At 31.7% G+C, this 65,286-nt stretch overlaps 4 protein-coding genes across 4 annotated transcripts; 1 reads left to right on the top strand and 3 right to left on the bottom strand.

Annotated features, from left to right (window-relative positions):
* Window positions 1-7,103: 7,103 nt before the first annotated feature.
* Window positions 7,104-10,960, bottom strand: LOC132729840 (uncharacterized). Its single transcript, XM_060715672.1, has 2 exons — window positions 9,744-10,960; window positions 7,104-9,393 (listed from the first exon to the last, which is right to left on the bottom strand). The coding sequence occupies exons 1-2, from the start codon at window positions 10,645-10,647 to the stop codon at window positions 8,138-8,140; spliced, it is 2,160 nt and encodes a 719-aa protein (XP_060571655.1). The 5' UTR covers window positions 10,648-10,960; the 3' UTR covers window positions 7,104-8,137.
* A 4,470-nt stretch (window positions 10,961-15,430) lies between these two features.
* On the bottom strand, window positions 15,431-16,363 carry LOC132729837 (uncharacterized). The gene has a single exon (XM_060715669.1). The coding sequence runs from the start codon at window positions 16,361-16,363 to the stop codon at window positions 15,431-15,433; it is 933 nt and encodes a 310-aa protein (XP_060571652.1).
* A 12,056-nt stretch (window positions 16,364-28,419) lies between these two features.
* On the bottom strand, window positions 28,420-57,204 carry LOC132729838 (mucin-3B-like). The gene is made up of 11 exons (XM_060715670.1): window positions 57,069-57,204; window positions 56,838-56,903; window positions 56,207-56,311; window positions 50,628-52,007; window positions 50,028-50,110; window positions 45,507-45,856; window positions 44,553-44,688; window positions 43,583-43,719; window positions 42,013-42,991; window positions 40,891-40,954; window positions 28,420-40,310 (listed from the first exon to the last, which is right to left on the bottom strand). The coding sequence occupies exons 1-11, from the start codon at window positions 57,154-57,156 to the stop codon at window positions 39,838-39,840; spliced, it is 3,861 nt and encodes a 1,286-aa protein (XP_060571653.1). The 5' UTR covers window positions 57,157-57,204; the 3' UTR covers window positions 28,420-39,837.
* A 39-nt stretch (window positions 57,205-57,243) lies between these two features.
* LOC132729839 (THO complex subunit 7 homolog) lies at window positions 57,244-64,204 on the top strand (the record flags this gene model as incomplete). Its single annotated transcript, XM_060715671.1, is given in 3 exon segments — window positions 57,244-57,427; window positions 62,859-62,985; window positions 64,077-64,204. Coding segments are annotated over 3 exon segments (274 nt in total), but the record flags the coding sequence as incomplete, so codon positions are not given.
* Between the last annotated feature and the right edge of the window lie 1,082 nt (window positions 64,205-65,286).

Raw genomic sequence — 65,286 nt, 5'->3', positions numbered from 1 at the left:
AACACAATTTCGATTTTGAGTTTCCTCAAAAGCAATGTTTCTCCAACAGTAATTGCCGAGTCCACCTTTGTTTTCCGAGGGAGTTAGATCGAATAGAATTGCATATTTATACCCGCCCAACAGGGACTTGAAAATATTCATGTGAATTCTCTGAGCTTCGTCAATTACATCTGACCGTTTTGTAAGCAATATAGAAAGTTTATTAGTTTCTTCTGGATTGTGTGCTAGATCTAATGTTAGGAAGTCTTTGATGTTGAATGTCGCTTGCTTTGACAGAGATAAATTATTCCACAACAATTTATAGCTATCATTATTTCCATCAACATATTTCGTTCTACATTTCAATAATTCTAACAATCATCGTATGTCCCCTGAAGAAAAACTGATTCAGTGCCAGAAAAAAAATACAATAATTGTAACCAAGGTAAAGAATAAATGTCTTTTATAGCTCATCACAGCTGAAACATAAAATAAAGTTTGGTTTTTATTCTAGATGAGTTCTAAATATATTCACATACAAAAGAATCATCTTTTTTCTGAGACTATATCGAATGTCTTTTCTAAAGGACATAGCATATATTAGGGATAAATTAACCTATGGCAACCAACTACCAATATATGTATTATATCAGTTAAATCTGACCTGGCTCTTTGCTGTTTGTAATTTAATATTGTATTTTGATACTGAAATATCTTAAACTTTGAATGGTTAATTCTAATATTAAAGCTATGCAAATAACACAAAATCAGCAGGTTTAGAATTAAAAATGTGAACAGCTTTATAATGATATATTATAACTTCCTTTCACTCACTTTGAAACTCTTTGTTAATTTGGTGCTGATTCAACTCGTGTACTTTAGAAAAACGCATAAATTGTCAGCCCTGTTGCACATGTGAAAAGTCCAATGAAATTTACGAAATTGACGATGTTTTTGAGCCTGTTACGTATAATAAACCCAAGAACAGCAAGCCTTTTCAAAATGTTTCCAAATGCATGACCAATAACGGAAAAAAATGGTGTGTGTAGTACAACTACCGTAGATATGTAGCTATAAATAGCATGAAATAAAGAAGATCCTATGAGAAGAAAGTATAATTTTGCGGTTCCTGTGGGTGCTATCCCGATATCAAAAAGAACCAATGCTCCTACGGCAAAAACAACAAATAGTCCTAATCCAATATGGGTTTTGTTAATTATGAACTTAGAATGTGATATGTGATTCTTTTTCATGTACACGTTTCTGATGGATAAACATATATTAGATATAAACGCCAGAACAGTTCCTTTTGAAACATTTAACTTCCATGTGTTATTTTCTTGTGCAAATAATATTGAACCACAAACAACAGCTGGAATACTGATGTACTGTAGATATGACAATTCGATTTTTTAGAATAAGTTTTTGTAATAAAGCACTGGTTACAGGTTCCATTAGTTTAACAGCAAATGTAGAAGCTACATATGTTACAGCCATACTCCAGTTTGTCGCCAAAGTCGCGCATGCGTGAGCAATGAAAATGACAAGTTTGTTAACCATAACCCTTTATCATTGTCATCCGTAAACGATGCTACTTGCATGTAGAAGAACACTTGTAGAACAGTTAAAACAATTATGTTATTTCCATTTCCAGGAATGAATGATGTCGATTCCTTTATAAATAGTTTGGCACAGAAGTGACATGCAAACGATGTTATTGTCCAGCCAATGAAAACAAACAACATCATTTGGAAAAAGGTTATTTTTAAGTTTAGAATATAGTTACTGTTGGTTGAACATGCTTAAAACAAAATCGTACTTTTCTTATATGTGCTTTTTATCTAAGTGAAATAATGTGACGCCTATATTGATTTATAAACGTGTTACAATGTGAAATGATGTTGTTCAAAACTTCACTTAAAGCATACAAAGTTTCCGTTTCCGCTACAAATTATTGGTTGGATTTGAAAATGAATAATTGTTAAATATCGGTTTGAAAGATATATGCATGTTTATGTCCTGAAGAGCAAATGACGCATGCTCAGAATGATCGCTAAATGGTAAAATTCATTTTCTTCCGTTACCCGTTACCCTGCAATATCCATGTGTATTAAATAACAGAGACATTCTATGTTAGGTAATGTTATTATTGTTTCAAGAATTAATAATAGAAATATTGTTGCTGACATCTCTTTATTTCTGAGTTTAGAAAATAAACATAAAACTTTTAGCCACATTGAAAAAAAAATATTAATATATATTTTTACAGTTTGTATTCAAAATATCAAATTATATCCAAGTAATAACTAACCACATTTTGTAACTATAATTTTAGAATTTTGACATACAAATTGGCCGAAAGAAAGGAAACGAATAAATACATGAGAATATATGTTAGCTTTTATACTCTTCGTTAGTCCATTTGAATATCATGGAATCCATGAGGCATGAGTATATTCCGTTGCATGAGAAAAATGTCACAAACATACTCCGCCATTGAATGCTCCTCTTATAAAATCATCATGGACAAAATGCCCACTAACTACTTATAAACTCCGCCTAAGTAGCATACATAAGATTAACTAAATATGGAGATAAACAAAACAAAAAACAAATTAACAAACGAAATAAGAGAATATCGTTCAGGACAATTATGAAACTTCGTGTACATTATTTTACTGTTGATGGATTTTATACAAAAATATTTCATAAGATATAGCTTTATACCCTTTAATTTTGAAATGAGTTTAAAGATAAAATAGAAACTTTGAAGAACATCCTTTTGAAAAAGTTGCAGTCTCGACTTGATTGAGTCTGTTCAACATATCAGTGTGAAAATCATGACTTTAAGAATTTGGTAATATCCGCAGATGTGCTCATGAAGATATTAAGAAATATTCAAATAGAAAAACAAGAAAAGCATTGATGCAAAGCATCAAAGGGCGACGCCAAAAGAATTTGATCCAGATTTGCACCTAAATACTTAACAAAAGATGTGTACTTTATAGCAGTACCATTACATGTGACCTGGAGGCTAGGGCCAGTTTAAGTTGAAACTTAAACCAAAAGAGAATAGACTCTGTCTTGCCAAGATGCAAAGACAATTTATAGTCAATTAAGCAATCTTATAAGACTCATGCTATAAGAAAGAATTTCTTCAGATTTATTTTAAGAGACACAAGGATTCCTGAGTCATCAGCATATAATCACAGGCACGAGTATCGGACCTGGGAAGAAAAAATATGACCAGATGACCAGATTGATAAAAAAACTGTGTTTATAAAAACCAAAAAAAAAATGTAAATAATGATCCCCTTTAAAAATATACTATCAACTTGAAGTATATTTTTAAAGGGGGTCATTATTTACATTTTATTTTGGTTGTTGACACTTTTAAGATGAACACAGGTTTTTTTATCAATCTGGCCATACTTTTCTTCCAAGGTCTGATACTCGTACCTGTGCATTATAATAAAAGCTTATTGCTTAGGGTTGAATACATGTAATTGACATATATTAGACACAAAAGAGGACCTAAAATGAACATCAGGGGGACAGCACAGGTACTCAGAGCAGTAGTAGAATGAGTACCAGCCATATCAACCAGCTACTATCAGAGATAAGACTTAAACCATGTAAGAATGTCATTATATATGGCAGATGCTTGAAGTTTCATGAAGAAGAAGAAAAACAACTTTTTCATGTGCAGTATAGTGTGTTCAACTGTATCAAATGCCCTTTGTAGATCTAAAAGTTATCATGCAATACTGCCTTTGTCCATTTCAAAATAATGCAATCTGTTAAATGAATCAAACATGTGTCAATTGAAAAACCACTTCTAAACCCTGACTGAAACTGCCTGACCATGACTCGAACCCATGACTTTCAGAAGACCAACTGAGCTATCCGGCCTGCTACACATTTTCTCTTTAATAATGAAACAGTTCTAAACCACAACATATTTCCCCACTATATCGATTTGTGTTCGTGAATTTCTCATGCTTATATGCAGTCACAGGATGAGAAAAACTTTGAGCATGACCAGAACTCAAACCTGTGACCAACATAAGAAATTTTATGAAGGCTGATTTGTATTTTGCATCAAGGGCACCGGACAAAAACATGAAAATACAACAAACAAACCACTTTGTGGTAGATTGTATTTTCATGTTTTCATCTAGCGCCCAGTTACTTTTTGTACTATGTTGGTTTTCATGTGGCACAAATCTCCCACTATAAATTCAGTGCACAAATTTATTCAAGGGCAAGTAACAATCTACTCTATATATGTACAGTCTGTTGTCGGGTTGACTCAGGAGACCTGGAGGTTGAGACCGGTGTCCCTTCATTACAAATAGATAAGACAGAAACTGTCCTTTTCAAACTATGCACATGTTAGAAAAAAAATAGAATAACTATTCAGAATATGATTTTTGAGACTTTATTAATTATATTGCTTGATCCAAGTTTAAGCGCATTTTCAATTAATACATGTTTTATCATTTATAACTTTAAATGAAAGTCTCATCGCTTTAATAATAATGACATAACTGTATCTCTTTAAATGCAGAAAATTTATAAGTCTCAACATATCAATATACTACTGTCTAAGATATACATGTATGCACATAACATTAATAATTCCCAGGTTATATTAAATAAATATGAAATCCTAACATTAACATTAACATGCTTTTGATGACCTTACAACTGGTGAATTATATACAACAAAAATAGTATTATAAGTAATACCTAAGATAAACAGAAAAGAACAAATAATTTAGTAAACATGAGTTACTTCCCCTTAAAATAAAGAAAACCTGAAACCCAAAAGAACACCCTAAACAGCAAAATTATGAAATGCTGCAGGTTCAGTTTTATCAAGCCATGCAAATTAATGGTAAAGTATTCATAAAAAAAATAGATGGCCATGTGTCAGCAGTAATTGCAGAAAATCGGATAGCTTTCAACATCCGTATACTGGTACACTTTGTAAAAACAACCATTCTGCGCAACAGATAAATGTAATAAGGATAAAATCAATAGGATAATCGTTTACAACAGTTCCATTACCTATCCTTATACTCAATTGCAGGAGAACTTTCGTCATGTAGGAAAATTTTGAAAATGTATAAATGAATGGATGAACTGATACGGCCTCAATCTAGACCACAACGATATTCGAAATCCGGGTTTTAGTATTGTCATTAAAACTAAGGGACAAGCTGTTAAACTTAACCTGCAATTTCGTGAAAATAATATCACAATGCACATGCTTTTTACATAAAGTTATTAAATACAAATATAACAACACATTTGTTTACTTGATTTTTACGAATCAAAATAAAACTAATTAACACAACATGAAATTAACTGCTAATAATAACAGCTCCTTCCATAGGCAAAAATAAAAAGCATTCCATAATAGACGACGCCGCTCACCGGCGTCGCCAATTACCATATAGAGAGACACTATAATGATGATATAAGAATTTAAAATCCAGGCATTCTGAGTGTATAACATTGACAACAAAAAAAAATAAAAACAATAAAATGTTGAGGAAAGAACATCAGTCATAATCTATAAAACAAATGGCAACATATGGATGTCAAATTATATGTGTTGTTTAAGTTACATGTACAATGTATCTTATAAGATAAACAAATATAATCTGTTTTTGAAATCGCAAAACGAAATAAACTCAGGTAGAATTGTCTGCGAATATTGTTGCATACTAGTTACATACAACATGGTCGACTTTCAAATTGAAAACATTTTTTACATGTTCACGTGTTACAATTAATAATGTGCAACCAATGAACTTTAGCGTTTGCAGTACATATTTGAGCTTTGTTGTTTATTTTCACAAACCCAAAATTATCAAATCCAAGTTACACTCACTTTAGCCTAGTTTTTTTTTTATTTTTAGAGTCTAAATAGTCCATATCAAATCCTAATTATCCTTAAAAAAACAAAATAATGTCAAAACATTGGTGGTGTGAAAAAAATTATTTACATACAATACAATATTGATGTTTTTGGTCTTGTACACAGCTCTAAATGATTTCATAGGCGCCTCGTCCAGTATAGGTAAAACAGCAGCGTATTCGTCCATTAAAATAAGGTTATTATTCACTGTTTAGTTCGAAAGTAAATTATATTGGACAAGGAATTTATATACATTTTTACCTTAAAATTGGAATTAAGGCTAGATGGAGTATGACATGCATTTGACATGCAGTAATCAGAATCATTCGCATTTTCAAATGTGTATTAATCCCCTGCCGCGTAGTGGGGAGGTGACTATAGGAATTGTCCCGCCTATCAATCTGTCCGTGTGTCCGGTCCATAACATTATAACTGTCCAATGATCACCATTACGAGACAACGTGAAGAGTCCAGCAATAAGGTTGCTACCCACAATGCCAGGTACACTATTAATGGCCAAATATATATAAAAATAAAGCATTGCATCTCCATTTCGAAGAAAAATTTTAAAAATTACCTATGCACTTTTAATCATCATTATTGAACGATGTACAGAGCGCAAACAATCAGGTCGCTATCCCAAGGTCAAGGCCATCCTTTAAAGAAAAATATAATAATCCACTTTTTGTGTACGATTTATTTGATTTCTTACAAAATAAGAAGCAGAACAGATAATGTTATAAATAAAAGAATTCGCAAAGGTATCATTTACTTGTCCGAAAAACGAAAAATGACAAGGTTGAAAAGCGAGTTAACTCTTGATAAATTAATTCTATAATTTCAATTGAGTTGCGTCCCATACATTAAAGATAATATTCATACAAATTACAAATATTTTAAAATTGGGTTGATATGAATAATTATGCTTACAATTGTTACATTATTTCCAAATTGTCCATTTGGTTTCAAATATAACAGTATTGATCAATTTATTATTAATTGCTTGTTAAAAAGACCCAAAAAGTTCAGTAGATTAAAATTTGAAAAGTCATTTTCCAAGATTTATCCGGACTTAAGTTTTTGAATTACAAATGTCCAAACATTCTTTGCAAAATCACATACCCAGAAGAGAGGTTACAAAGTTTCTCTGTGAAATTTACATATACAACATTTACCGTCAGATAAATTCATAAGAGACAACTTGTGTTCTGTATAAATAACATTGTGTAAAAATTTCACTGAAATTGTACAGCTTTGCATGAAGAAAAAGAATCATATTTTTACTCCATTGTTACTCCATATTAAATAAGCTTTCCCATTTACTTTCAGTTTTCAATTTACCAGTCTTATGATTCCATATATGAGATATTTCTTTTATTTTAATATTTTCAGGCAATATTTTTGTTTGCGTCTTGCTCGTTAAAACAATATTGTCTAAGTAAGTGTTTCATAATGATGGTCTTTTAAAGAAGTTTTATACATTTTAGAAATGCTCGATTTGAAAATATGCCATTCGGCAATCCAAATTTCGCATACATTTTAATTTCTTTAAAAGAGTGTCTATGCTAATAAAATTATTATTTTCAAAGTCCCAAATATTTTTTAAAAACAATATATTACTTTTAACAAATGAATTGAAGTATAACTGTTTCTTACGAAAACGAATTTCAGAGTTACAAAAAATAAATATATCTTTTACATCGGATAGAGACTTTGGCTTAAACTTCGCTTTAAACCGACACCAATTTTCGAAGGAGGATTTGTAAAACGTTCTTATGTTCAATTTGAAAGCTAAATTTTCTAATAAATAACCTTATGCTTGCTCAAGAAGTTTTAAAATCATTTGGAACAAATGATAGCTAGTATGAGATGATGCGCAGAACACAAAAACCAGGTTGTTTCTTCTAAGGTCAAGGTAATACTTAAAGGTCCGTCAAAGGTAAAAGAAAATTACTGTGAAAGGCGATATAGCTGATCGTAATAATGATATTTTGTTTGAATCATATGTTTTAGAAATATCACTAGACTAGAACATGTTTATTAATACAAAAATGAAAACATTTTGAAAATATAAAATTCTCATCTGTGCTTATTATATTTGTGCAAAAAGATTCTTAAACTGCCATAGTTCCTTTCGTGAGTGTCATTTTAGTATAACACATTTAAATTATAGTGTTAATTTCATATCGTTAGCTTGTTTTCCTCTCATGCAATGTCTTTTCTTACTAACTATATGAAATATCCTTTAACTGAAGGTAATTCTTTATCAAGTTTAAGCAGCAATTCCTTTGCTTTTTCAACTGCGTCAATACTAGAATTTGCTAAAACTACATTATCTAAACCAGCCGTCCATGTGGTGTGATAGTTAGATATTTTACGTTGTTTGTTATCAATATACACGTGGGGGATATTGAGAAGTGTTGATAGAATATGACCGTGAAGACGATCAGTGATAACTACTCGACCTCTCTGTAAAAACATCATTCCATTGGTTGTCATAAGAAACGAGTCTTCCATTGGCGAGTCCCCACGTGGGTTTTTCCACATTAACCAATCAGAAACATGCATACGATATCCTTCTGGTGCTAGAGGTGTATTGTAGTGTGGAGACTCTTTATCGGTGCGTCTTATCCAAAGTATATCGAACGTTGGATACATAAAGCGAGAAACGAAACCAATCTGGTAGGCAATATCTGGTGATAATAACGAACGTACCTTAGGGAAGAGCTTCTTGCCAAGATCGAAGGATACCTTATCTCGCCATAGAAACGTAAGCCTCTGATGAGAAGCATATATTTTTTGGCAGAACTTTATGTGAGAATCTGGTCCCATTATCAAAATACTTTGTGGAAACATGACAATGTTGAACTGCATGAATCGTTTTATTTGTTTACCACGAGAAACGTCTGACAAAGGCCAACCAATGACATTTCCGCCACCATGAAAAAGAATGACAAGATCTTTACTTGTATATTTTTTACTGATGTTATGGGCTCTGTCTAGTTGATAATCTATGCAATGAATTTTACATACAAACACAATTTCGATTTTGAGTTTCCTCAAAAGCAATGTTTCTCCAACAGTAATCGCCGAGTCACCTTTGTTTTCCGAGTGAGAATAATCGAATAGCATTGCATATTTATACCCGCCCAACAGGGACTTGAAAATATTCATGTGAATTCTCTGAGCTTCGTCAATTACATCTGATCGTTTTGTAAGCAATATAGAAAGTTTATTACTTTCTTCTGGATTGTGTGCTAGATCTAATGTTAGGAAGTCTTTGATGTTGAATGTCGCTTGCTTTGACAGAGATAAATTATTCCACAACAATTTATAGCTATCATTATTTCCATCAACATATTTCGTTCTACATTTCAATAACTCTAACATCATCGTATGTCCCCTGAAGAACTGATTCAGTGCCAGAAAAAATACAATAATTGTAACCAAGGTAAAGAATAAATGTCTTTTATAGCTCATCACAGCTGAAACATAAAATAAAGTTTGGTTTTATTCTAGATGAGTCTAAATATATTCACATACAAAAGAATCATCTTTTTCTGAGACTATATCGAATGTCTTTCTAAAGGACATAGCATATATTAGGGATAAATTAACCTATGGCAACCAACTACCAATATATGTATTATATCAGTTAAATCTGACCTGGCTCTTTGCTGTTTGTAATTTAATATTGTATTTTGATACTGAAATATCTTAAACTTTGAATGGTTAATTCTAATATTAAAGCTAAGCAAATAACACAAAATCAGCAGGTTTAGAATTAAAAATGTGAACAGCTTTATAATGATATATTATAACTCCTTTCACTCACTTTGAAACTCTTTGTTAATTTGGTGCTGATTCAACTCGTGTACTTTAGAAAACGCATAAATTGTCAGCCCTGTTGCACATGTGAAAAGTCCAATGAAATTTACGATTGACGATGTTTTTGAGCCTGTTACGTATAATAAACCAAGAACAGCAAGCCTTTTCAAAATGTTTCCAAATGCATGACCAATAACGGAAAAATGGTGAAGTACAACTACCGTAGATATGTAGCTATAAATAGCATGAAATAAAGAAGATCCTATGAGAAGAAAGTATAATTTTGCGGTTCCTGTGGGTGCTATCCCGATATCAAAAAGAACCAATGCTCCTACGGCAAAAACAACAAATAGTCCTAATCCAATATGGGTTTTGTTAACTATAAACTTAGAATGTGATATGTGATTCTTTTTCATGTACACGTTTCTGAGGGATAAACATATATTAGATATAAACGCCAGAACAGTTCCTTTGGAAACATTTAACTTCCATGTGTTATTTTCTTGTGCAAATAATATTGAACCACAAACAACAGCTGGAATACTGATGTACTGTAGATATGACAATTCGATTTTTAGAATAAGTTTTTGTAATAAAGCACTGGTTACAGGTTCCATTAGTTTAACAGCAAATGTAGAAGCTACATATGTTACAGCCATACTCCAGTTTGTCGCCAAAGTCGCGCATGCGTGAGCAATGAAAATGACAAGTTTGTTAACCATAACCCCTTTATCATTGTCATCCGTAAACGATGCTACTTGCATGTAGAAGAACACTTGTAGAACAGTTAAAACAATTATGTTATTTCCATTTCCAGGAGTGAATGATGTCGATTCCTTTATAAATAGTTTGGCACAGAAGTGACATGCAAACGATGTTATTGTCCAGCCAATGAAAACAAACAACATCATTTGGAAAAAGGTTATTTTTAAGTTTAGAATATAGTTATTGTTGGTTGAACATGCTTAAAACAAAATCGTACTTTTCTTATATGTGCTTTTTATCTAAGTGAAATAATGTGACGCCTATATTGATTTATAAACGTGTTACAATGTGAAATGATGTTGTTCAAAACTTCACTTAAAGCATACAAAGTTTCCGTTTCCGCTACAAATTATTGGTTGGATTTGAAAATGAATAATTGTTAAATATCGGTTTGAAAGATATATGCATGTTTATGTCCTGAAGAGCAAATGACGCATGCACAGAATGATCGCTAAATGGTAAAATTCATTTTCTTCCGTTACCCTGCAATATCCATGTGTGTTAAATAACAGAGACATTCTATGTTAGGTAATGTTATTATTGTTTCAAGAATTAATAATAGAAATATTGTTGCTGACATCTCTTTATTTCTGAGTTTAGAAAATAAACATAAAACTTTTAGCCACATTGAAAAAAAAATATTAATATATATTTTTACAGTTTGTATTCAAAATATCAAATTATATCCAAGTAATAACTAACCACATTTTGTAACTATAATTTTAGAATTTTGACATTAGCATACAAATTGGCCGAAAGAAAGGAAACGAATAAATACATGAGAATATATGTTAGCTTTTATACTCTTCGTTAGTCCATTTGAATATCATGGAATCCATGAGGCATGAGTATATTCCGTTGCATGAGAAAAATGTCACAAACATACTCCGCCATTGAATGCTCCTCTTATAAAATGCTCATATTCAAAATGCCCGCTAACAACTTTTAAACTCCGCCCTACTTGCATACATAAGATTAACTAAATATGGAGATAAACAAAACAAAAAACAAATTAACAAACGAAATAAGAGAATATCGTTCAGGACAATTATGAAACTACGTGTACATTATTTTACTGTTGATGGATTTTATACAAAAATATTTCATAAGATATAGCTTTATACCCTTTAATTTTGAAATGAGCTTAAAAATAAAATAGAAACTTTGAAGAACATCCTTTTGAAAAAGTTGCAGTCTCGACTTGATTGAGTCTGTTCAACATATCAGTGTGAAAATCATGACATTAAGAATTTGGTAATATCCGCAGATGTGCTCATGAAGATATTAAGAAATATTCAAATAGAAAAATTACCATATAGAGAGACACTATAATGATGATATAAGAATTTAAAATCCAGGCATTCTGAGTGTATAACATTGACAACAAAAATAAACAAAAACAATAAAATGTTGAGGAAAGAACATCTGTCATAATCTATAAAACAAATGGCAACATATGGATGTCAAATTATATGTGTTGTTTAAGTTACATGTATCTTATAAGATAAACAAATATAATCTGTTTTTGAAATCGCAAAACGAAATAAACTCAGGTAGAATTGTCTGCGAATATTGTTGCATACTAGTTACATACAACATGGTCGACTTTCAAATTGAAAACATTTTTACATGTTCACGTGTTACAATTAATAATGTGCAACCAATGAACTTTAGCGTTTGCAGTACATATTTGAGCTTTGTTGTTTATTTTCACAAACCCAAAATTATCAAATCCAAGTTACACTCACTTTAGCCTAGTTTTTTTTTTTATTTTTAGAGTCTAAATAGTCCATATCAAATCCTAATTATCCTTAAAAAAACAAAATAATGTCAAAACATTGGTGGTGTGAAAAAAATTATTTACATACAATACAATATTGATGTTTTTGGTCTTGTACACAGCTCTTAAATGATTTCATAGGCGCCTCGTCCAGTATAGGTAAAAACAGCAGCGTATTCGTCCATTAAAATAAGGTTATTATTATTTAAACTCTTTGTAAGTTCATGTGAATATCATGAATTCCCTGAGTATACTCCGTTGCAGGAGAAAAATGTTACAAACATATGCCGTCATTAAAAGCTCCTTTTATAAAATCCTCATGTACAATGCTCCGCTAACTACTTATAAACTCGATTTGTTTGAGTCTGTTTTATGGAAGTCAGTGGTTAGTGCGAGCCATCGTCTTTGTACCAGTTGAGTGACAGGCAGAATTCAACATATCAGTGTGAAAGTCATGGAATTAATACAGAGACACTAAGATGACGATTTAAGAAGAAGAAAAAATATAGATCAAAGCATTCTGAGTGTATAACATTGACAACAATAAAAAAACAATAAAAAGATGAGATAATAACAGATCAGACATAATCTATATAAACTGGCAACATATGGATGTCAAGGTACATGTGTTGTTTACGTTACATGTATCATATAAGATGAATAAATATAACCTGCTTTTGAAATCAACGAATATTGTTACATACAACATGGTCGGCTTAATCAAAATCAAAACATTTTACCCGTTCACATGTTACAATTAATAATTTGCAACCAATGAACTTTACCGTTTGCAGTATATATTTGAGCTTTTTATTTTCCAAGACTCCATGTAGTCTAGTTTTTATTTTCAGAGTTTAAATAGCCCATATCAAATCCTAATTATATTTAAAAATCTAAATAATGTCAAAACATGGTGATGTGAAAAAAAATATTTACATATTTTTGAAAACAATATTGATTCTTTTAGTCTTGTACACAGCTCTAAATGTTTTCATAGGCGCCTGGTCCTATATAGGTAAAACAGCAGCATATTTCTCCATCAAAATAAGGTTATTACTCATTGTTTAGTTCAATAGTGAATTCTATTGGACATGAAATTGATATATAAATTTTACCATGAAATTTGAATTGAGGCTATATGGAGTACGACATGAATTTTAAATAGATAGTTTTGGTCTTCAAGAAAATAAAAACGAGGCTAAGTGGGCGAGATAAATTGATAAGATTGGATCCAATAATGATTTCTTTTGGAACATCACATTGTTCAAACGCTGAAAATTCATTGTTTATATGTAATAAGTTGTGAATTGTGATCAGTAATTTTTAATTACATCCTATATGTTTAAGTCTTTTGAAAATAAAAACTTCAATAATTATCTCCTTAATAATAAGAATTAAATATTAATTGCCAAAGAGAGACCCTCTGAATTGTTGTCCAGTGTTTAACATGTTATTTCCAATACAGATGTGCACAAAGAGTTATGAGAAAAATCGATAATTGTTGTTTTTTTGTTGTTTTTTGTTTTTTGTTTTTTTTTTGTATGAATAAAGTTAAAACGTAAACATTAAAGTGGCATTATGCCAATTCAAGTGTAAATGGTAAATGCAGATATAAAAGTCGAAATAATTTACAGTTTGTCATAATTGTGCTCAATTTTTCAATAATTTAGAGACGAAACTTTGTGAAAAAGATATGGCAATTGGTTTTAACACTGTTTAAATCAACATCTTCTTGTCATAAAAACGTACAACCACGAAGTTTGAGAGTCGAGAGGACGCTACTATACACTAATTTCAGCATGGTTGTGACTATTTTTACTTGTTTCCAGATGATAATACTATAAGCATTCTAGTGTTTTCAATTAGTACATTGTCTAGCTAATCATGCAAACATTTTCTTCCAAAATAAGACGACTTCAAAGGGTTTAGGGGAAGCGTATATATATTTCTCAGAGCAATTTCTATTCTCGACTAAAAATGGTTCTGCCTATTAAGTAAATATATATCATCACGACTACAAATCACCTATTTGAACATAAGGTAGATGCATAAAATTAGTTTCCAATGAACAAAAGCATAACGACCGATAATGATATATGAAAAGCTTATTATAACCTTCTGTTTGCAATGTAATCAGAATCATTCGCATTTTCAAATGTTTATTAACCCCTGCCGCGTAGTGGGGAGGTGACTATAGGAGTTGTCCCGCCTATCAATCTGTCCGTCCATAACATTTTCGTGTCCGGTCCATAACATTATAACTGTCCAATGATCAAGTAATAAGGTTGCTACCCTCAAGGCCAAGTACACTATTAATGGCCAAATATATATAAAAATAAAACATTGCATCTCCATTTCGAAGAAAATCTTTTAAATTACCTATGCACTTTTAATCATCATTATTGAACGATGTACAGAGCGCAAACAATCAGGTCGCTATCCCAAGGCCAAGGCCATACCTTAAGGTAAAAAATAAAAATCCAATTTTGGTGTACGATGAATCACTTTTAGCTTGCTTAAGAAGTTATAAAACCACTTGGAACAAATGATAGCCAGTATGAGATGATGGGCAGAACTCGAAAACCAGGTTGTTTCTTCTAAGGTCAAGGTAATATTTAAAGATCGGTCAAAAGTTTTAAAAAATATTACCGTGAAAGGGGATATATCTGACCTTTAGAATGCTTTTTTAAATCATTTATTTTAGAAATATCACTAGACAAATTTTATACATGTTTGTTAATACAAAAATGAACACATTTTGAAAGTATTGAATTCTCATCTGTGCTTATTTTATTTGTGCATAGAACTTCTAAAACTGCCGAAGTTTATTTCGTTACTTATTATCATACATTTTAATTAAAGTATTAATTTCATATCGTTAGCTTGTTTTCCTCTCATGCAATATCTTTTCTTACTTACTTTATGAAATATCCTTTAACTGAAGGTAATTCTTTATTAAGTTTTACCAGCAATTCCTTTGCTTTTTCAACTGCGTCAATGCTAGAATTTGCTAAAACTACATTATCTAAGCCAGCCGTCCATGTGGTGTGATAGTTAGATATTTTAACGTTGTTTGTTATCCAATATATAACGTGGGGGATATTGAGAAGTGTTGATAGAATATGACCGTGAAGACGAATCAGTTATAACTACTCGACCTCTCTGTAAAAAACATCATTCCATTGGTTGTCATAAGAAACGAGTCCTCCATTGGCGAGTCCCGCGCGGGTTTTCCACATTAACCAATCAGAAACATGGATACGATATCCTTTCGGTGCTGCAGTGTATTTGTAGTGTGTAGACTCTTTATCGGTGCGCTTTATCCAAAGTATATCAAACGTTGGTTGCATGAAACGAGGAACGAAACCGATCTGGTAGGCAATATCTGGTGATAATATCGACCGTACGTTAGGGAAGAGCTTCTTGCCAAGATCGAAAGACACCTTATCTCGCCATAGAAAGGTAAGTCTCGGATGAGAAGCATATATTTTTTGGCAGAACTTTATGTGAGAATCTGGTCCCATTATCAAAATACTTTGTGGAAACATGAGAATGTTGAACTGCATGAATCGTTTTATTTGTTTACCACGAGAAACGTCTGACAAAGGCCAACCAATGACATTTCCGCCACCATGAAAAAGAACGACAAGATCTTTACTTGTATAATTTTTACTGATGTTATGGGCTCTGTCTAGTTGATAATCTATGCAATGAATTTTACATACAAACACAATTTCGATTTTGAGTTTCCTCAAAAGCAATGTTTCTCCAACAGTAATTGCCGAGTCACCTTTGTTTTCCGAGTGAGAATAATCGAATAGCATTGCATATTTATACCCGCCCAACAGGGACTTGAAAATATTCATGTGAATTCTCTGAGCTTCGTCAATTGCATCTGACCGTTTTGTAAGCAATATAGAAAGTTTATTACTTTCTTCTGGATTGTGTGCTAGATCTAATGTAGGAAGTCTTTTGATGTTGAATGTCGCTTGCTTTGACAGAGATAAATTATTCCACAACAATTTATAGCTATCATTATTTCCATCAACATATTTCGTTCTGCATTTCAATAACTCTAACATCATCGTATGTTCCCCGAAGAACTGATTTCCAGTTGCCAGAAAAAATACAATAATTGTAACCAAGGTAAAGAATAAATGTCTTTTATAGCTCATCACAGCTGAAACATAAAATAAAAGTTTAGTTTTATTCTAGATGAGTCTAAATATATTCACATACAAAAGAATCATCTTTTTCTGAGACTATATCGAATGTCTTTCTAAAGGACATAGCATATATTAGGGATAAATTAACCTATGGCAACCAACTACCAATATATGTATTATATCAGTTAAATCTGACCTGGCTCTTTGCTGTTTGTAATTTAATATTGTATTTTGATACTGAAATATCTTAAACTTTGAATGGTTAATTCTAATATTAAAGCTAAGCAAATAACACAAAATCAGCAGGTTTAGAATTAAAAATGTGAACAGCTTTATAATGATATATTATAACTCCTTTCACTCACTTTGAAACTCTTTGTTGATTTGATGCTGATTCAATTCTTGTAATTTAGAAAACGCATAAATTGTCAGCCCTGTTGCACATATGAAAAGTCCAAAGTAATTTACGATTGACGATGTTTTGGAGCCTGTTACGTATAATAAACCAAGAACAGCAAGTCTTTTCAAAATGTTTCCAAATGCATGACCAATAACAGAAAAGTGGTGAAGTACAACTACCGTAGATATGTAGCTATAAATAGCATGAAATAAAGAAGATCCTATGAGAAGAAAGTATAATTTTGCGGTTCCTGAGGGTGTTATCCCGATGTTCACAAGAACCAATGCTCGTACGGCAAAAACAACAAATAGTCCTAATCCAATATGGGTTTTGTTAATTATGAACTTAGAATGTGATATGTGATTCTTTTTCATGTACACGTTTCTCAGGGATAAACATATATTAGAAATAAACGCAAGAACTGTTCCTTTGGATACATTTAACTCCCATGTGTTATTTTCTTGAGCAAATAATATTGAACCACAAACAACAGCTGGAATACTGATGTACTGTAGATATGACAATTCGATTTTAAGAATAAGTTTTTGTAATAAAGCACTGGTGAGAGGTTCCATGAGTTTAATTGCAAATGTTGAAGCAACATATGTTACAGCCATGCTCCAGTTTGTAGCTAAAGTCGCGCATGCGTGAGCAATGAAAATGACAAGTTTGTTAACCATAACCCCTTTATCATTGTCATCCGTAAACGATGCCACTTGCATGTAGAAGAACACTTGTAATACAGTTAAAACAATGACGTTATTTCCACTTCCAGGAATGAATGATGTCGATTCCTTTATAAATAGTTTTGCACAGAAATGACATGCAAACGATGTTAGAGTCCAGCCAATGAAAACAAACAACATCATTTGAAAAAGCTTGCCTCTTCAAGTTATGAAATGAAAAAGGTAAACTTTGAATTCAAAATATCATCATTGTTGGTTGATCATACGTTAAACAAAATCGTACATTTCTAATATTTGCTTTGAACCAAAGTGAAATCATGTGACGCCTATATTGATTTATAAACGTGTTACAACGATAAACGATGCTGTACAGAGCTTCACATACAAAGTTTATATACCTGTTAAAAATGATTGGTTGTATCTGATAAAGAATAATTGTAAAATATCTGTATGAAAAAAAAAAATATTTTTTACAGTTTAAATTTCACAATATTAAGTTTTATTATATACTTATAAATGAAATATTGAGAAATATTGATGAAATAAAATACGTATTTTGATTTTCCGTATTTTCACTGTAAAAATTTATTTTTCACTGCAGTGAAACATATTTTCCGTATTTTCACTGGTGTCTTGCCGGACTACTTTCTTTTAAATTCTGCCAGTACTTAAAATTTAAGGGAAAGTCTTTCAAATTTTAATGTCCAGAAAGAGAAAAATGTATATAATAAACAGAAAATTCAAGTTTTTTCTATAAATACATGATTTATTTTCATCTTGTGGCATGAAAATTACCATATTTCACTCGTGGCTACCGCCACTCATGAAATATTTATTTTCATACCACTCGATGAAAATAAATCCTGTATTTATAGAAAAAATTTGAATATCCTCTATATATCCAATTAATAATTAAGATACCACATTTTGTAACTATTATTTTAGAATTTTGCCATTAGCGTCTAAATTGTCCGAAAGAAAGAAAACGAATTAATGCATGAGAATGTATGATAGCATTTACGCTCTTCGTAAGTCCATGTGAATATCAAGAAGTCCGTGAGTATACCCCGTTGCATGAGAAAATGTCACAAACATATTCCGTCATTGAATGCTCCTTTTATAAAATCCTCATGTACAAAATGTCCCGCTAACTACTTATAAATACCGCCTTTCTGGCATACACAAATTTGTTTAATAAAGAGATAAACAAACAAAAAACAATTTAACAAAAAAAAAAAAAAAAAAAAAAAAAAGAATATCGCTCACTACAATAATGAAACTACGTGTACATTATTTTACTGTTGATAGATTTAATAAAAAAAAATATTTCATAAGATATAGCTTTATACCCTTTAATTTTGAAATGAGTTTAAAGATAAAATAAAACTTTGAAGAACATCCTTTTGAAAAAGTTGCAGTCTTGATTTGATTGAGTCTGTTTTATGGAAGTCAGTTGTTAGTGCGAGCCAATCGTCCTCGCGCCAGTTTAGTGACAGGCAGAATTCAACATATCAGTGTGAAAATCATAAAATTTAGAATTTACTAATATCCACAGATGTGCTCATGAAGATATTAAGAAATATTCTAATTAAAAAATACCGTACAGAGAGACACTTTGTTGATGATGATTTAAGAAAAAATAATAATTTTAAATCCAAGCATTCTGAGTGTATAACATTGACAACATTAAAAATGTTATGAATTGAACATGAGCAAAGAACATCAGACATAATAATATAAATCAATTAAAAAAATATCTGGCAACATATGCATGTAAAGTTATATGTGTAGTTTACGTTACATGTATTATATAAGAGAAAAATAATTATAATCTGATTTTTAAATTGCAAAATGAAATAAACTCAGGTAAAATTGTCAGCGAATATTTAAACATACAATTTGGTAAGCTTTCAAATTCAAAATATTTTTCCGTTCACGTGTTACAATTAATAATTTGCAACCAATGAACTTTATTTACATATTTTTGAATACAATATTGATTTTTTGGTCTTGTACTCAGCTCTAAATGATTTCATAGTCGCCTCATTCAGTATAGGTAAACAGCAGCGTATTCGTCCGTTAAAAAAAAGATTATTATTCAGTGTTTACTTCGATAGTAAATTATATTGGACAAGGAATTCATGTATATTTTTACCATGAAATTGAAATTGAGGCTAGATGGAGTACAACATGAATTTGAAATAGATACTTTTGGACTTCAAAAAAAAAACGAGTCTAAGTAAGGGGGCGAAATATGCATTACAAACGAATGTTTTGCACTCTGGAAATGGAAACGAGGCTACAAATTGATAAGATTTGATCCGATAATGATTTCTTTTTGGAACATCACGTTGTTCAAACGCTGAATATCCATTGTTTATATTCGATAAGTTGTGAAATAAAATTCAGTATTATGATCAGTAATTTGTAATTTCGTCGTATATGTTTAAGTTTTTTTTATATATAATTGTGTACAATTTTTCAATAGGTTAGGCAAGAAACTTTGTGTAAAAGATATGGCAGTTGGTTTAAACACTGTTAAAATCAACATGTTATATGTCATGAATAAGCTCAACCAATTAAGATTGAGGGTCGAGTACATTGATTGTTGATTGTTGAAATCACTAATAATCATTAATCTAAATTACATTTATTTCACATGATTAAATACAGGCTTTTGGAAAAATATGTTCTTTTGTAGAGCTGAATAGTTTGGATGTCGGGAGAACAATAGTTTGAAAAAAAATATATTTTATTTCTTAAAGGGACTCCACTGAGGTTTTTTTGACATGATGGGACTGAAAATATTTTTTCCAGATAAATGTACCATTTGATGTAGGTTTAGACCACTAATCTTTGTGCAAAATTTCAGATCATTCGCGCACTTCGTTTTTCCAGAATAATTATTCAAATTGTAAAAAAATGACCCAAAATGAAAAGCGTTTAAACGCTTTTCACTCAAATCGGGCTAAGAAAAGCATAAAAATATGATTTTCAATTTATTTCAAAGTATATTTCTTAACTATCTTTGCATATATTTCTGTTTAAAGTGCCCCAGCTCATTTATGTAAGAAATTCAAATGTTATGTTTTTAGGCTTTTAAACCTCAGTGGAGTCCCTTTAAGCTTAGTAACGTAAGAAGAATTTCTTTGAATTGCCCTTGCTAATTTTGGAATGTTCTTGAAATGTTCTTATTATATATTAGTTTATACAATTTTTTTAGTTCGATCGTGTTGGAAGCTATAAGCTTATTGAAATACATGTATTCTCTAATCCGTTCCTTGACCAAAACAGCACTAAACAATGAATTTAAAGTTTCTTGCTCAATGAAACAACGGCTTGCCCATGACGGGTTATGAATCCATGCGTTCAGCAATCCGAAGATTACTAGTCCGACGCATTAACCACTCGGCCACGCCGCCACTTTCTAATTATTGATCCAGAAGCTTCGTATACCTAAGTATTTTGAAAGCTGTTGACAGCCGTTAAAGTTTCTATCATTTACATATTACTTTGTTACATAATAGTTTGTTATATCACACATGAGGCCATTTATCCTTTAAACGTCTGTGTTGCAAGTTGTGTAGAGATTTTATTTGTATCCATAAAGACAGGTATGGTATCAAAATTTATTCTTACATTGTTTTTTACTTACCAACAAAATCTGACGCATCACTTTGCAATGGAAAACGTCGATGAAAATGATATTGTTTGATCAATAGTTTTTTTTTAAACTTTATATCTTAACACTATATTAAATTCAATTAAAAAAGGAAAAAGGGTGCGTTGAGCAAACCGGTCTATCAATGGGGCAACATTATAGCTTCATATAATATTTATCTAGATACAATTTTAAACATTTGAGGAGGTATCATCCAGGTTTGGAGATAATGACATTTTAAGTTGTAAAACTACCATATTTCACTCATTTTATGCTATAAAATACATAAAAATTCATCTTCAACCTTGATTTTTCTAAAGAAAAAAAATAATATGACCAGACAGGAAAAGTAAAAGTGAACAAAAATTTAACTTCCAGTAGGGCTTTTTCCAACACCTCATGCAAACTTTGTATACTCACTCCAAATGAAAATTCTTCATGAAGGGAATTCCTGTATACCTTAAATTCTATCCCGTTAGATCTTAAAAACAGCGTAAAATATTTTTACTGAGTATACAATGTATTTCAAGAAATAAGTAGGCAAGTATTTTTATAATTTTGGACACTAAGTGATCCATCGGAAGCATTAATCACAACAAAATTAAATGAAAATTGCGGATTCGGTTTGATTAAGTCATACTTCATTGCATTAAATCAACAGAGCGCTCTAGATAGATTTTATTCCATAAATACCGTAATAAAAGCTATCCAATAGAAAAAAACAATGTCCTTAAAGTACTGATCGAAGGCGCATTTATATCATGCAATATTTAATTTATATGTTAACTTTTAAGTTCTCACCGGAAGAACCATTTCCTTCGGGGAGATTTGTTCGAATGAGCAGAACTTCTTAACTATTATTTCTGGCTCAATCACTGCTATTATATTAGTATTTTATGAAACTAAAAACAAAATCTAACATTTCTTTATTTGGTGACCATACGCCGCTTTTCATAAGACGAATTGCAAGTTCTATCAGGAACGCTGTTTCTAATTTCGACCAGAATAAACAATTAAAATGCATATAATTTACAATTATTTAAGATTTTTTTAAAATACCGGTATCACCTGATGTGATTCGAATTCAGATAAGTTTTTCTTTTACAACGATTAAAAGTTAACAGAATTTGTTCTTTTATGTATTAATATAATTAAGATATTTTTGACTTGGGATCACAATTATCTTAATTATGTTGATACAATATTGTTTCAACCGCATAAATAGTAAAGATCAAACGTTAAACCATGGATATCAAAGACAAAATGTGTATGATAATAGTGTATCTCCACAAATATCAGAAAACTTGATAACAAGAAATATAATATAGGCCTAAGTAAATTTTATAAAGCATATATAACCGAATATATGTTGAATTGCGATTAAAACAAAACAAGCGAACGAAAATTATAAATGTAGTTTAATTGAACCATGATATAAAATTGCAATATCGTTCGTCTATTTCGCCATACGAGATTATAGTAAGTGTTTAGTGTTACTTTCTTATTTCCTTTTATTCGAATCAGATGATCTTGAAATTGCATAATTATTCAAATATCTAAGTTAATTCTGCCAAATATTATACTAACTTATAAATCTAAAAATGCGACAAAAGTAACAATTTGAAAAGAGGTATGCACTATGCATTTTACACATATAAATTATATTTTTACTTACACTATATCTTGAAATAAATATGAAAATATTTACTTCAAGTTATACTTACATTAACTGTTACCATTTAATCTAACCTTGATTTTTTACTCTTCTTTTCATAGCTTGGGAGGTTTTAGCCAAATGATGATGTTCGTTTTCATTTTCTGGACGTTAACATCGTTTGCATGCCATTTCTGTGCGAAACTATTTCTCATAGAATCGACATCGTTTATTAATGAAAGAGAATACAGTGTGATTGTTTTAAGTGTACTACAGATAGTCTTCTACATGCAAGTAGCATCGTTTACGGGTGACACAAATAAAGGAGATATGGTTCACAAGCTTGTCATTTACACTGCTCATGCATGCGCAACTTTAGCGACAAACTGGAGCATGGCTGTTACATATGCGGCTTCTACATTTTCTATTAAACTCATGGAACCCGTCACCAGTGCTTTATTACAAAAAATAATTCTGAAAGTGAGACTGTCATATCTACAATGGATCAGTATTCCAACTGTTGCTTTTGGTGCAATATTATTTGCACAAGAAAATAACACATGGAGGTTAAATGTTTCAAAAGGCACTGTTCTAGCGTTAATTTCTAATATATGTTTATCCCTGAGAAACGTGTACATGAAAAAGAATCACATCTCACATTCTAAGTTCATAATCAACAAAACCCATATTGGATTAGGACTATTTGTTGTTTTCGCCGTAGGAGCATTGGTACTTGTAAATATCGGGACAGCACCCCCAGGAATCGCAAAATTATACTTTCTTCTCATAGGATCTTCTTTATTTCATGCTATTTATAGCTACATATCTACGGTAGTTGTACTTCACCATTTCTCCGTTGTTGGTCATGCATTTGGAAACATTTTGAAAAGACTTGCTGTTCTTGGTTTATTATACGTTACAGGCTCAAAATCATCGTCAATCGTAAATTTCATTGGACTTTTCATTTGTTTAAAAGGTCTTGCAATTTATGCGTTTTCTAAACTACGAGAGTTAAATAGTAACCAAATCAACGAAGGGTCAAGTAAGATATTGAAAAGTGAGTTGAAGAATCTGTAACACCATTATGATACTGCTTATAGTTCTTAATGGGTTTGTTATTCCTTCTATCTTTAGTCATTTATATACATGTATATATAAATATATATATTAATATATTAAGGCGTAAACTATTTTGTTGTGAACCATGACATATACTTCATTATTTGAGATGTTACACATTATATGTAATATTTTCATTATCAAATGTAGAAAATGGTTTTCATTATCAAATGTAGAAAATGGCTAGTTCATTTTATATAGTCTAAGTAAAATATTCTTACATCAATTTTGGTTGTTGTTGTTGTTCAATTGTTGTATCAATTTATTCGAGAAAGTCTCAGAAAAACGAAAGTACCTGTATATAAAAAGTATCATCTAGAATCAAACTGAACTTTGTTTTTATATTTCAGCTGTGATGGGATACAGGAGACATTTCTTTACTTCGGTTACTTTCACTTTGGCTATTCTGGCAGTATATCAAGTCTTCGAGATACCGAAGATGATGTTAGGGCTACCAAAACATAAAATGAAATATACTGATGAAAACAATGATAGCTATAAATCGTTGTGGAATAATTTATCTCTGCCAAAGCAAGCGACATTCAACATCAAAGACTCCCTAACATTAGATCTAGTACACAATCCAGAAGAAACTAATAAACTTTCTCCATTACTTACAAAACGGTCAGATGTAATTGACGAAGCTCAGAGACTTCACTTGAATATTTTCAAGTCCCTGTTGGGCGGGTATAAATATGCAATGCTATTCGATTATTCTACCTCGGAAAACAAAGGTGACTCGGCGATAACTGTTGGAGAAACATTGCTTTTGAGGAAACTCAAAATCGAAATTGTGTTTGCATGTAAAGTATTTTGCACAGACAATCAACTATACAGAGCTCATAACATCAGTAAAAATTATACAAGTAAAGATCTTGTCATTCTTTTTCATGGTGGCGGAAATGTCATTGGTTGGCCTTCGTCAGATTTTTCTCGTAGTAAACAAATAAAACGATTCATGCCGTTCAACATTGTCATGTTTCCACAAAGTATTTTGACAATGGGACCAGATTCACACATTAAGTTCTGCCAGAAAATATATGCATCTCATCCGAAGCTTACGTTTCTATGGCGAGATAAGGTATCTTCGAGCTTGGCAAGAAGCTCTTCCCTAACGTACGTTCCTTATTATCACCAGATATTGCCTACCAGATTGGTTTCGTTCCTCGCTTCATGCATCCAACGTTCGATATACTTTGGTTAAAGCGCACCGATAAAGAGTCTCCACACTACAATACACCGGCAGCTCCGGAAGGTTATCGTATGCACGTTTCTGATTGGTTAATATGGAAAACCCATCGTGGGGACTCGCCAATGGAAGACTCGTTTCTTAAGACAACCAATGGAATGATGTTTTTACAGAGAGGTCGAGTAGTTATCACTGATCGTCTTCACGGTCATATTCTATCAACACTTCTCAATATCCCCCATGTATATATTGATAACAAACAGCGTAAAATATCTAACTATCACACCACATGGACTGCTGGCTTAGATAATGTAGTTTTAGCAAATTCTAGTACTGACGCAGTTGAAAAAGCAAAGGAATTGCTGATAAAACTTGATAAAGAATTACCTTCAGTTAAAGGATATTTCACTGGGTAATCATTCAAAGATATTTATCGAGGAGAAATATTCTAATTTTAAAATGAGCAAACATTGAAATACAACAAATAAAAATAAATTAATCTAAATTACAAATGACCCCAGTAATTTAAGAACGTGGCGACTAAGATTTCGGAGTTTAAAAAAAGTATCAAAATTGAATAAAAAAGGAAGAAACAAGATAAAAAACACACAACGAACGAGTTATGTTCATTTATTTTGAAATTAAATACAAAGAATCTTTGGAAAAAAAGTGTCGTAAATAGGTAAAGATTTAAATTAAATACAACATTGACAGCCGAAACGTTCTATCGAATACAGTAGGAAAGCATACACTTCAACATAATTCATTTACTATAAATACCTTGTTTTGGGCAAATTATCTTTTGTTTTCTTGTCGTATGCAGGCTTGACATTCATTTTGTCTGACAGAAACATACGGTGTCTCAGTCAGAAGTACGTTAGTGTGACGTTGCGTTAAACGCCCTATCACCGTGATACCAGGAACACTTTCCGTTTTTTTTTTGTTACGGACGAAAATATATTCGATTGTTACTTTGAAATGTATATTTTGTGACATCTTGGAAATAAATGCACTGATATTGCTACATATATAAATGAAGTTTAAACAGAGACCAGGCATTTGATCGTTTTGGCTTTCCAAACATGACAGTCTTGACAACAGATATGCTCTAAAACATATACTGAACTTAATACGATAAATTTCATAATTTATGTTTCATTACGTTGTAATAAAAAAAAAATGCAACCAACGTTTGATATTCTTTGGATAAAGCACACCGATAAAGAGACTACTGCAGCACCGGAAGCGTTTGTTTTCATTGAACTGATTATATATTATGTTGTAATGTGATTCAATTACAAGGTACTAACAAGGGATATCATAATGATGCTTTAATCGAATGTAAACTTACGACAAATGAATGTACGTACTCGAAATGATTAATAAAAGACATAACAACGTATCAACGAGTGTTATTATTTATTATTTGTTCAAATGGTGCGACCACTGGTGCTTTTGTATTTGCCATTTCTTACTCCAAACACATCAATATTTCGAGCTGGCTTACAGTAAAGCTCAAATGCATACTCAACTTTTATGAATTCGATGTTCGACCCGGTAAAAAGTTTAGTTCAGAGATAGGTTAATTAATATGTCAGTGCTAACTTGCCGTTGCCGTAATATGTTGTTTCAATAACTCTTGAGGAATTTCCCTTTTCAAGAATTGGTATCCTTAAACCTCAAAAGGGGCAAAGGTGATCAAGTTTTCATTACCATTAAAATATTACGTTTTTAATGAAATGCATGATTTCTTTGATTTTATTGCACGTTAAATATTAGTTTTAATTTGTGTAGGAGTCAATCATATCACATTATGTACCGACTACCTATACATTTTTGTGTTATTTTCAGTCGAATATACACTCAGAGGCACATATAACCCGACACTGACATTTTTTCGGTATCGATTGGTCATTTGCTTACGGATTTTGTTCAAATTTGGACCATACCAAATTCAATATGTCTTACTTACTTCATAAAATTCTATTTACTATTAAATGCCAAAAAATAGAAAAAAAATATCAAAACAACAAGGCTACTGTTAAATGAAAAATCACAAAATGGCTGTAAAAATCGATACAAGATGAACAGTCTCTGAGTGGCACTAAATCTGTATGGTAACCTGTTCCAATACATTGTATGTCATCCCATGGCTATAACAATGTGTATACACCTCTGTCTCATGAAAATGATATAGTTTCTCATGAAGGTATATGAACACATCTGCGGATGTTTTCAAATTTTTAATTTTACCATTTCATAATAAATGTTGAATATTGCTTAAGCCGGTGCTAGGGGGCGTGGACGGTAACTTGCACTTTCCATTATCGTTCATTAACATGCTCAATCAAAGTGAGCCTGCAGCATTGTCGATTTCGTCGTTTTGTGCGTTCTTTAGGGATTTTTTTTATTTCTCTCTAATTTAGGGAATATTTCTCAATTCCTGAACAAAGGCTTGCTTTGAGAGGAACTACTGGTCGCTTTCTCACACGTCTGTTTAATTCATTTTTACAATTGAACTTAAGCAAGTCCTTAGTCAAGAAATGAGAAATATTCACCAAGCCTTCATGAGAAACTATGACACACAAAGTAGAGATTTAGTGCGATTCAGAGACTGTTAATTTTGTTACGATTTTTACTGCCAGTCTGTGATTTTTCATTTAAAAGTAGCATATTTGTTTTGTTATTTTTTTCTTTTGAGTGAATTGTTAATAAAATTCTAAGAAGGAAGAATGATATGTTGAATTTTGCATTGGTCCAAATTTGATCAAAATAATCCTTCAAGAAATGACCAATTCATACCAAATAAGGTCGGGTTATAAATGCCTCCGAGTGTATTTCACGCATATGGTCGAATATATTTATTCTTTGTTAAATATTCGATTTGAGATATACCTAAGAAAAACCACTTTCAAGTTTTTTTTTATTTTTAGCTCCTTTGAGAAACTAATGCATAAGATAAAACTTGTGGTCAATTTCAATATTATTCCTATGAAGTTGCCTCAAACTGATCATATGATAAGAAGGATGAGCTGTAGTTATAAGGATTTGCAGATAACGACTGGCGACGCCTGACATGCATCTTTCAAGCATAATAGAACAAACATCTGTCTACTTGAGGGGAGTTAAGCACAGGGGCAACAGACATTTGTTCAGAATAATTTGCCTCTCAGTCTGTTTCATAGACTCAGAGGCCTTCTTATTTGGTCAAGCACACTCACTGTTTCAGTAAATTTTAATCAACTGATAAAGACAACAAGAGATTGTTTCATTTAGGAAAATGTTTTCTTTATTTTTACATTTTTCATACTTTAGTATAAATTTAATTTAACAAGAGTATCTTTCTACAAAACAAAAGGTCAAAGACATTCAACAATTCAAACTATGATACATGTTTAATAAATGCATAACAACGTGCAGGGGAGGTGCATGAGCCATTTAATGACCAGTATATTAACATTACATGGAAATGGTGCGAAAAATAAAAATCTTACAAAAATTCACAAAATTTGTCATGACCAATACATGCTTAACAAAATATTCAATGAACCTTAATTAGGCCAAAAAATACATGGTTTGGGATTGATTTATAGGTACCATTGGAAGTTGACGGTTTGTTTAAGGTGGATTAATCAATGACACTTCTAAGTTACATACAACTATTCTTTAAACCCTTGCTATGTTTTAATGACAATGAAATCTTTTCGGCCAGATTAAAGGGCATTAATAATACCTTTTAAAAGATGCAATTTGGAGAGATTTTATATAAACATTTCAATAAAAGCCAATGCAGTCAACGTATACTATGAAAAAAAATATAAAAATCCATGTTCTCACGATTTAATACTCTACCTTTTGTGCCTCAAATTTACTACCTTAACAGAGTATACATGTATTATCTTCTACTCAACTGGAATGGATCCAACTACACAAATCATTCTTTTACCCATTGTAAAATTACATAAAGTTGGGGAAAAAAGATTTACTAGTTATCTGTTACTTTACTTCTAAATATCACAGACTCAACAAATTCTAACTGTATTTTCAAATTACATCCTTTTAAATAAATCCACATGCCTTAACATAAAAGGGGTTCCACTAATGATAATTTTACTCATTCTTATTTCCAATAATTAATAAATAAGGTGTAACAGTTTAAAAAAACATTCACACTTCATATGAAACAAGAATTTCAGAAACACCAATGGGTGAATGGATGCTTATGCTTATTTGGCAATGGTAAACGCATGGCCAGACTATTAGAAATAAGCTGGGATTTTTTTTTATTTTTAACCTCAGTGACCTTGACCCAATTTTATTTCTAACCTCAGTGACCTTGACCCAATTTTATTTTTAACCTCAGTGACCTTGACCAAATTTCATTTTTTAACCTCAGTGACCTTGACCTCTAATCTTGACCCAATTAACCTGACTATCTACTTAAAATGAGAGGTCCATGGAAGGAATTTACCAAGGTACTAACCAACACATAAAGCAACTTGGATATCTGCCAATAAATGAAAGTGGTATGAGGACAGGATGGAAAAGTTAAGCATGTTAGTTGTAATCAAATTTGATTCTTCAAAAAGACTTTTAGTTATAAATAATAAACCTGTTAAAATGTCAATATAGCCTAATATGATAGCTCTTTTGTGCCAATAATTTAATTTACAAAATACAACAGTGTTAAAAAAAGACTGCATTAATATCGTAATAAAACTATAATTTTTGTAAATAGCATTTTACTTAAGATTAAGAAATAACCACATTTGAAAATAACAGAGAATAAAAATACGTTTTTGGTTGCCAAATTCAGCGCCTAACTAAGAGGTTTCACTTGTCTTGTTTAAAAACAAAAAAACATTCCACTTACAAATTCAGTATTATTATTTCATTTCAACTTCATCTCATTCACCAGGACATGATCATTTCCATGGTTTATGGTTTGGTATATCATTTCAAGTTTGGTTTTCACAAAAAATATCCAAGATTTCTTAACAATATGCAAAAGTTGAGAAGTATTCAATCAATTTGTTGCCTTAAAATAGTAAATTTGCAAAAACGTAGTGCAAATATGAAGAACTTGTTACCACATTTCATAAACCAAATATGTACTAAGCAATCTGTAGAGTTCTACATCAAAGTATAGATATTAACATGTTAAGACAATAATATCTGTAACAGCAATGGATGTTCCAACATATATCTTTGGCAAAACTAAAATGTGCTCTCACTATGAGAAATAATCTATTTTTAGCATTTGTAACCTTGACCTTGGACAAACCACACTCACACAAACCTACCAAAATGTAGGTGACTATGTAAGGTAATCAACAAATGAAGTGTCTTAAAGGCATTCTAAGTGTGAGAGCAAGGCAGAAAAAGGTCAAACTGTTAACTACATGAATATGCTTCAATGAATAATTTTCAGATACAGTCAATTCTGTTTACAGAGAAGAGTCTTGAGAAAAGTGAGGAAGATCATAAGAAGGTGGTCTCCGAAATCAACATATTTCCCATTCTAGTTGTTTACAGTTGAAAATATTATAGTGAACTTTACTGACAAGTTATTTTTCACTATACTTAAGGTGGTCTTAAGAACAAGTTTAATTTTGTTAAGCATGTTAACAATTTCATGTATCAGCCAATTGTAACCCTGGCCCAAACACTGCCCTTATAGTGGGTGAAATTAGCCAAGACTGACCTTCTGTTACACACATTTCCAGGTAAATCCAGCGATTTTGATCAGGCACCAGTTAATTGTGCAGAGGCTTCTAATAGCAAGATCTTTACCAGGAGTTTGAGTCGCAGCCCCTGCTATTTCTCCCTCTCTGTTACCCTCTCTAATTTAAATAACTAACAGCTTACATTAATTTTCCAAATATACCATAATATTTACATAAACTTAAATAAGTCAATGTGAAATGTCTGATAAGAAAATCCATAAATATAGTTATAAACTAGAAATACTATAAAAAAATACAAACACACATAAAAATATCACATTTTGCTCAGGTCAATGATGTCACCAGATTTCAAGTGAAATGTCTTAGATATACAAGAAAAAAAATATAAACTTAACACACACTTACAATGTTGCAATGTATTTCCAATAATGGGCAACACACACCGAATTTGTATTTTTTTTCTTCAATTTATTTGCAACAATACATATGAAAAATTTAGTTGTAAATCATTCTGTACAGTGAATACAGCACCCTAAGAGGGATAAATCCTTTTTATATTAGGGAAGGGCCCCAATGGTGTTCCAATTAATTTTGGCCCTTCCTTTTGAATATTGTATTGAAATGTATACATACATTTGTATTTGTATATATATATATTTATATGTAATAAAATATTATACAAAATCCATTTTTATATAACTATTAATCTTGATATAGAGGCTATAAAAACTTTTGTGTTGGACTAGTGTTTAATGTGCCACAAATCATTAGAAATCCGAGTATGTGTCTCAACAAATATGGCATCTTAAATTTAAAATCTTGCCAGTACAGTGTTATAAATTATAACAGAAATAGTTTAGGAGTTTTAAACATACTTCTTCCCTAAAACCATAGAAGAAAAAAAGTTGAGCATATTTTTATATTCTAAATTTGATATACTTCTTTATAGTCAGCATCCACAGTCATTAATGACACAAAATTTTCTTCTTCCTTATTAAGGCATTTCAATAATTCTTTTCTTATTTGCCATTTATAAAACCAATATAGCAAGCAAAAAGTATCATCTTTTAAACAAGTAATTTTCCGTTATTTTTCTCGGCACAAAATATATATTTTAGACACAGACAGTATTGTGGGTGTGTGCTTTTTTCTGTGTATTTCTTCTCCTTTGTACAAATAACACAATGATAACATATTACTTTTATATAAATTTTATGCAAAAAAACTCCAAAATTTGGTTATCTTTTCCTTTGATTCTGAACACCCTTCAGTGTAAATTGTTTCACTACTGCACGCAGACTGTGTAAAAGATATACAAAATTGAACCTCCCTGAAACCCAAAACTATTATCATGCTTTATTTAAAATAATAATGACACACACAAATAAATTCCAAGAAGTTTGTTTTTCAAAAAGTAGAAAAAAGCAAGGTATGGTATAAGTGAGTATGAAAGTTACATTGGCCATTTCATGATAATTTTCGACAGATATTATATAAATAGGAAATATAGAAGAATACTGGGCAATAGAAAGCAATCAACCAAAAACAGATTTCTTTAAAGACAGCTCAAATCTGTGAAATAAGTTCATTTGAACACATTTTTGGTCAAATTTCTGCTTCCGGCCCACCCTACCAGCTTTTCTGGATAACTAACCAGTTATAACCAAATTCTCCACATGTGACTCAGTAAAATATGTATTCTAAGACTTTAAATGATAAATATATATTGCAATGATATGTATATCTATGGCTTGAAGCAGTAAAGTTTTATCTCCCAATTGTATTTCAATAATTTCACAGCAGTTAATTGATCCAACATTGTATAACCCCAACTTTTATCTTCAAACCCTAATTTTTATCATGACCCTAATTTTTATCAGATAAATCCTGAAAAGAAAAAACCTTATTTTTATTAGATTAATCCTAAATAATCTTATTTCTTATCACTTAAATTCTATTTAATTCTATTTTAATACCTAAAATTCAGTAAAAACCTTATTTTTTATCCATTGAAATCCTGAATAAAAAACTTTTTTTTTTCTTCATCATATATACCCAAAACTTTATCACGTAAATCATATATAACCCTTTTGTTTTATCTTAAAACCTATAGACCTAAATTTTTATCCTAAACTTAATTTTTTATCCCTAACATCACAAATAAACCTTATTTCACCCCTTAAATATAAGACCTAGCTTCTATCCCTTATACTCAATTTACATTTCACTGGATAAAGGAAGACTATGATTTTAAAATCTCAGTAAACTTGAAGTATTCTGGTCAGAAGTAACTTAATTTACATGTTATATATTCTTATTTCTTATCAACTTAATTGCAAAAAAAAAAGATATCATTCATTTTTTAATTATCATTTTGTGAATCAAATTGTTAATGTTATGTTGGATTTCCATTGTTAATTGAGTTTATAATATCAGTTGAAATAGTATCACAATGTTCTTATGTAATATCAACCCAAATCACCTGCATTAACACATTATATATATGTATACATATTTATAACAACATCTTTTAAAGTGAAATTATTCCAATCCAGGTGTAAAGGGACAGTGAAAAGGTAAATATAAAAATAACTTAAACATTTTGCCATGAATATGCTCAATTTTATATTTCACTATGAAAAATATAATCAATAATCCATGTGGCCAATGGAAATTATTTTTAAACTGTATTAGTAATGCTTAATTCTTATACAGAGTGGGGCAGTTGTTTTATAATTTACATAGCTTTTATATTGATCATTAAGATTTTTCATCATAAAGTATTGGTCAATGGCCATTACCAATCTTCTGAAAAATATAACTAATTAAACTTGACTTTTCAGCGAAAAAAATGAGCGTAATGTCACTTTGTATACAAGTAGTGTACCCATCTTTTAAACCTGTTCAATACCATTCTTTAATAATAACCAATAATAAACCAAGGTAAAAAATAATTTTCAAGATAGAAAAATACAACAAAATTTAGTGAGGGGCCTGATAATATGCATGTACAGGTAATTATACCAATAAAGGGTACATAACTCTTAGCACAAATCTGTAGAATGTTACAAAAATCACAATTGATAAGTGTTTTGATATTTTTTATTTGCATACATAATAATATGTATGCTATCTATAACGTCTTTCCAGTTAAGCAAAACAACAGAAACAAGCAAATTCGTTGAATTTATATCCCCCGCCGAGTACTGGTTATTACTAACACAACAACTGAAGACATAAGGCTTTATTTATATATTTATCATGGCATAAACAGTAATATTCTTTGAACTTGATAAATATTCAGGGCAATAACCGAGCCATAACTCTGTGTTAAATAGAAATATCTGGAAATGCCAATGAGATGTATGCATACTGCATAACTAATCAAGGGCCATAAATCTTAGTTATAAGTGTCTGACCGAAACAAGGCGACTATATGCACATCTCCTCTTCGTATCCCATAAAGTTTCATTGAATTCCAGCCAGTAGTTACAGAGAAGTAGCACGGAAACGATTATTGCTCTGGTTGTATACTGCATAAGTTATCAAGGGCCATAACTCAAAGTTAAAATGTCTGATCCAAACAAGGCTACGATATGCCCATCTCCTCTTTGTACTGAAGGTTCCAATAAAGCTTCATTAAATTCCAGCCAGTAGTTGCAGAGAAGTAGCGCAGAAACAAATATTTTTCTATATGCATACTGCATAACTAATCAAGGGCCATAACTCTGAGTTGAAATGTCTGACCCAAACAAAGCGACGATTTCGCGCATCTCCTCTTGTTATTGAAGGTTCCCATAAAGTTTCGTTGAATTCAAGCCAGTAGTTGCAGAGAAGTAGCGCGGAAACGATTTTTACTCTATATGCATACTGCATAACTAATCAAGTGCCATAACTCTGAGTTAAAGTATCGGACCGGAACAAGCCGACGATATGCGCATCCGCTCTTGATATTGAAGGTTCCAATAAAGTTTCATTGAATTCCAGCCAGTAGTTGCAGAGAAGTAGCGCGGGAAAAGATTTTTACTCTACATGCATACTGCATAACTAATCAAGGGCCATAACTTTGAGTTAAAGTGTCGGACCGGAACAAGCCGACGATATGCGCATCCCCTCTTGATATTGAAGGTTCCGATAAAGTTTTGTTGAATTCCAGCCAGTAGTTGCAGAGAAGTAGCGCGGAAACGATTTTTACTCTATATGAATACTGCATAACTAATCAAGGGCCATAACTCTGAGTTAAAGTGTCGGACCGGAACAAGTCGATGATATGCGCATTTCCTCTTGATATTGATGATTCCCATAAAGTTTCATTGAATTCCAGCCAGTAGTTGCAGAGAACTACTCCGGAAACGAAATTCGGACGGACGGATGGACGGACGGAAGGACTGACAACGCCAAAACTATATCCCCCTCCCGATTCCATCGGCGGGGGATAATAAACGTGTTGACAGAAAGGTGGAAACATTAAAAAACCTCCTTACTATTTTCTAGAATGATACTGTAAAATTCTTTAAAACTACATTTCTATTTCAAATGAAAATACATGGTTTGAAAAAAAAAGAATATTAATGTTTAATTAGAATATTAAGTCATCTGTTTCACAGTATTAATGGTATATTTATTTGCTGTGAGTACACAAGTTTATATCTCACTGTGTAGTGTATATATCGCTCACTGTGTAGGGAAAATTTCAAATATTACCACAGGCACATTGCACAAATGTAAATAAAGAAGAATGTCACACTTAAAAGCAGTAGATATATTCAGTATCTATGAAAAATATAACACAATACTTTTATTTGATTTTAATTTCATGCATTAACAAGTTAAGCCCAATGATAAATTAAAAGTGGTTAACTTATTACTGTACCTACCTAACGATGTGACAGAAAAAATTAACCTTGTAGTAATAAATTTCTGTTTCATAATATCAGGAAACTTTATTGCAATGAGAAATATAAATCATATCCCACTGATAAAAACACAGTATTTCAATAATGAGCAAGCGGAAATTAGGTATATATCCAACATATGAATATCTGGAGCCAAAAAAAGAAAAGAAAAGATAAACTGAAAGTCATTCATGTACACTTCACTTCTTTCTTTATCAATATAAATCAATATAAATCAAAATGTGAACATTATTGAAAGAAGAATTGATTGTCAATGTTTTGTTTCAGATTTTGTTTTTCAATAATGTATTCTGCCAGTCAGACAAGTATTTTTCGGTCAGTGTATTCAGAAAAACATGTGAGGTAGTTATTTTATTTTATTTAAAACAACTTTGTAGAAATTTTTTTCTTTTTCTTCATTAATGATGTATTATAATACTGGTATCTTTAAGGAAGCATGCCTCCAGAGTTACATTTCCTTTTATGAAAACTAAGAAAGACTACTAAATAATAACAACATTGTCAAATATACAATAAAATTAATTCAAAATAGCCTGGTGAATCCATGGTTTACAGGAATTATACATAACTTGTTAAAATTTGCCAAAATAAACTTTACAATATAACAAGTTAGTTACTGGGTAGAAACTGGTAATGAATAAAAAAAAAATGATTTCTAGAAAAGTAAGTTCAGCAATATGTTGTATTAAGCATGCAAAAAATCACATGAACTCTAAAAAATTTTACAATTCTGAAATATCTACATACTTTTATAAGGTATTTTTTCTTTTTTCTTTTAGAAACTTGGTTTTTCTCATCTGGAGGCATGCAGCTTTAAAAGTAAGCTTTAAAAGTAAAGTAAATTTGTGCATGAAAATGGGTATATTTAAAAAGTCTGAAGAATGTACATATATTGCTACATACATTAATCTTGAATTCTGGTCTCTCAAAAGAGCAAATAATATCCAATTGAGAATTAACTAAGAAGTACAGTGCTTTATTCCAATGTCAAATTGGGGTCAATACAGAATGTATTTTTTTCTTTCATAAACTATATAGTGATCCCTATATGTTGTCGCTAATCTGTAGCAGGTGACACAAAAACCTTTAAAGGGACTCTACTGAGGTTTAAAAGCCTAAAAACATAACATTTGAATTTCTTACATAAATGAGCTGGGGCACTTTAAACATAAATATATGCAAAGATAGTTAGGAAATATACTTTGAAATAAATTAAAAATCATATTTTTATGCTTTTCATAGCCCAATTTGAGTGAAAAGCGTTTAAACGCTTTTCATTTTGGGTCATTTTTTTACAATTTGAATAATTATTCTGGAAAAAACAAAGTGAGCGAATGATCTGAAATTTTGAACAAAGATTAGTGGTCTAAAGCTACATAAAATGGTACATTTATCTGGAAAAAATATTTTCAGTCCCATCATGTCATAAAACCTCAGTGGAGTCCCTTTAATGATTGTGACTCTTAAAATTCCATCTTATAAATAAACAGTATTATAACAAGAATTGTATACAAAAAATATCATAAACTTTTAATAAACTTATTACTAAACAGAGTCACTGGAGTAATGCACTTAAAATATTTTAACTTGGCCTATCAATATTAAAGATAAATATATTTAAAATACATTTGAGCCGCGTCATGACAAAACCAACATAATGGGTTTGCGACCAGCATGGATCCAGACCAGCCTGCACATCAGCGCAGCCTGATTAGGATCCATGCTGTTCGCTATCAGTTTCTCTACTTGTAATAGAGTTGGTAAGCGAACAGCATGGATCCTGATCAGACTGCGCGAATGCGCAGGCTGGTCTGGATCCATGCTGGTCGCAAACGCACTATGATGGTTTTGTCATGACACAGCTCATTTTTCCTTATGGAGACAGATACATGTATACATCGGAAAATTGTCAATTAAATGTAGTAATAATAAGTTACCAATTTACACTGCACAGATCTTTATATTAAATAGTTACTATTCATAACAGATAATTTAATAAATAGTAGGAGGGGGAGGGGAAGTGGGGGTGGGGGGACCTTTTAACATTACATTTACAGAATAGAATATACATGTATGGTAGGCATGACCAAGCTCTTAACGATATTATGTGCATATAAAACAATGACCACCAATCACAAGTCAAAACTACAACAAAGATGGCTGCCAGGTCAAAGGTCAAACATAAGTAAATAAAATCCATTTTATAATCTTAATACATAAACATTTTTTCAATAAACACCTTCACTATGAATCTGATATGTTCCTTTTATTGTTAATTAAATGTGGATTTGGAAATATTACTTGAACCATTCAACATGTTCTTAATTACAAATATTTAGAGAAAGTATGCCATTAAAGGATTTATTATGCTAATCATAATCAATATATTGTCACCTAAGTGCAGTTAAGATTTACCTTCTATTAAATTACATAAATAATTAACCCATTACTGCACTAATGTGACAATATACCAACTTACTTTTATTCATGAGTATGGGGCACATGTTTCCTAGCACATTAAAATAATCAACTTAAATAGAAAGGCTAGGAAGCTATCAAGCTAGCTTGCATAAAGTTGATGGTTTGACCCAGGTACCCCACTCGTGCCACAAATAAATGCTCAGAGGGGACTAGATGTCTTCCTTCACCAGTAAAGTAAGCGAGCTGCCTTATGACCTTTACAATTTTTGTTTGTTTGTTTGTTTGGGGTTTACGTCACACCGACACAGTATAGGTCATTTGGCAACGTTGCAGCTTTACTGGTGGAGGAAGACCTCAGGTGCCCTTCCGTGCATTATTTCAGGCACGAACGGGCACCTGAGTAGAACCACCGACGTTCCATAATTTACAATTTTTGAATGAACTTAAAAGTTGAATGACCCCCAGATGAGCAAACAAAATTTCAAAAAATCTATAATGGAAAGGTGGTGAAGTGCACAGATACAGTCATAAAACTGACAATCTATTTGATGCCTTACATGCTATATAAAATATATACGACAAAGTTTCATATTTTCATAACTAATGGGGTATGGGGGCTTTTAAAAATGTTTATTTTTACACAGTTTAGATTATTTGTAGTATAACAATAAATTCTTTATGCTTTTTTCCATCTACATGTACTTTGTCACTATTTTATACTGGTTTAAAATTACTTAACTCTGCTTTAGCATTTTAAAGGCAAACTATGCCTCAAAAATCCGTAATTTTAAATTCTTTAGAAATGCCAAACATGTGTTTAAAATGTTTTTATACTGGATTTAGAACATGTTAGATGTTTAACAAAATGAAGAAAGTAGTGTTGAATGTGCAGCAATATGTCATAAAGGCAGCAAGATGTAAATAAAGTAGTATTTTGACTTCCATACAAAAATACTAATTCACTATAATTATACCAATTGCTAATATAGCAATTGAAGCAGCAAATGTTAGTTCATCTTTATGGCAAATGAGTAATGTTTTGGAAACTGTAACAAGATACCAAAACTAAAAGTTTTTGAGAAATAAACATGATATTATATCTCAAGCAAAAAAGGCCTTAAAACACTTTCGAAATTTTGTTAAATTTTAGCACGAATCTGGAGCTGTGCAGCTTTAAAAACAAAATAGAAAAAAAATTCAAAGAAACAGAAAAGGAATTCACTCGTACATCCTTTAAACCAACATATATTTATTATGCAAATTGTGAACACCAAAATTAGGAGAGGTTAATTATGACTAAAGTATCCTTATATATAATTCCCATCAATTTTATATGTACATAACATTTTTTTTGACAAGAGTTTAGATGGAAAAAATATAAATTAACAAAAAAACTGTAAAAACAAAATTCTTAACATGGCCCTGACCATCTTAAACAAACTTCTAAATGGCTAGTCTGACAGAATATGATGTAAGTAAGTTTTTGAAATGTTTGACCTTTGATATGGCAGCCCGTCTCAGTCATAAAAATCACCGCAAGCTTTTTGAATATCAACAATACACTGTTATACACTGATACTAGCACAAGACAGGGTGATATCATCAGAATATGACATCATATTCTGATGACATCATCATAACTTGTGCACATCCTGTGCTATGAAATGAGCGAACTGGGTGAGTTTTGAGTAGGTTGGTCCGGCTGCTGTAAGTGAATTCCCTGCTTTTGTGCATCTTCACTAGTAATGAATAATGTATGTCCGTGTTGTTGTCCTCCAACCCCCATCTCCACTCCACCGAGGTTATTTTGGGTAACGAATGGAATTGTAATCGACACTGGCTGCATATTTAGTTTATTTATGGTGCCTGCCTTTTGAAGACTGCTATTTTTAACCTGTAACTGTGTCAGCTGATTTGGCAGCACCTGACTAGCGTTAGCACTTATCTGGCTGGTCAGAGTTGACGAACTTGGTGTCTGGAACGTGAAGTTTTGATTGTGGAGCTGGGCTCCAGTGAATATATGAGATGCCTGTTGGACGGTTCCCCGCGTCTGTTGAGGTAATGCAGACTGGGATATACCTTTAGGCTGGAACACAGTGTGGCGTTGTTGGGACATCAATATATCTTTGTCTGAAAATATTGAAGGTCAAAGTGTATGAAATGAACAAACAAGTTATTATTATAGCCATTTACAACTCTTAACCCTTTATAAACAATTTCTTAATCTTATTCCTATAAATGTAAACAGCAACAATGACTTGTATATGCCAAGTGATATATAAGAAATATATAGAACACTTGGCATGACTCTATGGTGGTAAAACAAATAATAGTTAAACTTCAATGTTTATGTCCTTTTCTGCTCCCGCTGCAAGGTCGGTATCTCGGACGCGGTCTTGTAAACATATGCTTGTTTATAAATAGATGAAATAAAAGTGCAAAATGACAATTTCCTATTTACACATCAAGGAAAGTTATTGTCACTAAACATGGAACTTCTGAATTATCTAAACTTGCTGCAAACAAGTAGCAGTCAAGCAAAAATTATAAATTTGCGTCAAACTTACTTACAATCTTAGTTTGACAGCATTTATTTGCCTGTTGTCTTTTATTATTGGTTTGTTTAATTGTTGTTTTTTTTTTGTAAATTGAGATGTATCTAAGATGACACTAGGTCAGACATGTACAATAAGATTTGTAAACAACTTACCAGTAGCATTAGTAACTACACCATTTGGTAAAGGAGATGTGGACACTTGGTGGCCATCTGAGCTCTGAAAAAGTAGAAACAGTATTTTATATGTGCATGTAGGACTTACTAGATAACCATTTTCTTCTTCTAATTTCTAAATGGAAACATGTTAATTTGGTACTTTTTCATGAATGATGGATGAATACAATTTTTTTTACTTTAAGTAGCATCGATTCCCATAATTTCAAAATACTGCCTAATGCACAGCTGATATGGGAACCAACAAAGAAAAATAGTCTGGCACTTCCATATATGGTTCCGTATTTGTCAGTTACATAATACCGATTTTTCTATCTGTTAAATCATATTAGCGCTTCATGATCTGTGGGTATTTAAGGGAGAAAAATTATAGGCATTAAATGATTATTTTATATTAGTAAGGCCTTTTTTTATGAATGCCTCCAACACCATTGGAATTGGGGGAAAATTGTTGTAAAAAGTCCAAATTAGAAATCTAAGCTAATAATAGAAACTTATGAAACGTAATAATCAACGACTAGTAATTGGTCAAAAAAACATTGTTCAGCATTGGGAATGCCTCTATTTGCCAGATGTAAATATATAGAGGAAGGATAGGCCTGGACAATAAATACTGATAATTGTTATATGAATTATTTATAATATTCTAGATTTTACCATATGAAAGGCAACTCTATAAAATATTATAAGAGTATCAAATGTTCCTGTTTTTCTCTAAATATTTTTAACATAGTATTATTATTTACACTTAAAGAACTTGCAAGCCTTGTTAAATTTTTCAAACTTTTTAATACCCCCTCTCCAATTCATTAATTCTCTAAATATTTTACTTGTTGGCTAATCCGACAGCAGTCCTAACTTTGTGCACTTAATAAGTAATTATAGTGTAACGGCCTAGTAGTGAACTTTTGATATGTAACTTGCTTTCAATTATACTAGAATCTGTTCTGTATCTAATCATACTAATGAGAAAGTGAAACATCTTTTGTTATTCAAATAGACATATCAAAAAAGAATTGTAAAATATTATTTAATTACAATATATGTGTACCATTACTTCAGACGAACAACGTGTTATGTAATGACAGATTGCGTACTTACAGATCTTATAAATTGACTAGAAGCAGCACTATGATTCTGATGCTGTTGATTCAGCACAGCACTGTTTACCGACATTACCGGATTACCGGACGATGTCGTCAGCGTCAATGGCTGCAACACGGCACCAGGCTGTAAGTTGCTGTCAAGGAGTACTGCATTGGGGGGCAGCCCTGTTATCAAGTTACCTTTCCCTGTCTGCAGAGCACGTAAATCCATGCTGCTATTTATAAACTTGGGCTGTACATGTTTACTGGTTATCACATTTATTTGCTGTATTGGTTTATTACTTTCTTCCTGAGACACAGTCTGAATTTGGTTTGTATTTAAATCACTGGACAATTGAGAGTTTGTGATATTCACTATCTGTCCATTGAGTAAAGCTTCTTGGGGAATACCCGTCACAACAAACCCCATCGTATCTTTTATCACATTGTTTTTATTTCCAGGTTTCAAATTCCCACTGGCCACTAATTGACTAATATTGACACCGCTCGGTAAAGCAATAGCAAACTGCTGTTGCTGTGCCCCTCCGGTTGCATTATTTAACGACCCTACGCTTGCAAAAATACTATTTGGGGCCGAGGCGGAGACTAGAGTGTGTCCTAAACTTGACTGATTAATAACACTATGTGACCCAGCACTTCCGCTACTTCTCCGTTTCTTTGCCGAAGAACTCGTGAGAAGTCCTGGTGTCAAACTGCCACTAATACTTGGAGCTTTTGACAACAAGAAACTGTCTTTTAACTTCGGTTTACTTCCAGATATTGCTCCTATACTTGTGCTCAAAGTAACAGGTTTTGTCTTCTGCTTTGATACAACCTTATTTGGGACAGCAGACGTAATAAGTCCTCCAGGTCCCTGCAATATCTGCTGACTGATATGATTTCTACTCGGGTCATGAAAACTAAACTCATAGGGATCAGTGTTCGTTTGTAAGTTGTCTTGTTCTCTAGGCAAGTTTGCTTCAACACAAAGTTTTCTGAAAAGAAAATTTCATCCTTTCATATCAAGACATAAAAATATTTTTATCGAAAGTTTATGGCAAATCATATACTAATTACAAATCTTGTTTTTCTGTTTCTTTATACAGTTTTTATCAATAACTGGCGATATGTTTATCTGGCTTTTTACACCAATTTTTATCAGATTTTGGCAATCAATCAGCCTAACCTGCACTTCTGGATAACTAACCAGTAATTATCAATTTCTTTGCAAGTGCTCAAAGTTAAAAGTTGCTAAATATTCAATACTGTGTGCTCTTTAAATAAATAATGGACATCAAACCTGTAGTGTATCATTATTACCTCAAATCAACTGCGTGAATTAAGGGGAGCGATGGCCTAGTTTTGGTTAAGATGTCTGCCTCTCAACCCGTGGATCATGGTCAAAACCATGTTTCTTCATATGACACCAATCATGGTTGGTTTCAGAAAGCAGGCTCGAAAGTCATTAATATAAGATGCAACTGATCTTAAATAAATATGTTTAAACCAACTGTGTGATTCATTTTCAACCTGGTTTAGAAACAAGCAAAGTAATATATATACATAGAGTAATAGTATAATCTTACTTTGGTGGTGGAGGATTCGAATGTTTTTCCAGCAGATCTAGGAATGCTGCCCGTAAATGGTCTGTCCTGCGACCAAAAGTATAACACCCAAACCCACTGCCGTAATTATTATGGTATCTAGCACCAAATGAACATGCCTGAAACGGTTATAAAACATTCCATAACTTATGAAATAGTAAATATTGAAACTATTAAAATTATTTGTTTGTATCCTCACAAAATTTACAAGTGCTTTTAGCTTATACACATTGTCATTGCTAACTAATTACTTTTGCAAGTGCTAAAGTGAAAATTAACTCTTTAACATACTGGGATTTGTTACTGTGCTCAAAGATTCAAATACTCAAAAGTTCATGGAAACACTTCCATAATATATTCATTGCAAAACATCAGTCATAAATAACTGAAACTTCATCATAAGGTCGCAGAAATACATACATTAAAAGTTAATAGAGAAAAATAATCATCACAAATTCATGGAAATATGTCTATCATAAATTCATGAAAATATATGAATCATACATTCATAGAAATATCTTTTCATGGAAATGCAATCATCATTAATTCATGGAAATATACACATTATAAGTTCATAGAAATAAATCTATCAGAAGAAGTTCATGGAAATACGGATATACATCTATCATAAGGCCATTAAAATTCATTCATCACAAGGTCATGAAAATACATCTATCATACACATAAGGTTATGTAAATTATCCAGATAATCATGTTTGAGATTAAATTATTCAACAAATTATTAATCTTTCGACGATTAAAGTTCCTAAATCATATTCATATTGTCTGATGAAAGATATTTTTTCAGCCAGATGGGCGTAATGAGTTTATTTGTTCTGATCATCTGAGACTTGTACATGTATATGCCCAGGGCCGAAGGGCTGATCCAATCTGAATCCCTGCAAAGCTATGGACAGTGCGAGTATAAGAATGGAACATTAGAATAACTTACTGCTATAGGCCTGGGATGGTATGAGGTAAATGAGTTGTCATCAGAATCTTCACCAGGAAGTTTATCCCCTGATTTTCCTGTAGGTGACTGAAGTTCATCGTTTGATGATGGTGAACCAATACTGCTTAAACTAAGCCTGAAATTGTATATAAACAATAATGTTTATTTAATCCTATATATTAAAAGATATAAAACAAAAGATGTACACATCATAAATAAAGATTTTAATGACATCATGTAAATGTATGACATCATTATACAAATGACCCTTTCCAGTATTTACAGTTTTATGCAATGTACTTAACTTTCTGATTGAATTTCATAATAATAAAGGCAACATATTCTGTTAAGTGAAGCCTGAAGAACAATGCCATCTACTAGAACTAGCACTCTTAGTTGACTGACCTTTTAGTCTATACTTTAAGTAGCTAAATTACAACAAACTATTGTAACATATTGAATGATTGTTCCAAAATCAAAGCTGGGCAAGTAAATATATGTAACATATATTCAGAAGGGTTAAGAAGTCAGAGGACACAAATAAAACAAATTTATTTGCTACAAATTAACTAAAATGGAAATTCAAATTACACACTAGCTGCTACAACATCAAATGCTGTTGCACAAAAATAATTTTGTTCAGATATGTTAAGCATGATATACTCATTATACTGTAGAAGTGGATATTTCTGCGTGTCGAAAAGTTTGCAAATTTAAAGTTCAAGACATTTCGTGTGAGGAAATATAATCAAATCGTGCAAGGGTAGAATTTAGTGACAGCTTGGTTGATATTTAGGCTAGAGGAAATTTAAACGATTTTCGCCAATTTGCAAATTTCGCCAATATATCCGTATTGCTAAGTTAACCACTTATACAGTATTTCATATAGTTTATAAATAAGAAAACATATCAGTTATATCTCATTTTAAATGATCGTTCAAATATCTACTATACCTGTGAGATGATATTGAAGCTGCCCTTGATAGTACTGGTGGTTTTGACGCGGGAAATACTGGGTTCGACAGTGATTTATTCTCCTTGTTCAAACACTGATTAGCTTGACCAGCCGTTTTAAGAACAGGGGAGGTAACTGTGCTGAGATTATGGAGTTTGCCATGAGGTGTGAGAATATGAGTTCCATGCCCCTTGCTGGCTGCCTGAGCAGCTTTGAGTTTTGCTGTGGCTTCCTTGCTTTCTACCTTAGCCTTCTGATACGCCTCTTTCGCCTCCCTGTGCTCTTTTAGTAAATCATCAAAAGAGAGTCGTCTCCCATTGACGGCTCTTCGCAATGATAACGCATGTGACTGAAACATAAAATTTACGTATATTATAAATGAATGTAAACTTTTCCGTCAATACATTGCTTGCACACTATATAAATATAACTCACTCACAAATAATTCCTTAGAGCAAGTACCTGGAAAAACAAATACAAACAAAAACAAACCACAAACACTTCTGTTTATACATAAATCTAATTTTCTTCCTTCCTTCCTAGAACTAACCAGGAGTGGTGTTTTCAGGAAACCTGTTGTTACTCATCAACAATCTCCAACAGATGACAAATTAACCATTTAACTTTTACTTTCTAACGTCACAATTTTGAAAAATGTAGAAATAATGATGGCATACATCATACTTGTATAACATCATGTGTAACACACAGTGTTGAGAATACAATTTTTGTGACAGACAAGACGGCTGAGAAGTGATCCCTATGTTGTCACTACTCTGTAGACTAGAGACAAAACAAAACCCATGTTTTAGGAAAAAATACAAACCCAGGAAAGTCACAACAAATATATAATGTAATTTCTCATATAATATGCAGTGATTCCATAAATTCCATAATCCCAATCCCTGATTTAAAAAAGTTCCGTACTTCTACTGTTCAAAGACTAGATTTTATGTTTAAATCAAGATTAACTTCCAATATTGATTTAAAGATCTTGATCCTGGGCTTCCATTATGTTGAATGTCTGACATTGGAAGTCACATTATATAGGTATAGAAGGAAAAGCATTATATTTTGGAAGTCACAAACCAAAATCAACAAACTTGTATTAGCAGAAGCCCTGCAAGTTGATCTCTTAAGTTTCTAAACACTTTAGATTTTTTCCCCCAGTATTTAGGAAACATAACTTGTATTCTTGAGATCCTAAATGTTTCGAATGTGTAACTCAAAATGGGAAAAATTTAAGACAACAATTCTTTACATTCTAATCTACATAATCTTGAGCATTTATGTCTTATTTAAACATAATTATGTTGTTATTTTACTTTTATTACCCAGTATTCATGAACAAATTTCATTTGAAAATTTTGATTAAGAAGAAATAGACGGAAAAGTTGAGAAAAAGTTATTTTATCCCACTGTGAATATGACCCAAACATAGTCTTTAAAATAGACATTGTAGATTGTTATTCCTGCTTCATACCAAGAGTTAACTCCTGCTTTATATCAAAATTTAATTTCTGCTTAATACCAAAATTAAATTTCTGAATTGTAAAACGAAAGCTTAATTTCTCCATATCCAAAATTAAATTTATGTTTAATTCCAAGATATATTACTCCTACTTTATATCAAAATTTAATTTCTGCTGAATAACAAAATTTAACTCCTGCTTTATATCAAGATTCAAATGTCTTGCTTCACATTTCATAAATAAATGTTAATTAATACTCAAATAAATTATATAAATTATTATTAATCACAATTTAACTTTATAGTAAATAACATTATAACAGGGCTTCCCAAGTTTCTTAACTATCATGACATCTTACAGCAAAATATAAACCTTTTAACAAACTTTCAAAGGATACTTTTAAAATGGCATTGTTGTGGGTGCAATGGATAGTGTAAAAACTTTTTTTTAGTAAAATGAAACATTTCAGTAATGGATTTATAATGTTTAAATCTTTTTTGCTCCCAATGAAACTTTATTACAATTTGCTATCACGGCCTTTAAACATTAAATCATAAAGACTGCTGTGGTGGTGAAACAAATGACGATCTTACCATTAAGGAAGAAATATTGACAAATACATTTCAATAAATAATGGATACAGTTGCATGGAAAATATCTAAATAATTTATAACATCTGTGTATAATTAGCCCATTAATTCAAATAAATTCCATTAAATTGGCTGTACAGTTCAAGGCTAATGGACTTGAAGAAATTTGTTGCTGAACATTATGCAGACACATTATATAAGAACGATTTATAGCGTCTGGTTTATGCTGTCAAATCTTTCCATACATTGTTAAGGTCTTAGTCATATACTTAATAAAACATGTCAAAAACTGTTTTTTAGACAATTTATTAGACAAATTATTAAAGAAGGAACTTTTGTAATTCCAACTCTTGTTCAAGCAAATGATCTGGTAATCTGAAGTTTTATCATATGATACCATCATTAAAATCTGAAAACCAGTTTTCCTACTGTTTTTTTTTTGCTTGGTTTTTTAATAAACCTGACAAATATCAAGCCAATTTGTGTAATTTTTCTCAACATTCTTCGATAAAGATGTACCCAAGATGCCTCAAGTGTCTTTCCATGACATATTTTATAGACACTCAAAATTGACTCAATGTCTGATTTCAAACATTCAGACACTCTATGACTATAATCATATATTCAATGTCTAATTTAAGACATTCACTCAATGTCTAATTTCAAACACTCAATGTTCAATTTCAGACATTGAGTCACTCAATGTTTAATTTCAGACACTCACTGTCTGATTTCAGAGATTCACTCTATGTCTTATTTCAGACATACAGATGATCACTGTCTAATTTCAGACATTCACTCAATGTCTAATTCTGACATTCACTGTCTAATTTCATACATTCACTCAATGTCTAATTTCAGACATTCAGACAATGTTAATTTAAGACATTAAATGTCTAATTTCAGACATTCACTCAATAACTTACTTCAGACATTCAGACTCTCAATGACAATCACTCAATGTTTAATTTCAGACATGAGAGGGTTCATGTCTACAGCAATTCATCTATGTCAAGTTAGCTAAAGTTACATAGTCTCAGACATCCAACAATTTGGTATGCAACAGACAGATGATAGACTAACCCAAATTTATAAATGGAAAAGTTGTTTAAGAAAACTGTTTTAAGTGTTCACAAATTTGTAAATATAGTTTGCTGAAATGAATTTATAAGCTGTAATGTTTCTTAGAATAAATGCATGGACACTGTAATATGAAGATTGTGTTTTTATGGTTTTATTATTGTTCTACATACAATGAAAAACTTTCTTTTTATTTACTAGTAGCACAGGAACTATTTTTTTTCTCGCAAAAAAAAAAATAAAAATTGGTAAAGTATCATATTGTTAACATTTAGACAATATTTTCATATCACCGGAGTCAAATAAATTTACCTTTCTTTTTCCTTTTCATATGAATGACATTGGACAGTGAGGCATTATTTCAGCCCTGTACCTATACACTACTAGTTATAAAGACTTTTTGACAAGTTTTATGGCCCTATATAAACAATTGTTTGGAAGCAGCTTTTGTTGTATTGCAAACAACCATTAATATATGACCATATTACCTGTCAGAAATATTTATTACGAATTAATAATGCAGCAAACATACTTTTTTTAAGAAAAAAGTGAGATTTCTTCATAAATTGACAGCAGCCCTGTATATTAAACTATATAAACGTCACTATTATCCAATCAAACAACAATACAAGAGCTTACCCATGTTCTTAAATTCTCAATCAGCATTTGTATTAAAAATTTAACAGTTGCACAACTAGAATCAGCAATCATATAACATATTCAATTTTTTTTTTTGGTTTTACGTCACATCGACATAGTATATGTCATATCGCGACATTCCAGCTTTACTGCTGGTAGAAGAAGACCTCAGGTGCCCTTCTGTGCATTTTTTCAGGCACGAACAGGCTAGAACCACCGACGTTCCGTAAGCGAGCTGGATAGCTTCCTCACATGAAAGAATCTTAAGTCCCTGTCGGGATTCGTACCCACAGCGGTGAGGGGCAAGTGGTTTGAAGTCAACGACCTTAACCACTCGGCCACGACGCCCCATAACATATTCATTGAAAATGCCATGGATAAATATGCACCAACCAAGGAATTAAACTTTTGTACTTGCATTCTTGACAGCAAACTAATTCCTTTTGATTGGTTGTTATTTTTGTCACTTTTGAGGACGAGATCATCTAGCAACTTTCTAGCTTCAATCACGGATGAAGACCTAAGATGCCCTTTGCTACATAATTTTAGGTGTGAGCACCTACAGCCACAAAATAAAAACCACAGACCTTCCCGTAAGCTAGATGGATGGCTTGCACACATGCAAGAATCAAATGCGTCCCTTGATAAACTCAAAAGGTAACATCAACTAAACACAAAAGGACGGTTTTCATATGTCCAATTTTCTTATTTTTAAATATTTGACAACACAAAGTCTTACCTTACAAGTGAGAGACCTTGTACATGGTTTCCCTGTATCAGCCACTACCACTCCACAATGTTTATTGGGATCATATTCACGATCTGTAAAAAATAACAAATTTTTCAATATTGTGAATATGTATATAAAAATATGCAATGTTGTTACTAAGCAACAATGTGTCATTATCTTAAAAATCTGTTTAATGGGTAAAACTTGTTGGTATTCTTATGAAATCACTAAGTTTACTTTACGAAATAAATAACTTCTACTTAAATCAGAAAATGCATCCCTTAATTCATTTTCCCATCTTTTTTTATTCATCTCCAATATGGATGTATGGAAAATATAAACCTTACACTTCATAATCTGTAAAATGGACTTTCCCAGCTTAAAATCTCTTCTTGCTACACAAGCCCAAAAATACATTTATTTCAAAGGTTCAGATAATTTTAAGAAACAGCCACTTTATTTTCAACAAAGAAAAAAAATTTACTTGTGACCAACTTCACAAATTACTTTTTTTCCTTCATCACAGCTGGTGTTGGTATTTTTGGAGGGTGTACATTTGTATGTTTATCTATAACAAAGTGAGGCAAAATAAACCCCCACCAAACTTACCTTTAAGTGGTATGATTTTATCTGGTTTATTGAGTAGCTGAAACTTTTTAATAGCTTCAGCGTTTGCCACGGAGGAGTTGTTTGAACTGGACCCTGATTCTGATCCACCCGTTACACTTCCCAAGCTAGACGACTTGATCAAATTTGACGAGCCAGGGCTAAGTTTTGATCCGGTCTTTGATAAATTTGAGCTGCTAGAAGATTTTCCAACATTTCCAAGTTTCTGGGGAGACTTGAAAGAACTATTTATATTGCCAAGCCCATTTGTCTTTCTAGGACTAGCTATTAATGGCGTTAGACTTTTAAAGCCACCAGTATTCCCTGAATGTACAGCCGATTTCACAATATCACTTATTGTGCTTTCCATACTTCCGTTACTGCAGATATTAGTTCGTGCCGACTCACTAGTTGTAACTGCAGATTTATTAACACTACTTGAATTATTATTATTATTACCATCACCGGTTATAGTACTAAGAACACCACTGGTTGAAAAGTTTACGCGAATACTACCCATTGGAAGAGATGGCCGTCCCATGCTTCCAAAAGTGAAACTGGAGTTTGTATTTATCACATTAGTAACAGAAGTCGTTGAAGTTGTTATTGAGGCCATTGTCACCGTATTTGTTGTTATGGTACTCGAAGATGTTGCTAAAGCAATAAACCTATCCGTATCTGACTCCGAAGCAGGTGACACTGGCTCCAATATGGAGCTGACCGCACTATTAATCTCCGACACTGGAACTGTATCCATGTCTTCCAGATACAATAAATCGTCTGAATCAGTGGCATTTAACACTGGCATTGATGTAAGGGACGGTTTAATATCTTCTTCGGTATCGGTAATAACAGGCATTGACAACGGAGGAGACTTTGAGCCACGAATGGCTCCGTTAGTCAATGGAGAAGTCCTTGCACTACCTGTTGAGTCCATCTGTTTTTTCATGGCTACTGTTTCTGGAATACGTTCCATTTTCACAACAGGCATGTTATTTGTATTTTGAAGTTTACTGTCAGTAACTAATTCAGTCTCTGCTTCAGCCCCCACCTTCGTGACAGTTTCAAACGACAGTGGGGGCTCTTTGACACTGGCCTTTGCTGACTTTACAGACTTAGTGTCTTCAACTCTACTGGCCACATCTGCGTGAATTTCTGGCCCTGAGTGTTCTAATTCTACATGAGGTTTTAATCGCGAATGAGCATGAGAACGATGTGAATTTTTGCTCGGTGAACTGTGCGATTTAGAGTGCGATGAACGGTGAGATTTTGAGGTTGAGTGAGATTTTGAATGAGATTTTGATGAGACAGAATGTCGACTTGATGACTGATGAATCTTTGAAGATGTTGTTGTATATCCCCCTTTACCATCATGACGTACTTCTGAAAATATAGAGAAAAAATATCATAAGCTTAAATTCGTACCACCCATAACATCTAAAATGGCCTTGTCCATCTCTAAATCTGGACATAACCATTCATCATTTTAAGAGGAAAAAACAATCACCTTTATCAAGTGATAAAATTTGTGGAACTGCTGTTATTCAGTATGTTTTCAATTAAATAATAACTCCTAAACATTATTACCACCATACTGATTGTTTTTTTACATAAAGACCAAAAGAAACAAGAAATGTTAAAAAATAACACACAAAGTTTATTTCAAAAGAATCAGTGATTCTCATTGAAATCTGATCACGACCTACAGTCAACTATCGTTACCGGTATCTCAACATCGCTTTACTCAACATTTTGTTATCTCGATATTTTTTTGACTGTCCCGATGACTTCAAGATAATGAGAGTCCACTGTATTTGTAATTCTGGTATAGCACTAACAAAAGCGACCAAAAATAACTTTTAAAGCCATTGCTAATGATTAAATCTTTAAAACTAATTTAAGATACAGCATCTTTAACCTTTACCTTTTGATTCCATAATATTTACTAAGAATCTTAGACACATCATTCGTTTGCCTCTTAGCAGGAGTTATATTACGAAAATTTATCTCAACTGGCAAATCTATTTTAGTTAATATGTATAAATTGTGGTATGCTTTAAACAAGAGATTACTATCTCTAGCATAAGGAGAGTTGTTGTAAATTTAATTCAGACGTAATTTTCATTTTAATTTCTTTTACTTCAGTGTTTGATATAAAAAGCCCAGTGAATTTATTTACTACTTTTTTTTTCAAATAACCTTTTGAATTGTGAATTTTCAGCATTGTAATTGTAAGAAAATTTGAAAAATTTAACTTTAAATTGCTCTTTCAATAGATTTAGACTTTAAGTTGCTCTTTAAAAAGATTTTGACGTTATGTTGCTCTTTCAATACATTTAAACACTATGTTGCTCTTAGAACAGATTTAAACTTTATGTTGCTCCTTGAAAAGATTTAGACTTAACATTGCTCTTTCAATAAATTTAGACTTTATGTTGCTGTTTTAATAGATTTAGATTTTATATTGCTCTTTCAATAGATTTTGACTTAATATTGCCTTTTCAATAGATTTAGACTTTATGTTGCTCTTTTAACAGATTTAGATTTTATGTTGTCTTTCAATAGATTTTGACTTAATGTTGCTTTTTCAATAGATTTAGACTTTATGTTGCTCTTTTAATAGATTTAGATTTTATGTTGCTCTTTCAATAGATTTTGACTTAATGTTGCCTTTTCAATAAATTAGACTTTATGTTGCTCTTTTAATAGATTTAGACTTTATGTTGCTCTTTCAATAGATTTAGACTTTATGTGCTCTTTCAACAGATCAAGACTTTATGTTGCTCTTTCAGTAGATCAAGACTTTATGTTGCTCTTTCAACAGATTTAGACTGTATGTTGCTCTTTCAATAGATTTAGACTTTATGTTGCTCTTTCAAAAGATCAAGACTTTATGTTGCTCATTTAATAGATTTAGATTTTATGTTGCTCTTTCAATAGATTTTGACTTAATGTTGCCTTTTCAATAGATCTAGGCTTTATGTTGCTCTTTCAATAGATATAGGCTTTATGTTGCTCATTTAATAGATTTAGATTTTATGTTGCTCTTTCAATAGATTTTGACTTAAGGTAGTACACCCCTAATGGGCACTAAAAGGAATTGTAAATTTGACAACATAGGACAGTTATTTGCCTTAAATGTCACCTGTATGCAAAATTTAAACAAAATTTACCGTGTGGTTTATGAGTTATGGACATTTTTATGAACTAAAACTTTGCCATTAGAAGGGATTTTTTCAGAAATGAGGAAACTCTAAATAATCTATAATATCATCATTATGAAAAATGTTTACTTTTTGCTCATTGTTAAGAAATAAATAATGACATTTAGGTAACAAATTAAACAAGCAAAATGATTGTTTTTAAACGAAATGTTTTTAATATGTATAAAAATGTAACCATACCCCACCCACTTTTAACACTAATTTGACCATTTCCCTTTGTAAAAAGCCTTATTTAAAATATCCCTAAAATTTTTCAAAATGAGGGGCTATTTTCAAAGTTTGCCTAAATTTTCTTTAATGTATAGTGGTTGGTCTTGCAAAATATAAAATACTTTTACCGTTTAGTTTTTATTTTATTAAACTTTGAAAATATCTGGTATCATATTTGCTATTAAATTTGGCATTATTTAGTAAATAAATACCTACAATAATTATATAATTAAAATAAAACACTTTCTTCTTCCATAGGTGGTCTGAGAGATTAATAAAAAATGTTAAAAACAAAAAAAAGAAAGAAAAAAAATTGCCCCTTCTGGGGTTTGAACCCATGCCCCCTCAGTTTCAATACACTTTACAGTGATTTTAGCCTATTTGAATACTCTTCAAAGTGGAGACAGTGCATTAGGGGTGTACTACCTTAATGTTGCCTTTTCAATAGATCTAGGCTTTATGTTGCTCTTTCAATAGATCTAGGCTTTATGTTGCTCTTTCAATAGATCTAGGCTTTATGTTGCTCTTTCAATAGATTTAGACTTTATGTTGCTCTTTCAATAGATTTAGACTTTATGTTCCTCTTTCAATAGATTTAGACTTTATGATGCTCTTGCAATAGATTTTGATTTTAGGTTGCTCAGATTTACAAATATGTGAATTCTATCCCTATTGCATTCTTTTATGACTAATCAATATTGATGTCACATGTAATGAAAAAATTGTTTTGTTTTTATGATCATTAGACTTTATTTCCGAGAACAATTGTCACAGAGAAATCTCGCTTCACCAGAGGATTCGCCCAAGATTACAAATCCTGTTTAGTGATTTCTTTTAAAGTGACCCAAAAACTAGTTCTGAAATATTTTCCCTTTTTTTTTTTACTGACTACTTTAAAAGGTTACTACACATCAAGTTTGGTAATGATCCATCCATTGATTTGTGTGAAAATGTTATGTTTTTCTGTTTTTATCTAAAGCAGTTTTTAAAAGGACCAGTTATTTACGAGGAGCAAACTACTATTAGAAGGTCAACACAAGACCCGTCCATGGACAGCATGCTCCTGCTCATGATATTATAACAGAAGCCTGGATAATGCATAATTTTCAAAAGTTCAAAAAGGGCCATAATTCATATGTCAAATTCCAGGTTTGAGTTATGGGCCTTTGACAGTGATCTTCATATATACTCTCAATTGAGTGAAAGTTCAACCCATTCCTGTCAGTAGCTTTGGAGAAACAAACTTGCACCTGACATGAAAGAATTTGAAAACACTGGTGGTTTTCCAGCGTCAGATTAAGTAACTTTATCCAGTTGGCCATGGAGGCCCAACAGGACTGTGAACGTCACACAATATTTATAATGCAACCTGTGATACTGAGACTGATGCATCATGTATTTATTTCATATGCTAATTATTAGATAAACATATGATGGTTGAGAGCAACAATTCTTGTTGTCTTAATAACAGAAAGCATCTTCCTCCGCACAAACTGATCTTGACCATCTATTGTCAAATAAAGCAGAGTTGTGTTAACTTTGTACCTAGATCTTCCTGCATAGAATGAATTTCTTTTTATTGTGAGAAGTGTTTATATCTGATTATTATTTCATGTGTAAACAGAGCATGACTTTGGAACAAAAAATATAATAAAGTTTGCATACTTTTATCAAAGAAATATATGCTTTATACTTTACCAGAACAAAAGTTGATGCACCATCATAAATTAATTTGACAGCATGATTTGCATTATAAACAATTAACCGATTTACCAAGCATGTAAGTTTGCAATGAGAGGCAAACACATCAAATACTTGAAACACAGTCCTGGGTTCATCATGAGAATCCTGCTTACAAATACAAACATGACGAAGACAATGCTACATATATAAATGAACAACAAAAGAACCGAATTTCAGAGGTTGTGATCATAAATATTGTTTATATGAATATTGTTTTAATTAATTTGTGTAATTCATATATGCTGTTTACTGTATATAGTACAACATTTTGTAATTCGGATGTTGGGATGCTTTACCATTAGTGTCAACATCCCTACACATCCAACTCTAAAATGTGGTTCCTAGGACAATAAACAGCATTAATGTCTTGATTACTGTATAAATAAAGTAAAACTTTAATTTTACCAAGATGTCCTTGAAATGCTTGTGGTTTCAAAACTTGATGGCATTTGTCACAGACAACCAAATAAAATTCATCTCTGGAAGGGCACAGTCCAAACAATGGCATGTCTAAAACATAAAAGAGTGATGTCAAAATAACATGAATAAATATTATTACAAAATCATATTCATTTAACTGACATTCAATGTTAAAAATAAAGTGTACTTCCTTTCAATCTTTGTTAAACATATATATGGGTAACAAAGTATGTAAACAAAATCTATATGTAAAACATGACGTAATTAATCATAGAATATGATAATAATAATGAAAATATGAGACATCATTTTCATTCAATAATTATAAAAGCACAGTGAATGGTTAGTCCTATATGCTCACAAAATTCAAATTTTAAAACACCATATATTCCTTCCTCCATTCGCTCTACCCTTCATTTGTATTGTTAACATTGAGGATTACTAACAAACATCATTTAAATAAAGTGAGATAAAATTCTGCAACTGTCAATTGATTACATATACAATTTTCCTCTTAGCAAACTTCTGAAAAAATTTTTTTTAAAGGGTTTTGACTTATTTTACAGGTCTCTTATATTTTTGATATCTTTAAGTCAACATGATTGACAGAGGATACCTTCAATCTTCAACTTCATGCTATCTGTATCTGTGCTCTCGTCAGCAGTATCACATTCAGTAGATTCTGAAATAGATGACAAAACAAATGTGACCCAGGGAGCAACTGAAAAAAATCTCATGAACTGGTTTCCCAGTGATACAAACATGGCCCAATCAAAGTTTCAGAAGAAAATAGCATTATAAAAAGGACATATCTATGAAAAACAAGGCCTAGACTTTGGTTTTTTACCAATTTCATTATCTAGTAAAACAGAATCAGCCCAATCTGTCCATTGTTGACCCGAAAACAGCGACGGACTATCGTCCAGGGTCGCCATTTTCCTTTTCTATTTCTAATTTCGGGAATAACCGAACGTGACGTCACACTCGTGAAATTCCGATTAAGAACATCGCTTACAACACTAACGAAATATAATTGAATTAACGCATTTATACTAAATCTTATATACAATAAATGTTTCCAAATGCATATAAGAAGAACAAACGACACATACCATTGATATATATACGAAGTTAGAAGAATAAAAATAGAATATTATTGTTGTTTAGTTGTTGAAGCTGCAATAAAAATGGCATCAGTTACAGACGGTAAAATACCGGCTTTCTTGTTTATTATGTGAAATAACGCTTAATTAAGTACATAATTGCTATCACATCCATAAATTTATGCTACCAGAACATATTTTGGTATTTTAATCCTTTTGAATTTTTTATAATGAGCTAAATAGATGTGTATCATATGTTTTCGCGAATTAATTATTTATTGTAAAAGAAAAGTATCTACATCAATCCACACTTACAAACTCGCTTGCATGATTTCAGTCGGCCATATTCCCTAGCCACGAATGATAACTCATGTTTCCCTGTCTAAAACTCCGCCAAATTATTCCCCTTTTAAATTAACTTAAGAAGGGATCTTTTCTAAGACTTTGTACTTATTAATTCGATTTTTTGTCAAGAAACTGAGATTTTTTTCAATAACCTTATATACTTTTACTGGAGTTGAGGTCGCAAGACGTCCTCATCGTCTTCTATAACCCCCCCATGGTTTTGTACCCAGTTCTGATCCGGTATGGTGGTATACTGTGTTTCTCCCATGAATTTGTCCAACCTGTTTTTAAAGCTATTAAGTGAAGGAGCATTCACAACCACTTCTGGTAAATTGTTCCAGTCCGAGATAACCCGTAGAGAAAAGAAATGCTTTCTAATCTCAGTATGATTTATTTTCTATCTATATATGGTTGCTATGGTAAACATATGAGTTTTGATGGTAAACAAGGAAATTTTCTGGACCGAAGTAATCTAACACAGCGTTCCCCTGCTAACTAACTACATGTAGCTGTCACCACATGTAAACAATATATTAAATGGGAAAGAATATTGAGATATTTGTTTGACTATCAGCTGAAAATGCAAAATATTAATATGGTGTAGTTTATGTGTGTTGTGACATTATGCTCATATTTTCATAGTCAAGTTGAGCTAAATTGACTTTATATTTCAAAAGATTGACTGTTAAAATGGTGTATGACCAACAGTTGTTATTGGAAAATGTTCAGAATAAAATTATAAATCTGCATAAAATATAAAAAGACTGCCCCACTCTTTTTCTTAACTGAGCATTATAGGTAAATTCTAAAAGATATTTACAGAAATTTTATTTGGATCTGTGCATCATTTACTGTTTATGGGAAGTAAATTATTAAATTAAAAGGAATTATTGCATAATGAAAACTTATTTTGATATTTACATGTTCACTCACCATATACCCTTGGATGGGCATAATGTCACTTTAATTTGTTTGACTGATATATAAGTTGTAAAAGCCATGTACACTAAGTGTAGTAGCAGTCGGACACATGATGCTTCGGTAGCACTCCACAGTTAATTTCAAGTTCTTGCCATCTGATCAATGTCCTGCAAGCAATATGTCTATTAATTCTGATACCAAACTACACAACCTGGAAAAAGAAAACACATTTTGTTGAGAACATATATGACATAAGATTGCAAATCTACAAAGAAATTATCCCATCTACAATAGGCAGGCAGTCAAAAAAGTTGCAATTCATTCCGTTGAAGCCCAAAATCTACAGTGGCCCGAGACCCAAAACAACACATTTCGTCCCTCTGGCAAAAAATCCCTGCAAATATACAGGCTAAAAGAACACCATCTCTGCTTTAGCAACTCCCTATACATGCAAACTATCACAAAGAAACTGGTGCTCAACCTTGTAGATTTTTTTGCTACTGCTAAAAGTTTGTACCCCCCTGTAAAATGACTGGTTTTTACCGTGCATGCTGTTTAAAAGCAATGTTTACAAAAAATGGCAGCCTTGACATCTATAATCAACAGCATGTGATTTATGATCATATTAGATGTCACAAAAACAAATTTCATGCTGAAAATTCACTTTAAAGCCAACCAGTCATATAAATCCAGAATATTCACTATATCCAAGATATCCTCCCTGGCCATTCGAAGCTGTGGCTTACATTACTGTGGTGTGCTACCTTTTCGTAGCAACCACGTTGAAAACGTGAACGGTAACTGAACAAGACATGACAAAGCGCATGCTCAAGCGCTGACTTCCGCTCTATCGAAATACTGCATATATACATATAGCGAAAGTTCGTAAGTGAATCATATTGTAATGAAAGCAAGTAAGGCCAATGTAGCCCAAAAGTCAGATAAACAAAATGGAACAGGCCTTTTTTGACATACTTACAACACCGCCAACACTGTTAAAACTGGGAAAAGTCCAAATTTGAGAATTTTTTAGTAACTAATTTGAGTAACTCAAACTCCTGAACACAATAAATAAAAAAATAGCTCCTATTGATAGTGTTTATATTTATATTTTCATGAACGCAGAAAGTACAAGCAAGACCTCAATCCCTACAAAGGCTGTAGCACTCTTAAATAACGTGTATGCCATGTATATAATTTTAATAAAAATCACATTAAAATCTTTTAAAAGTATATGAACAAAAATCCTTAGTTAGCAGTATGCAGTCATTGAATTTAAGATTTTGAATTTACTGGCCCGAATTCCAATTTTGAATTTATTCTACTAAATATTTAACTAAATTTTCTTAAAATTTGACTGGCCGGAACTAATTTTCACTGGCCATAGGCCACCGGGCAAGTGCTAAATTCGATGACTGAGTATGCTGCCATCTTGGGCAAAGGGCCAACTTGGCCCTACACCAACTCAGCAAGGGTCAACTCTGTCATGTATTAAAAACCTTCTAGGATATAGATTTTATGAAATTATCTTTGTTCAATAAGAAGAGATAACATTGTCTTAATATAATGATCTATAACTCAATTTTTACCACTTTGCGAAAAACACATTCAAACATTCAAGATTGATTATTTCAGTTGTCCTTGGGTGATTTTAAAGATAAAAAACAGGAAATGCAGGATGATATGTAGAATATGTATATTGAATCATAAAATGTTTGATCAATCGATTATTGATTTATTTACAATTCTAAATTCCGGTATAAACTATTTGATTTTTGCACTTGATTTAATACAGGACAGAAGATATTGTTAATCAAATTAGATTAAACAATGAAAAATATGATAAAAATAAATAAAAAGTAGTAACAAGTAATATATAAGTATGGACCAAGTTGACTCTTGCCGAGTTGGTACAGGGCCGAGATGACTGGGGGGCAAGTTAGTTTTAGGGCCAAGTTGATCCTGCTTCATGGACTGGTTCTATATCTGAGGTATATTTAGATTTCAGGTTGCTTTTAAAGAGCATTTGTAATCAAGACAGTGACTCACATTCTCATTGTAACATGTATAATGTAGATTAAAAGTTTAAAAGTGTAAGCTATACTACAATTAAAACAAATGTTTTTTATGCCCCCCGCCATATAATGGCAGGGGCATATAGTGTTACCCTGTTCTGTCATTCCGTGATTCCGTCCTTCCGTCATCATCAGTTTCCGTTCATTATCTTAATAACCATTGCACATATTGAACTCAAATTTGACATATGGATATGTCATAAGAAAATACAGGTCAAGTTCAAAATTGGTCATGGTTCGATGATTTTTGGCAGAGTTATGCCCCTTTTACTTTGAAAATAATATGAATATTTCAGTTTCCGTTCATTATCTCCCCAACGGTACAACACATTCAACTCAAACTTGACATATGGATATGTCATGAGAAAATACAGGTCAAGTTTGAATTTGGTCATGGTTCAATGATTTTTGGCAGAGTTATGCCCCTTTTACTTTGAAAATAATAAGAAATTTTCAGTTTCCGTTCATTTACTCCCCAATGGTACAACACATTCAACTCAAACTTGATATATGGATACGTCAAAGGAATGCGCAGGTCAAGTTCAAATTTGGTCATGGTTCGATGATTTTTGGCAGAGTTATGCCCCTTTCACTTTGAAAATAATATGAAATTTTCAGTTTCTGTTTATTATCTCCCCAACAGTATTACACATTCAACTCAAATTTGACATATGGATATGTCATGAGAAAATACAGGTCAAGGTTGAATTTGGTCATGGTTTAATGATTTTTGGCAGAGTTATGCCCCTTTTACTTTGAAAATAATATGAAATTTTCAGTTTCTGTTTATTATCTCCCCAACAGTATTACACAATCAACTCAAATTTGACATATGGATATGTCAAAGGAATGCGCAGGTCAATTTCAAATTTGGTCATGGTTCGATGATTTTTGGCAGAGTTATGCCCCTTTCACTTTAAAAATAATATGAAATTTTCAGTTTCCATTTATTATCTCCCCAACAGTATTACACATTCAACTCAACTTTGACATATGGATATGTTTTTGGAATGCGCAGGCCAAGTTCGAATTTGGTCATGGTTCAATGATTTTTGGCAGAGTAATGCCCCTTTCACTTTGAAAATGATATGAAATTTACAGTTTCTGTTCATTGTCAACCCAACAGTGTTACATATTCAACTCAAAATTGACATATGGATATGTCAAAGGAATGCACAGGTCAAGTTGGAATTTGGTCATGGTTCGATGATTTTTTGGCAGAGTTATGTCCCTTTCACTTTGAAAATAATATAGATACATCTTAGGAATAAGCAGTTTAAGTTTGAATTTGGTCGTGGTTCAATGATTTTGGACAAACTTATCTTTCCTGAATGTTGGAAAAATTTTGAACTTTCAGTTTCAGCACTCATACTTTTTTGGAAATGTATATAGCCATTATTTTGGCTACAAATATGCAATATGCTATTTTCAAAAGGTTAAGACTGAATAATTTCAGTGCCTTGAACATTGTATAAAAATGGTTTGTGTTAACATTGAAAAGTTTTAAGGGCTTTGAACTTAGAATGAAAAAAATAATTTGTGCAAACAAATTTGGAACTAAATATTATAAAATTTGAAATTTTGGCTGCATGCGGGGGCATCCAGGGCATGATGACACATTTCTAGTTTTTCTATAAATTGTTAATTTTTCTTCAACTGTTTGGCAAGGGTTATTTTGCAAACAAACATTTATATACAGTCAAATAACCTGTCAAAAAGATTTATAACAAATTTATAATACAGCAAACTTCCTTTCTACAGAAAAAAGTGAGATTTCTTTATAAATATCTGTGTCCATAACAGTTTATAATGATGAGTTTTGTACATATCTGTGGTGGTGGGGATATTTTTCAGAGTCATGTGTGTTCTTTTACCACAAAATCAACATCATGTTGATTTCAAACTGAGACAAGTTATTCCAGCTTTCTCCCTTTTAATTTAGAAAAGAAATTTAGGTTTAAGATTTGAATGTATACAGAATTTCTGAAAATAATCTTCTATATATATACTTTGATATTTCATAGGTGGTTTTGTGATCTGATTGGTGGTTACTGGTAAAATTATCTTGTGGCTCTTTTTGATTTACATTTACACCCTCTTTTAAATTTTTTTTGCAGATGAATTAGAAGATAATACTAGTAATATTATGCAACATGTCTTATTGATAACAATATTATTTAATTATATTTTCAGATGAGGTTATAAAGAAACGTCTTCTTATAGATGGTGATGCGGGCAATGATGAAAAGAGATTAACAAGTCTGTTGAAAACATTCATTCGCTGGTGTAATAGTACTGATGAACCTTCTAGTGATGAAAGGTAACACTTTAATATCTACTGTGTTCAAAATCAGTATCAATTTAGGTACAAAATTTTATACTCTGGGAATACACTTAAGAAGGGGAAATATGTTTTGATTGGTTTGTCAAATATGTCATCTCTCACTGTTTTTTTTTCTCTACTTTGGGAATGGTGCTGGTACCAAAATGCGTTATTTTGACTTTAAATTGGGAATTTTTTTTTATGCATTTTTTCAGCTACAAATAAGATGAGTCATCATAAATAAAGACAGCTAACAGCTTCAACTGTCCATGTAGAACTATTGAGTGGTGATTTATATGAATATGTTGGATTTAAATGATTTCAGAGAAATCACTTGGCCTTGTGGAAATTTTGAACAGCCATTTTGGGAATTTAAACATTGGAAATTTGAAATTTTAATGTCTATTTTCTATTGGGAACAGTACCGATTTAGGGTAAAAGTTATATAAAGAAAATAAACACTGTCTCTTCCTTGCCTAACCAATAACTTGATAAGGTATAAGTCATGATTTATGAAGCTTGGTAGGAACATTGCTCATGGCACCTATTGATTTTAAGATCAGTAGATCAAAGATTAAGTTTCCAGTCAAAGACATTTCGTAAATCTTGTACTAGTCACATGTATTGTTTAAAAAGATATATTTTGTGGACTGTTCCTTATACAGTTACTTGAAAATAACATCGGGAAAAGAGTTGAATTTTGTTTTTATTCCAAATTGCACTTCCACAAATATGTTGCAAGTTCTGCTTGGGTCAGTGTTCTTGTCGAAAGGCACCTGAGGTCTTTGTCTATTGTATCATGCAAGTCTAGGGGAAGTATGATATTGTTTGACTCAATTAGTTCAAAAAATTTATAATTAACACACATAAATATTAATTAATATTCTGTTTATTACATAATCAAAATAAGGAAAATAGAATCCTTTGTTCATTGAAGTACCTGTAGTGTATCATTAACATAAGCTCCATTTTACGCTTTTACTTTTGTATAACAAAAGTTTTATTAAAAGGCTTTATTTATTATACTGCATTGTAGTTTATGTGATAAATGTGATACAGGTATAAGTGATCTGATTTTTTTATTTCAGTCATTTGACAGTTCAGCGTATGTTGGCCACATTGGCACAGAGCGATCATGCTATACAGAAATCTTCTCAAGTTTATAGAATGAACCTTCTGGAGCAAGAAAATTATGAAACTCTAAATAAACAAATAGGTATCACTGATGTATTATTAATGTATTATTATAGTTAACAGATATGTTTCTATGTGATATAGTTATTAAGAGGTATAAAACTATCTTGGGCTGTTTGTAATTGGTAGAATATTTGTTTATATATTGATAAAAACTATACCAAAATACCTAAATTGAAAGAGTGTTTCAAAATGTCTAATTAAGTGGTTTAGTGCATGCAAAATTATCTCTTACGTTTTTCAAATTTGTGAATTGAGATAGTTTTTGTAAGGAGAAGTTTCATTCTGTTTTCATAATTACAACTCACATGTGTTTAATATCATTCAAAAATAAACTTTCAAGGTATGACCATAAGAATATGCAGAAAAATAAACAACACAATTTGACCGTTTTTCAAAAAATTGTAATATATTTTGCTGGTTATAGCTTTACACTCAGTGGAAGAGTGATTAAACCTACATGCCTCCAGATAATCAAAATATTTCAATAATATCAATTTTAAAAAATATTACTGTAGAAATGTTAAAGGTTCAAGTAATAATTGACATGTTATATGTGATTAATGACTGATTTTTTTTAATATTATGACTATATTTCTACTGCTTTTACTAACGTAGTAAGGGCTTTTTTTGCACATTTTTACCTCATTTTTAGTAATTTACGTGAGTTGTAAGTGCAAAAATAATTTGGTGTAAATTGCTTCCTTTTTGGTCACTACACATTATTATACGTTTTCACATATTTCAAAAATTTTCATGAAAAAATAGCATAAATCTGGAGGCGTGCTGCTTTAAGGTGTTTGACTTCAAACAATTTGCCCCTCATCGTGGGTTCGATTCTGCTTTCTTCCATGTGAGAAAGGTAAGCAGCTGAGCTCTAACCAAAGGTCAGTGCTTCTACTCAAATGCCGACTTGTACCTGAACGAATGCATGGAGGGCAGGTCTTCCTCCACAATTAAAAGTTAGAACAATGTCATATGTCCTTAATATTACATTGTGTCTTATAAGTCTTCAACTTACTATGTAAAATAATTTTAGAATCCAGAAATTGAAGAAGCTGAACTGAAAATAAAGGAGTCAAAAGAAGAATTAAAAATGGCCTA

Source organism: Ruditapes philippinarum, unplaced genomic scaffold, assembly GCF_026571515.1.
Source record: "Ruditapes philippinarum isolate M1 unplaced genomic scaffold, ASM2657151v2 ctg9351_1_1_1_1, whole genome shotgun sequence".
Classification (NCBI taxonomy): Eukaryota; Metazoa; Mollusca; class Bivalvia; order Venerida; family Veneridae; genus Ruditapes; species Ruditapes philippinarum.
Note: the sequence above shows the minus strand (reverse complement) of the source record. Positions and strands in the feature narration are given on the sequence as shown.

Bases quoted from the DNA above. Each gene is read 5' to 3' on its own strand.
- LOC132729840 (XM_060715672.1), bottom strand. From the start codon at position 10,647: ATGATGTTGTTTGTTTTCATTGGCTGGACAATAACATCGTTTGCATGT. The intron at 9,394-9,743 runs GTGAGTGAAAGG...TTTATGTTTCAG, and splicing joins AATTAACAAAGAGTTTCAAA to CTGTGATGAGCTATAAAAGA.
- LOC132729838 (XM_060715670.1), bottom strand. From the start codon at position 57,156: ATGGCGACCCTGGACGATAGTCCGTCGCTGTTTTCGGGTCAACAATGG. The intron at 44,689-45,506 runs GTATAGTAGATA...ATACAATTTCAG, and splicing joins GCTTCAATATCATCTCACAG to GCTTAGTTTAAGCAGTATTG. The intron at 40,955-42,012 runs GTAAGTACGCAA...CTACTTTTTCAG, and splicing joins CTAGTCAATTTATAAGATCT to AGCTCAGATGGCCACCAAGT.
- LOC132729837 (XM_060715669.1), bottom strand. From the start codon at position 16,363: ATGTTAGAGTTATTGAAATGCAGAACGAAATATGTTGATGGAAATAAT.